At 42.1% G+C, this 60,948-nt stretch overlaps 1 pseudogene; it reads right to left on the minus strand.

Moving 5' to 3' along the window:
• Positions 1 to 21,342: 21,342 nt before the first annotated feature.
• Positions 21,343 to 60,348, minus strand: LOC120053280 (annotated as a pseudogene).
• Between the last annotated feature and the right edge of the window lie 600 nt (positions 60,349 to 60,948).

Consider the following 60,948-nt stretch of genomic DNA (forward strand, 5'->3'; position numbering starts at 1 on the left):
CCAATGTGCAGCGTGGTAATTTTCCATGAATTTAATTAACACAAAGACAAGATACTGACAAACTAATACAAAACAACAAACGACCGTGAATCTACAAACGAAAGTGCAATACACAAGCTACTAACGTTAGACATAGACACTATACAAAATAACAAACGAACTAACCGTCACAGTCCTAGCTGGTGCAGACAAAACACAAAGACAGGAAACAACCACCCACAATCCCCAACACAAAACAAGCCACCTATATATGATTCTCAATCAGGGACAACGATTGACAGCTGTCTCTGATTGAGAACCATATTAGGCTGAACACAGAAACAGACGAACTAGACACACAACATAGAATTCCCACCCAGCTCACGTCCTGACCAACACTAAACAAGCAAAACACATAAGAACTCTGGTCAGGACGTTACATTGCTGGGATGTCGAAATTATCCAAAATAGGGTATTTTTAACCCAGCATTTCTTTCAGTAACAATAACTCATTTTGGAAAAATAATATGAATTGCCATATTAGGCATAACTAAACTTAGCTTTTAAGATGCCAAAATAGAAATTGTTTTCAGTATCCTAATTTTGTTTTGTTTTCTGATTCATTCATCACGCTTTGGACGAAGGACTTCCACAGTTCACTCAAAAAGGCAATAGTTCTGAACTGGGTTTGATTTCGTTTTTGGTGTTTTAATGATGAAAATATTGTTAATTATCTTTTAAACTTATATTGGTCAATCTATTGCTCAGTTATCACTTGGCTCATGTAATACATTCTGTAGTTGTATCACGTTTCAGGTAAGACCCAAGTGCAGACTGTGTCGAAGTAACAATGTTTATTACAGCAACAGGGGCAGGCAAACGACAGGTCAATGCAGGCAGGGGTTGATAATCCAGAGTAGTGGGGCAAAGGTACAGAAAGTCAGGCAGACTCAGGGTCAGGGCGGGCAGAAAAGGTCAAAACCGGGGAAAACAGGAATAATCAAGAGATAGGAACAGAGGGGAAACCGCTGGTAGGCTTGATGAAACAAAACGAACTGGCAACAGACAAACAGAGAACACAGGTTCAAATACACAGGGGATAATGGGGAAGATGGTCGACACCTGGAGGGGTGTGGAGACAATCACAAAGACAGGTGAAACAGATCAGGGTGTGATAAGTTTCCCATTTAAACATCCTAAGGTCAACATCTCTGTAGTGTTCACATTTCTCTCATGTAAATGTCATAGCTACATAAAAAATATTAAACGATTTATTTGGGAAATATCCAGGCTTTGCTATTTTCTTCATTACCATGCTGGTAATTTCATGTTGTATTTTATTTATTTTTATCTGTTAAAGACATTGAATATATGTTGTTTAGTATATTTACTAAATTTGGTATGTTTACTTTTTCTCTGGGAAGTACGTTTCTTTTTTGTGATTTGGTTTATGTAGATACATTTCAATGTTGTTTAACACACACTAACCAAAAACCTGATCTAATTAGCATATTCATACTGAATTTGCAGCAAAGAGAATGTTTACCACAAGTTTGCCAGAAGTTCACAAGTTGCCGCAAATTTACAGCAACAGTTTGCCACAAAACTAATTTGCATGTGAAAATATGAGCTTTCTGCAAATTTGCGTAAAATTGGCCAAAGGTTTGCCACAACTGTTTGACAGAAGCCAGTATTTTCAGTAAGGGAAATCCTGCCTATTTCTACAATTTATCTTCTTAAAATCGGATTTAACCTTAACCACACTGCTAACCTTATGCATAACCCTAATCTTAAATTAAGACAAAAAGCTCATTTTTGTTTTCATTCATTTTTACGATACTGACAATTTTGACTTTGTGGCTGCGGATGTTTACGGCGAAAGGCAAGGTGATGGTGGTGAAGTAGGTACGATGGCCGACGATAAAAAGGTAAGCTTTATAGTTTTTCAGTAGAGAACATAACCAACCAACTAATCAATTATGATTTTAATATTGAAATTGAAATAGGTGTTATTTGGTCTCAGCTAGTGTTAATTAGCTAGCTAACGCTTAACCACATATAAAAGTTACCAGTATCTTTGGTTTAACCAAGAGCATTGTAGCTTGCTAGCTAAGTTAACGAGGGGTTAGTAGGGTAGGAGGATTTGCAAGACCAGCATGACTGGGAGGGAGTGGTGGAGGAGGGAGAGGTAGGTTGAGAACAGACAGGGAAGGCTCACTGGGGAAGATGAGATGGGGTGAGGAGGAGCCAAGAGAGATCAAACTCCAAACTAAATTTGTATTTGTATTTATTATGGATCCCCATTAGCTGCTCCCAAGGCAGCAGCTACTCTTCCTGGGGTCCATCAAAATTAAGGAAGTTAAACAATATTAAAAACATTACAATACATTCATTCATTACAGAATTCACAACACACTAAGTGTGTGCCCTCAAGCCCATACTCCACTACCACATATCTACAACACAAAATCCATGTGTACGTGTGTGTATAGTGAGTATGTTATCATGTGTGTGTATGCATGTGTCTGTGCCTATGTTTGTGTTGCTTCACATTCAGCTGTTCCATGAAGTATATTTTTATCTGTTTTTTATATCTGATTCTACTGCTTGCATCAGTTACCTGATGTGGAATAGAGTTCCATGTAGCTCTGGACCTGGGGACTGTGAAGAGATCTCTGGTGGCATGTCTTGTGGGGTACGCATAGGTGTCTGAGCTGTGGGCTAGTCATTTACACAGACAGCTCGGTGCTTTCAACATGTACCTCTCAACATGTACCTCGTACCTTTTACAAATACAAATAGTGATGAAGTCAATCTCTCCTCTACTTTGAGCCAGGAGAGATTGACCTGCATATTATTCATGTTTTCTCTCTGTGTACGTCCAGGGGCCAGCTGTGCTGCCCTTTTCCTATGTCCTTCTTTGTGGCACCTGACCACACAACTGAACAGTAGTCCAGGTGCGACCAAATTAGAACCTGTAGGACCTGCCTTGTTGATAGTGCTGTTAAGAAGGTAGAGCAGCGCTTTATTATGGACAGACTTCTCCCCATCTTAGCTACTGTTGTATCAATATGTTTTGACCATGACAGTTTACAATCCAGGGCTACTCCAAACAGTTTGCTAAATTTCCACATTATTTATTACAAGATTTAGTTGAGGTTTAGGGTCTAGTGAATGATTTGTCCCAAATACAATGGTTTTAGTTTTTGAAATATTTAGGACTAACTTATTCCTTGCCACCCATTCTGAAACTAACTGCAGCTCTTTGTTAAGTGTTGCAGTCATTTCAGTTGCTGTAGTAGCTGACGTGTATAGTGTTGAGTCATTCACATACATAGACATGCTTTTCTCAAAGCCAGTGGCATGTCATTAGTAAAGATTGAAAAAATAAGGGGCCTAGACAGCTGCCCTGGGGAATTCCTGACTCTACCTGGATTATGTTGGAGAGGCTTTCATTAAAGAACACCCTCTGTGTTCTGTTAGACAGGTAAGTCTTTATCCATAATATAGCAGGGGGTGTAAAGCCATAACACATACATTTTTCTGGCAGCTGACTATGATCGATAATGTAAAAAGCCCGACTTGAAGTCTAACAAAACAGCCCCCACAATCTTTTCATCATTAATTTCTCTCAGCCAATCATCAGTAATTTGTGTAAGTGCTGTGCTTGTTGAATGTCATTCCCTATAAGTGTGCTGAAAGTCTGTTGTCAACACAATTTTTCCAAAACTTTACTAAGGGTTGGTAACAGGCTGATTGGTCGGCTATTTGAGCCAGTTGTCAGACACCGGTGGCTTGTCATTGTTGATAGACAACAGTACTTTTTTCACCTCTTCCACACTTAATTTACGTAATTCAAAAGAACAATTCTTGTCTTTCATAATTTGGTTAGATATACTTGGATGTGTAGTGTCAGCGTTTGTGGCTGACATGTCATGCCTAAGTTTTCTAATCTTGCCGATGAAAAAATTATTAAAGTATAGTGGCAATATCAGTCAGTTTCGTAATGAATGAGCCATCTGTTTCAATGAATGATGGAGCTGAGTTTGCCTTTTTTTCCTTTCTTCATTGAAGGTGCTCCAAAGCTTTTTACAATCATTCTTTATGTCATTTATCTTTGTTTCATAGTGAAGTTTCTTCTTCTTTTTATTCAGCTTAGTCACATGATTTCTCAATTTGCTGTACGTTTGCCAATCGGTTGTGCAGCCAGACTTATTTGCCATTCCTTTTTCCTCATCCTTCTCAACCATACAATTTTTAAATTCCTCATCAATCCACAGGGATTTAACAGTTTTTACAGTAATTTCTTTAACGGGTGCATGCTAATTAGTAACTGAGATAAGCTATTTTATAAATGTGTCAACCGCTACATCTGTTTGCTCCTAATTACACACCATGGACCAACAAATATTCTTTACATCAGCAACATAGGAATCACTACAAAACGTATTGTATGACCTTTTATACACTACATTAGGCCCAACCTTTGGAACTTTGGTTTTCCTAGATATGACTACTATATTGTGATCACTACAGCCGATGGATCTGGATACTGCTTTCAAACACATTTCTGCAGCATTGATCAAACTAAATAACCAATATTGTTAACCGCTAATTGCATACTTTGAGATAGTCTATTTGAAATACAGATTTGATTACTTTTACTCTGGCCGTTGTTTGTGCAGTTACAATAAAAGAGAATGACCTCTAATCTTCTCTCTCTCTCGATCCCTCCCTCCATACAGGCCCACTTTCACTATGTGGTGGGGAGATATGAGATATGAGATATGACAGAGATATGAGATACAAGAGTCCACTCTAATCCAAGTACCCTGGCTCTCCTCTATGCACCTCACTCTGGAGACTTCCTGCAGGTAACCATGACTTCTATCAATCACCCCCATAACTGAATCATTAGTGGTACTGAGAGATACTCTAATTGTTTTGACGCTGTATGGGGGCATTGTTATTAAGACATTTGTCAAGTAGAGTTATTGAAGTTAACCAATTGCTGTCTATTTGGTTAGAAAGATGGTTCTATACAGAGGATGATTCTATGCTGACTGTGTAGAAGTAGGTTAGGTGAGGGGTGAAGTGAACCTACAGGAGGATAACTCTCCACAACGAGGGTTGGCCATGAAATGACAGCAGGCTGTTCAGTACTGAGCCATACTGACTGACTAGAGGTGTGGATTGGTACAGCTCGGCTCAGACCAACATGCAGTATGTTATCACTTATTTGGTTAAATTATCATCCATATTGCCTCTTTTGATACAGCATCAGTATTACAAGTGACACTAAAATGTTAAAACATTTCAACTCCAATTGAACTCTGTCTATGACATTTCCTATTTTTACTCTCTCTTTCTGCAGTTGTTCTCAGGAGACTAATGTGTGTGTAAAGTGTGTGTGTAAAGAATATATGTCAGACAAGGTGGAGTCAGCTTTCTACTTCATAGCCCTGTACCACTACACCTACAAGGCAGAGGAGTCACCTTTTACCGGTGAGTCTCCTTTGACCTTGACGTAACTTTCTTCTAAGGCTTTTGGGGTAATGGATGTTCCCTAACTCATCTTGTGCCTTACACAACTCACGATATACTGTATGTATCCCTCCACCTTCCTCAGTTTGACCAGGGGTATCAAACTCCAATGTCTATGAACCTGTTGTGTTGGCGTAGTTACCAGACCAGTGGGAAGAGGTGTTGATGACAGTGATGCGTCCCAGTGTGATCTCAACAAACAGCCGCTGTGCCAACACCATGCCTGATGATGACAACCAGATGATATTCCTCCACCCTGGATCACGGTAAACACCACCTAGTCTCTCTCTTTGTGTATGTTTGTTGAGAGTGAGTAATGGGTCTGTATATGCAAGTGTGTGTGTAGTGTAGGATATCTGTGTTGTGTATATGAGTCTACACCCTGTATTACATGCTTGTGTTTTGTTTGCACACTGTTTTTTTTGTGTGTAATTTAGTGCAGTGTTTTGTGACATCCCTCTCTCGCTCTGGTCTCCTCAGATGTTTGGTGCTCCCCAGACCAGTGTTTTCAAGGCAGGGATGGACTGCACTGTTTGTCTGAGCTTGTCCCTCTACTCTGCACTGAGTGATGTCCAGTCCCCATACACAATCATCAACTCAGTTAGTTCCCACACACACACACTGTTAAACGCCTAGACACAACTGAGGCTTTGGCGTAAATCATCAATTGATGTCACTTGCATAAAAATTAGAGCTACAATAATTTTATGTTGAGATTCAGCCCTTTGACTCCATACTAAATCTAATTCAATCTTCTGTATCTTTCTGTCCTCTCTATGGGTTATGCTGATGCACCACTGTAAGAACCTGGAGATCTTCACTAGTTCTGAGGGGGGTGACGTGGCCACCAACAGTGCCTGGGACATGTTCCAGAATTACCGAGCGAGGTCAAGACCCCTTCCACAGACATCTGCCTCAACTTCATCTTTAGCGTGTCAGCTCTGCTGCACCAGGGAGCTAAAGGTATGACACCGTACTCCTAAAAGTCATGTATGACTACTTAAACATCCTTAAACATACTTGTATGATCATTTACAGTATGTGTTTCTTAACTTAAGGTCTAAGGAAGTTTCTAAGTTTCTTATGGCTCAAAACTGACAAATGGCGTGGATTGTACACCTCTGCTCAGTCCCTCATAGTGACGTCTGCCATCCCATTGTGAGGCAAACATGCAACAGCTCTGTGCCATTTTATCTTTCCTTATTTCCGTGCCTCCTTTCTAAAATCCCATCGGAGTAGAGGACCCAAGGTTCCTCTCCCCGGACCTCCAAACAGTAGCAGTGCGTGAGTAAATCACTGGGGAAGCCAGAAAAAAAAGCCATATTATAACCTATTTGTTGTGATAATTGCATTGTTTGCCGCTAAACAACTATTGATTTAGAACCATGGAGAGTTACCACAAGTCACAAAGCCTCCACTATTCCATTTCAACTTCAACATTTCAACATTTTCAAATCACCTCTGCTTAGTCTGATACGGTGACAACTGAAAGATACCAAAAGCAATTTAGTTCAATCAACGTAAGCTAAATATGATGTAACTGTCCATGTTTCTGAGATCTGTGTGCATGTGTGTGTGCGTGCGAGCACGTTCGTGCTAGTAGAAAAACATGTTGACTCAACCTACTTGTAGAGAATGCCAATGCCATCCTCCTCTCTTTCATGTTGACGAAACGGTTTATTACTCTGTCATGCAGTACACACTTATATTTTTTGTTGTCTTGGGCTACCTGGCTAAAATGCCTGCTCGCTAGCCTAACTTTCTTTCATGGGCACCGTTAGCTAGTTAACATTAGCCTTTATATTGAGCTCCCATCCTCTCAGGTTCTTAACTGACTTGCCTAGTTAAATAAAGGTTAAATAAAAATACAAATATTGAACTTCTGTCCTCTCAGCTAAGGGCACAATGTATGAATTAGTGGTTGGATCAGAATCACCATTATACTTATTGGCCAGTACAGAAAATTAAGTAAAACCACAAGTCCAAATCCCTATCTCCATCCATCGCTAATTTAGGAAAGGGCCAATTTTAGCAAGCTAGCTAGCCACTGGAAGACAACACAATGAGATGCAACAATTCAAGTTGTTTCCGTCAATGACGTATACTCTCGATGCGATTTGATTGGAGTGACGCCAAATCCAAACTGGCTTCCCTTGACACTTTTTTTTGGTGCGCCAGGACCATTCACAGTTGAGCTCACACAGTTTATCTCAATGCTGATTGGCTATTTTATACTTTTTTTATCAAGGGAGGCCAAATGCTCGCTGGCTTCCATTGTATTCAATGCTGAGGGCTGGCTTCCCTTGGCAACCATGAATACACGCCATTGAGTTTAAGTGACCAATGTTTTTATTTCACCTTTATTTAACCAGGTAGACCAGTTGAGAACAAGTTCTCATTTACAACTGCGACCTGGCCAAGATAAAGCAAAGCAGTGCGACAAAAGCAACAACACAGAGTTACACATGGGATAAACAAACGTACAGTCAATAATACAATAGAAAATCTGTATACAGTGTCTGCAAATGAAGTAAGGAGGTAAGGCAATAAATAGGCCATAGTGGCAAAGTAATTACAATTTAGCAATTAACACTGAAGTGATATGTGCAGATGAGGATGTGCCAGTAGAAATAGAAATAGTAGAAATACTGGTGTGCAAAAGAACAGAAAAAACAAAAAACAAATATGGGGATGAGGTAGGTAGTTGGTTGGATGGGCTATTTACAGATGGGCTGTGTACAGCTGCAGCTATCGGTAAGCTGCTCTGACAGCCGATGCTTGAAGTTAGTGAGGGAGATATAAGTCTCCAACTTCAGTGATTTTTGCAATTCGTTCCAGTCATTGGTAGCAGAGAACTGGAAGGAAAGGCGGCCAAGAGAGGTGTTGGCTTTGGGGATGATGAGTGAAATATACCTGCTGGAGCGCGTGCTACGTGTGGGTGTTGCTATGGTGACCAGTGAGCTGAGATAAGCCAGGGCTTTACCTAGCAAAGACTTATAGATGACCTGGAGCCAGTGGGTTTGTAGCAAGGACCAGCCAAGGAGAGCATACAGGTCGCAATGGTGGGTAGTATATGGGGCTTTGGGGACAAAACGGACGGCACTGTGATAGACTGTATCCAATTTGTTGAGTATAGTGTTTGAGGCTATTTTGTAAATGACATCACCGAAGTCAAGGATCGGCAGGATAGTCAGTTTTACGAGGGTATGTTTGGCAACATGAGTGAAGGAGGCTTTGTTTTGCGAAATAGGAAGCCGATTCTAGATTGGAGATGCTTAATATGAGTCTGGAAGGAGAGTTTACAGTCTAGCCAGACACCTAGGTATTTGTAGTTGTCCACATTTTCTAAGTCAGAACCGTTCAGAGTAGTGATGCTAGGCGGGCAGGCGGGTGCGGGCAGCAATTGGTCGAAGAGCATGCATTTAGTTTTACTAGCGTTTAAGAGCAGTTGGAGGCCACGAAAGGAGAGTTGTATGGCATTGAAGCTCGTTTGGAGGTTTGTTAACACAGTGTCCAAATAAGGGCCAGATGTATACAGAATGGTGTCGTCTGCATAGAGGTGGATCAAAGAATCACCCGCAGCAAGAACGACATCATTGATATATACAGAGAAAAGAGTCGGCCCGAGAATTGAACCCTGTGGCACCCCCATAGAAACTGCCAGAGGTCCGGACAACAGGCCCTCCGATTTGACACACGGAACTCTATCTGAGAAGTAGTTAGTGAACCAGGCGAGGCAGTCATTAGAGAAACCAAGGCTGTTGAGTCTGCCGATAAGAATACGGTGATTGACAGATTCGAAAGCCTTGGCCAGGTCGATGAAGACGGCTGCACAGTACTGTTTTTTAACGATGGTGGTTATGATATTGTTTAGGACCTTGAGTGTGGCTGAGGTGCACCCGTGACCAGCTCGGAAACCGGATTGCATAGCGGAGAAGGTACGGTGGGATTCGAGATGGTCGGTGATCTGTTTGTTCACTTGGCTTTCGAAGACTTTAGAAAGGCAGGGCAGGATGGATATAGGTCTGTAACAGTTTGGGTCTTGAGTGTCTCCCCCTTTGAAGAGGGGGATGACCACGGCCGCTTTCCAATCTTTAGGAATCTCAGACGATACGAAAGAGAGGTAGAACAGACTAGTAATAGGGGTTGAGACAATGGCGGCGGATAATTTTAGGAAGAGTAGGTCCAGATTGTCTAGCCCGGCTGATTTGTAGGGATCCAGATTCTGCAGCTCTTACAGGACATCAGCTGTCTGGATTTGGGTGAAGGAGAGGCGGGGGGGATTGGGCCAGTTGCTGCGGGGGGTGCAGAGCTGTTGCCCGGTGTTGGGGTAGCCAGGTGGAAAGCGTGGCCAGCCGTAGAGAAATGCTTATTGAAATTCTCGATTATTGTGGATTTATCGGTGGTGACAGTGTTTCCTAGCCTCAGTGCAGTGGGCAGCTGAGAGGAGGTGCTTTATTCTCCATGGACTGTACAGCGTCCTAGGTTTCTAGACATGCAGAGTTAATGTGTGGGGGCACCAGTTAGTCGAGGTAATTGAGGTAATATGTACATGTAGGTAGAGTTATTAAAGTGACTATGCATAAATAATAAACAGAGAGTAGCAGCAGCGTAAAAGAGGGTAGCCATTTGCAAATAGTCTGGGTAGCCATTTGATTAGATGTTCAGCAGTCTTATGGCTTGGGGGTAGAAGGTGTTTAGAAGCCTCTTGGACCTTGCGCTCCGGTACCGCTTGCCGTGCGGTAGCAGAGAGAACAGTCTATGACTAGGGTGGCTGGAGTCTTTTGACAATTTTTAGGGCCTTCCTCTGACACCGCCTGGTATAGAGGTCCTGGATGGCAGGATGCTTGGCCCCAGTGATGTACCTCCTTTTCCTGTAGCCCACAATCATCTCCTTTGTCTTGATCACATTGAGGGAGAGGTTGTTGTCCTGGCACCACATGGCCAGGTCTCTGACCTCCTCCCTATAGGCTGTCTCGTCGTTGTCGGTGATCAGGCCTACCACTGTTGTGTCATCGACAAACTTAATGATGGTGTTGGAGTCGTGTATACACGGTAGTATATACTGTTTGACAGTTATTGTCTGATAGCCTATATCTGTTTGTGCTCTCTTTCCAATTCCATTTATGTCATGTGCGTTGGCAAAACAGCACAATCCCATTTGAGATTAAAACTTGGTACAACAATAGGTCCATTAAGCTGGAACTTTGATCCAGGGGTCATCTGGGGGACTGACAGGAGAGTGATGATGCTATATAACGCATCATTTCCCTTACATGACATCAGGGCGAAAAATTAAAGGTTTGTTCTCACTAAGGATGTATTCCAGTCTCCGGGGTGGGCCGTGAAACTGATCTCAGGAACGTAGTTGACAAACCATGCTGCATACATACATTCAGACACAGACACACAAATGCACATGCACACATAAGCATGCACACGCATACACACACACACAGATAGGCACACACATGCACATATAGAGACAGAGAGAGATATTGTAACTCTTGAACAATATAACATACACTCTTAGAAAAAAGGGTTGCAAAACGGTTATTCAGCTGTCCCCATAGGAGATCCCTTTTATGTTCTAGATAGCAAGTTTTTTTTCTAAGAGTGTGTAGTAGTAATGCTTATAGATATACAAAGATGTAATCTGCACAAGGTGTTGTCTTCCAGGGCTATTGTTAAATGAAAGTATGTCACTTATCCACCTCCCCTCGCTCCCTCCACTCCTACATTGTCTGCACACGTTTAGCAATTGGAAGCACCATGTTTTCCTGTCACACATACACTCCTAGCGAGGCAAGGCCCTTCGAATACGCACCGTGTCATCAGTGAGGTGCTACAGCTTGTCAAGGTATAGAAGTGTCAGAGGGCCTTGACGGGACCACACGTTACCTCAGATGGAAATGACCCAATAATGTCAAAGGCTGTGAACCAGAGGCTTCCACTCTGTCCGTCCATCAGCATGGTGTCTCTGCACAATACAGTCAGTGTCTCTCTGCTGAAGCCCGTCTGAGTGTCCAGGTACTGTACACAACATCATTAGCAGCCTGTGTTACACATCGCAATGCCATGTAGGGATTGACCTCATGTTCTGAAAAATGATGCACTATTGAATTCTCATTGAAAAGCAATTGATTGATCTGTGCAGTGAGACACACATCTAGAGATAACAATGTTATGTACACACGCACGCAAAAACACACGCACACGCACACATAGACACACATACGTACACCAAATGTTTTTGTTAGGGCAAATCAAGGCTGATATTTGTAAGTGGAAATTACAACCTTTTGAAGCCTTTTTAAAACTCAAATATAATAATCTAATTAACACACACATGGAGAGAGAGAGACCCCACCCCCAGCCTTTTCAAGCTGAACCACAGTATCTACACCACAACTGACCTGAGACTGACCCAGTCTATAGGAGTGAGACTGGCCCAGTCTATAGGAGTGAGACTGACCCAGTCTATAGGAGCGAGACTGACCCAGTCTATAGGAGTGAGACTGGCCCAGTCTATAGGAGTGAGACTGACCCATTCTATAGGAGTGAGACTGACCCAGTCTATAGGAGTGAGACTGACCCAGTCTATAGGAGTGAGACTGGCCCAGTCTATAGGAGTGAGACTGACCCAGTCTATAGGAGCGAGACTGACCCAGTCTATAGGAGTGAGACTGACCCATTCTATAGGAGTGAGACTGACCCAGTCTATAGGAGTGAGACTGACCCAGTCTATAGGAGTGAGACTGACCCAGTCTATAGGAGTGAGACTGACCCAGTCTATAGGAGTGAGACTGACCCAGTCTATAGGAGTGAGACTGACCCAGTCTATAGGAGTGAGACTGACCCAGTCTATAAGAGTGAGACTGACCCAGTCTATAAGAGTGAGACTGACCCATTCTATAGGAGTGAGACTGACCCAGTCTATAGGAGTGAGACTGACCCAGTCTATAGGAGTGAGACTGACCCAGTCTATAGGAGTGAGACTGACCCAGTCTATAGGAGTGAGACTGGGGCTGGAGGACTCCAAGGTAACAATGAAAACACAATAAATAATACATAACGTAGGAACCAACGTATGATTAAGCAGATGTTTCATAATGAAAAAGACTACAAGGATCCATGATAATGGGATGAGACCAGAGACATGATAATGGAATGAGACCAGAGACATGATAATGGGGTTGATGATGATGATCAAATCAGTCGAAAGCAGAGGGCACGTTTCGAAATCTATATTCATGTAGATCCCCTGGCTTGACATCTATGAGCCTCTGTGGAGAGAAAATATGATTTAGAGTTGGTGCAATGTCAAAGGAACAAACCCTCATGCTTATACAGTTTACTTATATATAGACAAGAAGAATAAATCACATCAGAAGTTGAAAAAGATAAGCACAAGGACGTAGGAAGAGACAAAAAAGGAGCTATAATATATTAAATATAAAATGTTATCATTTTAATGACATCAAAAGCACTCAGGATTAATGGTGTATCAATCTGTAATTAAAGTTGTTTATCTGAGATTTAATGATATCCATGACCTGATAGAAAAATACATGAGATTATATTTTCATTAGAGTTGAACTAATGATGAGCCTGACCTCTAAGAAGAAGTACAATGTTAATAATCCAAAACAGACAGTAATCATGCTCATTACAGGAAGTACTAAGTGGTCTGTGAATCTGTTTTGCTCTGCATCATCATTACTCAACATTGCACTATATTATCTTTAGGAGGAAACAATAACAATGTCAAGATCATCAATCTAAAAAATGTATTCAACATGTTTGTCTTCTCACCCCTGATCATTTTCTTTCTTTACAGTCCTTTGTTTGAATAGTTCCATTCTTTCACTCTCAAAGAGTTTTTACTCTTATATAAGGGAATATACCTTCACATACTCTTGTGCAAAAAATAGACAATAAAGATAGCAATAAGTACATGGATTGAGAAAACAGAGCATACAATACCCACATCTCGATTTTTTTTTTTAAAGTACAATTTTGTGTGACCTCTACGTCTCCCTCAACACTTATGGGTGGGCTGTCGAGAAGGGTTCACTTCAACGTTTTTCCCATCAACCCATGGCGCAAGAGATGGCACCAACACCTTCAGAGTCAGACATATGACATCTAGTGAAGCTATGCAGAGAGACAGGAAAACAAAGACTATGTGTATCTCTGTAGTGCCAGAGACTGAAACACATCCGTGTGCCAGGTTATATTCAACCTGATTTGTTAGCATTTGAACATCCTTTATGAAACCCAAAAACTCTTGGCACTTTCAATGTCATTCACAGTGAGGGGGGAGATAACAGTGAATGTCACCCTTCTCTGATCTTTCAATCATCCACTTTCAATCTATCCCTGTCCCAGGGTTTTTGAGACAGCTTGGTGATGATGCCAGTAAAATGGGATCAATAGAATAAGGGAGAAACCGACCAGACAATCTCTTACCCCCTTGAACTTATGTACTCATGATTGATTTGTCCCTTGTCTCAAGAGAGGAGGCATTACAGCAAAGGAAACGTGGTACGGTGTGTGCGTGCGTGCATACTTGCGAGTGCATGGATGCATATGTGTGTGTGTGTGCGGGCATGCTTGCATACATGTGTTTGGGTGTGTGTGTGTGTGTGTGTGTGTGTGTGTGTGTGTGTGTGTGTGTGTGTGTGTGTGTGTGTGTGTGTGTGTGTGTGTGTGTGTGTGTGTGTGTGTGTGTGTGTGTGTGTGTGTGTGTGTGTGTGTGTGTGTGTGAGTATGTGCGTGTGTGTATGACGTACTTTCACACTAAGCCCAGTGATTGATGATCTGAAGCACACACATCATCAGTAAGGCATTTGTGAGGTGTGTGAGTCAGCTATCACCCCCCTTAGTCTCCCCCAGCAGAGCCTACTGTGGCTGATTTATAGTAAATCATTCAAATCTGCTTATTATTGCAGCAGCTCATCACCCACCTCCTCCCTCAGTCCCCATAACCAGCCCCTCCCCCAACACTGCCATTGCAGAGAGAGAGAGAGAGAGAGAGAGAGAGAGAGAGAGAGAGAGAGAGAGAGAGAGAGAGAGAGAGAGAGAGAGAGAGAGAGAGAGAGAGAGAGAGAGAGAGAGAGAGAGAGAGAGAGAGAGAGAGAGAGAGAGAGAGAGAGACCAATTCTTCAGAGCCAGACAGGACTTGACCAGTCCTCACCCACTCTACCCTAGCCTGACACACAGAAGCCATGCAAACAAAAATGAGTCTCTAGGACGTCCCCAGAACATCCGGAAGTGATCATCTGAAGTGATCAGGACATTGTGTCGTGGTTTTTGTCTAGGTCTCAGCGTTTTCCCAAGGACGTTTTTAGGATGTTCTTAGGACATTGTGTCATACATTTGAGTTAATCTCATTTAAAGTAATAATTGTATCCAACTCAAAATAACAAGTTCTCCCAGCTAAGGGGTAGCATCTATTTCTCAATGTGTTGCTTGGCATGGCAAAGTAAAACATTGCCGTTTACAGAAATGTATCCCGAAGAGACACACAAACAACCACACACACTTTCATAGCCTCGCTTGTGTGACACTGACAATGCAATGTGACGACCCAATGACAGGTGTATATTTGTCAAGGACGTGGCTGTCTCTTCAAATCAAGATACAGAAACATCCACTAGAGGAAACTTTCCACTTCTGAAGGTTGGGTCTGACATGATTTCATCAAAAAACGCTCACCGGTCTGTCCCTCAATATATAAAGATGCACAATAAAAGGGTTTGAGGGTCAAGCCACATTACTAGTGTAAGACATGTCTAGTGAATATCCTAGCATCTGTACTGTCAGTTAGCATTGTATCGTCTGGTAAAATAGATTTCAATTAGAGGTCATATCTCAAAGCTGTATCACATCCCCCATGTAGTGCTTATAATGGAGTTTGCAGTGGTGCAGACGTTTATAACGCAAGACAGGTCTTATCTGCAAATAGCAGAGAGAAGGCCTCAAACCCAAATTAACTTCAGGGGTAAACAGACACGATTGGCTGAGCATTTGACTGATACTCCATGTACAAATTGAACCTAACCGATTCAATGTCTGTCGTCAGCCTATACTTTTAATGCATTTTCTGCAAAAGGTGGGTGTCACGCCCTGGCCATAGAGAGGCTTTTATTCTCTATTTTGGTTAGGCCAGGGTGTGACTAGGGTGGGCATTCTAGTTTCTTTATTTCTATGTTTTCTATTTCTTTGTGTTTGGCCGGGTGTGGTTCTCAATCAGAGGCAGCTGTCTATCGTTGTCTCTGATTGAGAACCATACTTAGGTATCCCTTTTTTCCACCTGTCTTTGTGGGAAGTTGACTTTGTTTAGGGCACATAGCCTTTGAGCTTCACGGTTTGTTTTTGTAGTGTTTATTGTTTTGTTCGGCGTCATTTTGATTAAATAAAAGAAAATGTACGCTCACCACGCTGCACCTTGGTCCTCTCCTTTGAACAGCCGTGACAGTGGGTAAACACTCGCACAGAATAAAAAAGGTGCGAAAACAGTTTTTACGTGCATTTACCCTCCACTACACCACTGGTCATTCCTGTGTATGACAATGTGCATTTATTTATGTAGATTAGGTTCATCTCCCCATTATGTACGTGGGTTTTGGAATCCAAGCATGCAAAGTTTCTCAGGGCCCTCTCTCGCTCTCTCTCTCTCTCTCTCTCTTTCTCCTACCTCCACCCCCTCTCTTCTCTCCCACATCAAAGCGTCTTCCCTCTTTCCAGCCTGTCTCTAAATCCCCCTGGAGGTTTAGAGCACAGGTGCAAGACTCAGGGGCTCCAGTCTGCAGGCCTGCAGCTACTGTAACAGGAGAGGAACGTACACACGGAGAATTATCCAGCCTCCATTTCTCACACTGGCATAATCCTTGTGTTTTATTTGTAATATTTTTTTATTTATCTTGAGCTTGTGTTCTTTGGCAAGCACTCAATCCCAGCCTCGGGACATGGCTGGGATTGAGTGCCTCGGGACTCAATCCCAGCCTCGGGACATTCTGTGGGGACAAAATGTGTGCCTAGTTGCTGTTAACGGGCATTAGTTTCTTTGTAACTGTGACTAAACTCGCACGTCTCAGTTATGTGGGAGGGAGCGTGTCTCGTTTTTTGACAGACAGGCCTTAACTGGATTCTGTACTTTAAGTCTCACACGGTCTTGTCAAACGTGTGGTATGTCAAAAGCATTCTGTACTCAGCCCCCACCCCCCACCCCCCACCCGCCCTGCCTGGCCTGCATGTCTGTCAGTCAAACATGTAAAAGATGGAGAGTCATGTTGATATGTCGAACCATTATGTCCCTGAATTGTTCTAATGTATAGACCATGTTTACCTCGACAAGATGTCGCTAGTCTTGAGATCTGACATGGAGAATGTGAGTATATTCTACAGTGGGCTTGGTTTCATCACACACTCTATCCTACCTGACAACTATTTCAGTATTCAGCAGATGTCACTGCAAGTACACTGAGGGTGTGTTGAGACGTCTGAGGTTGTAAACTGTCAGGGGGGAAATCTGTTAAAACTGTGGCACTACGATGCCAACGGTCTTAAATAGTGTTTTCACAACTGTGCGAGCTAATTTTTCATGGCGGTGTTCAGTGTGAGGAACACAGTGTTTGTGTCCCAAATGACACCCTATTCCCATAGGGCTCTGGTCAAAAGTAGTGCACTAATTATGGATAGGATTCCATTTGGGATGCAACTGTGATTAGTGTTCCATTAGTTCTCATTACCTCTCCTGTCACAGTGTTTCCTTTACTTCCTACAGGCTGATTAGCTCAACATGACCTGTCTCTTAGAACTAAGAGTTCCAGTACTGTATGTGGTGGCCAACTGGAAAGAGATCATAATGTGAATGAAAGGTTGAGTGTATTACACTTGAAAACACAATGATGACAGCGCTAACCCATATTTTAACTTGGCAAACTTTAACCTTAGTGAAGTTCTGTGGAGGCACATTTTTAAAGAGATGCTCAGAATGTGAATACTATAGTAAGTGAATGAAAGGTGGGATGAGTAGGTTTACATTACTGTAAGTTGTATTACACTTAAAAACACAGTTATGAGAGCGGTATCCCATTAAGTTACATCAACTTTAACTTGGCAAACTTTGAATGTCCTCGAGGTTCCTTCACATCTTTACTTTAGTGAGACGTGCGCACATCAGTGCTGAACATGTTAGGACTATTTTCCCCATCAGATGTAGTCAAAGGTTAATTGTTTGGGAGTGAGAAATGACATTTCCTCCAGGGTCTGATGGAGACAAGGCTATTTCTGGATGTTACGCAAAATGTATTAACAAGGTAAGCATCATACATACAGGTGGAAAACAAAATACAACCCATGTTCGTGGTCTCCTCTGCTTCTGTTGAACTGAGTAGTGAACCCCTCTCAGTATGACATTGGCTTTGGTGCAAGATGACAACTGAAACATTAATCACGATTAGGAGTAATTAAAAAAGCTGATTAATGGGGTATGCTTTAAGGGAAATTGTACGTAATTAAGAGTTTGACATGACAAGGTTTGGGGTGATGTATACTGAGTCAGGTGTGTGTGTGTGTATGTAAGTTTGTTCACAGAGTTTGTTCAAAGACACAGGTTTTAATAGTCCCTCTAAACCAGGGGTGTCAAACATACGGCCCGCGGGCCGGAACCGGCCCCCAAGGAGGTTCGATCAGGCCCGCAGGATAATTTGAAAGTGGAAAAAATGCATAAAAGACATGGAATTAATATTTTTAATTCGCTGCAATTCATGGATTATCCGCTAAGGGGCGCACTCTTTCCATCAGAGTAGAAGACAAGCCGCATCACTGAGACAGACTGAAAACAGCAGACGGTATCAATGCGCCATCTGCTGCTTGTTACGACGTTGTTAATACCTTGGTCTCTACCTCTCCGCTACACCCTCATTAGCCAAAATGTCGTTATCCAAACGGAGAAAAGTAGATAAGGAGTGTAGAATTTTCAAAGAAAAATGGACCACGTCCTATTTATTTACAGAGATGCACGGAAAACCTTCGTGCTTGGTGTGTTTGCAACAAGTTTCGGTATTGAAGGAATATAATATTCGACGCCACTACGAGACTCATCACAGCGAAAAATATGACGGCTTGCAAGGACAACTGAGAAGAGATAAGATTAACGAATTGCTGGCGGGTCTGAGGAAACAGCAGTCAACTTTCATCCAGAGCCGAGAAGTCAGTGAAGCAGCGGTAAAAGCCAGCTACCAGTGTGATGCAGATTTGAAGGGCAAATTTAAGGAAATATGAGGTGTTTCATGAAATGTTTTGTAAAAGGATAGTTCATTAAATTTCAATATTTTCCTAATGTTCTTGTGCTTCTTTACACCAAAACAAAGGAAAGACATGATATTTTGGTTATTTATAGCAGAGTATGGTATAATTTTAATGGTCCGGCCCACTTGACATCTCCCTAGGCCGTATGTGGCCCACGATGCGAAATGAGTTTGACACCCCTGCTCTAAACTATGTGTCCTCTGTCACACATCACCCCACCCCAGACAGGTAGGATAGGGTAGGGTACAGCATAGCCAGGTTTGGCATGGCCTGGGCAAGGTATTAACAGGTATGACAGGTCTCTGATTACCCAGTCAGCTGGGCTTTGTCACCTGTCAGGTACAGAGATGGAGGGATGAGTGAGCAGAGAGAGGGAGGAGGAGGGAGGGAGGAGAGGAGGAGGGGGACAAGACAGAGAGGAAGAGAAGGAGTGGATTTGAGAGAATTCGAGTAATCACCAATGACAACAGACAGCACAAACATTAAATACATAGATGCAAATAATTGCCTCATACTGTACACAAGCAAACCTCACAGGGACTTAACATATGCAAGAGTCCCCTGCAGAGTTGTTGTGATCTCCTTCAATACCAGCACAGATCATTTCCCAGAAAGACAGACAGACAGACAGTTGAAACCCAAGGAATTGTGGGGATTAAACGGCACCCATGTCTCAGAAGGGAAATGGAAGGAAAAGAAAGAAAGACAGACAGAAAGAAAGAAAGATAGAAAGAAAGAAGTGAATGTGAGGGAGGGGGAGAGTGTGGACTGCCAGGCAGTGAGGGAGAGCAGGAGAGGAGAGCTTTGACAGACATGTCTCGCCCAGGCTGACAGCTCCGTCAATAGCCCCGGGATGGCCGCCCTGATTGACAGCTAACAGGTGGCTGGCTGAATGGAGTTGTCAGACCACCTGTCAATCAAACACATCGCCGTGGTTACTGCGGCCAGCTGCAGACACACAGCTGCCCAAGGTGAGCTCTTGTTCTACAGTCTGAATGTTGGCACACTGGTGGAGCTGCAGCCTGCCTGAATCATACTAACATTACTGTAGATAGCCACTACTGTGTGTGTGTGTGTGTGTGTGTGTGTGTGTGTGTGTGTGTGTGTGTGTGTGTGTGTGTGTGTGTGTGTGTGTGTGTGTGTGTGTGTGTGTGTGTGTGTGTGTGTGTGTGTGTGTGTGTGTGTGTCTGTGTGTCTGTGCAGGGCTTACTTACTTAATTACTTAATTAAAATGGGCCAATATATAGTAAGTAGGCTTATCCACTGAGTGTACACAACATTAAGAACACATTTCTAATATTGAGTTGCACCCCCCTTTTTGCCCTCAGAACAGCCTCAATTAATCGGGGCATGGACTCTACAAGGTGGCAAAAGCGTTCCACAGGGATGCTGGCCCATGTTGACTCCGATGCGTCCCACAGTTGTGTCAAGTTGGCTGCATATGCTTTGGGTGGTGGACCATTCTTGTTGAGCGTGAAAACCCCAGCAGTGTTGCAGTTCTTGACACAAACCGGTGCGCCTGGCACCCACTACCGTACCCCGTTCAAAGGCTCTTAAAACTTTTGTCTTGCCCATTCACGCTCTGAATGGCACACATACACAATCCATGTCTCAATTGTCTCAAGGCTTAAAAATCCTTCTGTGACATGTCTGCCCCCCTTCATCTACACTGATTGAAGTGGATTTGAAAAGTGACATCAATAAGGGATCATACAGCTTTCACCTAGATTCACCTGGTCGGCAGGCTATGCCATGGAAAGAGCAGGTGTTCTTAATGTTTTGTATACTCAGTGTATACATATATGGATGGTTTATCATCTTTGATTTGTAATGCATTTCAGTGCATCCATGATATCAATGAATCTACACAGTTTTCCATTTCCTTGGTTCCCCTTAATTGAGCATTGTTGCATTGTTCCACAGAAGAGGGCATGAAACATTGGAGTTAATGGGAGATAATGATACGTGTGCGAGGCTTTACCCCCCCCCCCCCCCCCCCCCCCCCCCCCCCCCCCCCGAGTGGAATAGAGAGCAAATGGAAGCATTCTACTCCATTACATCTGCCATGATTACACCCTGAACATCTGGTGTAGGATTCTGACTGATAACTGTTCTGAAGAACTCATATCAGGAGATATTAACAAAAACACAGGCATTTCTACTGCATGAAAGAGCTTAGCTTGGGGGAGTTAGTTTGGTGCCTGCTCACGATCCGACAATCAGTCGGTGTTGAGCTGATAGATTAATGTGGGTAAATATAAATCATTATGACACTGAGTATAAATGAAGTAAAAAGCACTCAATCTCTCCGTGCTACACATACCACAAAACATTTTATTATAGGCCGTTTGTTTCTTACAGATAAATATATTTTGAAGTCCACACTGGAATGTACATCAACTTTTTTCAACCCTATCCTCCGTCTCTCATCCTTCACATGTGAAACTAAACAACGTATCAGTGATTTATAAATGTCTATATGTAGTTGCTATAACAACATCAAGTCCCACACAGTGATGTCATGGTGATATCTCTCACAGTGGGTGTAGGCCTAGGGGCGTCTCCCAAGCCCATGATGCTTTGGGGCAGGTAGGAGGAACCAGCGGAGCCTTCCTGGGAGGTCACAGGGGCGTTGGTATGGGTCCGTCGGAGGCGTCTGTCTGGGTACAGGCTGCTGTCGAAGGGCCTGCGGTGGACACACAGGACATGGGTTTTCAGGTTACCCTTCTGGGTGGCGCTGTAAGGGCAGTACCTGCACTGGAAAGGCTTCCCACCTGGCAGAAAGGAAAGCATTGCTTTAGACAAATCAACCTCCCAGCCCTCCCTCATTCATTGTTACTACTGCCAACTCCGTTGTGCCAACTCTTTATTGGTAATCATAAAATATTGTAGACTAAATCATAATAACACCAGCAGTGGAATAAGGGAGAAAATGATTCTGTTTGCACTTTGGGAACTCCATCCCCATGTGTTCCACATATACAGTAATTCCACCTCTGACTAGTACTACATGCTACAGGTGTGGTTTCTTCATTTTACCAGATTCTCACAGCAGGAAAACAATCCTGCAGCAACAGGAAATGTTAAATATGTGTGGATTATAATTAATGGCCATTTGTGTAGGGTTTGATTAATTTTAGTTAGGGCAAATCAAGTCAAATTACAAACTTTAGAAGCCTTTTTAAACCTCTACCTCTTTAAACACTACAAGGTTGCATTTCCTGCAACTACAGGGTGATCAAATTAAGACATCTGTACATACTACTTTCATTGGCAACAGAAGCACACACACACACACACTTCCTGGGCTCATGGTGGTGATGAGTGTTGGGCTGATGAATGACAGACGTCTGCAGCTGGCTTCACTAAGGCCTGCTAAAGCTTCCTGACTGTTCCCCTCTCTCTCTCTCCTCTCTCTCTCTCTCTCTCTCTCTCTCTCTCTCTCTCTCTCTCTCTCCTCTCTCTCTCTCTCTCTCTCTCTCTCTCTCTCTCTCTCTCTCTCTCTCTCTCTCTCTCTCTCTCTCTCTCTCTCTCTCTCTCTCTCTCTCTCTCTCTCTCTCTCTCTCTCTCTCTCTCTCTCTCTCTCTCTCTCTCTCTCTCTCTCTCTCTCTCTTTTTACACCCAATTTGAAGACCAAAGCATTGCATCTCATCACATTTCCACTGGATTATACTCTGTTTTTACTTTACCACCAACACAATGTCTATTTCCGGCTCAGTTACTTCACCACTACAGCGCCATGCTTCCTTTCCTTCTAAAAACTCTGGGACTTCTTCTATCATTCATGATTACAGTAAACCGTTATGGGATGATGTCATATGACATCACTTCCCAAAACACAAGCTGCCACAACCTTTTAACCTCTCCTCCTCTCCCTTCTCCTGTAGGCTATGAAACTGAAAGCTCTCTTTCACATCTACATAAAAAGTCATTTTGGGGAAAAATGTAAAAAGCCCACAGAAGGTGTTGGGCAATAAAAGTTAATGCTCCATCTGTTGGTGTATAATAACCTGCTGGTTATAAAGGACAGCAGTACAGGAAATGAGACTGAGTGACATCTGAATACCCTCTGAATATCACTAACCTGTCTGTCTGATAAGCAACATATGTCTGAATATCACTGACCTGTCTGTCTGATATACAACATGTCTGAATATCACTGACCTGTCTGTCTGATATACAACATGTCTGAATATCACTGACCTGTCTGTCTGATATAGAACATGTCTGAATATCACTGACCCGTCTGTCTGATATACAACATGTCTGAATATCACTGACCTGTCTGTCTGATATACAACATGTCTGAATATCACTGACCTGTCTGTCTGATATACAACATGTCTGAATATAATCTTGGAAACCCAGAACTAAAATCTTGCATAAATGCACTAGATGTTACGTACTCTGTCCATGAAAGACTATTCTGAATATGACATGTCTGTCTGAATATCACTGACATGTCTGTCTGAATATCACTGACCTGCCTGTCTGAATATCACTGACCTGCCTGACTGAATATCACTGACCTGCCTGTCTGAATATCACTGACATGTCTGTCTGATTATCACTGACATGTCTGTCTGAATATCACTGACCTGCCTGACTGAATATTACTGACCTGCCTGTCTGAATATCACTGACATGTCTGTCTGAATATCACTGACATGTCTGTCTGAATATCACTGACATGTCTGTCTGAATATCACTGACATGTCTGTCTGAATATCACTGACCTGTCTGTCTGAATATCACTGACATGTCTGTCTGAATATCACTGACCTGCCTGTCTGAATATCACTGACATGTCTGTCTAAATATCACTGACCTGCCTGTCTGAATATCACTGACATGTCTGTCTGAATATCACTGACATGTCTGTCTGAATATCACTGACATGTCTGTCTGAATAGCACTGACATGTCTGTCTGAATATCACTGACCTGCCTGACTGAATATCACTGACCTGCCTGTCTGAATATCACTGACATGTCTGTCTGAATATCACTGACCTGCCTGACTGAATATCACTGACCTGCCTGTCTGAATATCACTGACATGTCTGTCTGAATATCACTGACATGTCTGTCTGAATATCACTGACATGTCTGTCTGAATATCACTGACATGTCTGTCTGAATATCACTGACCTGTCTGTCTGAATATCACTGACATGTCTGTCTGAATATCACTGACCTGCCTGTCTGAATATCACTGACCTGTCTGTCTGAATATCACTGACATGTCTGTCTGAATATCACTGACCTGCCTGTCTGAATATCACTGACCTGCCTGTCTGAATATCACTGGCCTGTCTGTCTGAATATCACTGACATGTCTGTCTGAATATCACTGACCTGCCTGTCTGAATATCACTGACCTGCCTGTCTGAATATCACTGACCTGCCTGTCTGAATATCACTGACCTGCCTGTCTGAATATCACTGACCTGCCTGTCTGAATATCACTGACCTGCCTGTCTGAATATCACTGACATGTCTGTCTGAATATCACTGACATGTCTGTCTGAATATCACTGACCTGCCTGTCTGAATATCACTGACATGCTTGTCTGAATATCACTGACATGTCTGTCTGAATATCACTGACCTGCCTGTCTGAATATCACTGACCTGCCTGTCTGAATAGCACTGACCTGCCTGTCTGAATATCACTGACATGTCTGTCTGAATATCACTGACCTGCCTGTCTGAATATCACTGACCTGTCTGTCTGAATATCACTGACATGTCTGTCTGAATATCACTGACCTGCCTGTCTGAATATCACTGACCTGCCTGTCTGAATATCACTGACCTGCCTGTCTGAATATCACTGACATGCCTGACTGAATATCACTGACCTGCCTGTCTGAATATCACTGACATGCCTGACTGAATATCACTGACCTGCCTGTCTGAATATCACTGACATGCCTGACTGAATATCACTGACCTGTCTAATTGACACTGGGAGCTAAGATATAATTACTTTACTAATTTAAAAGCTTTGCCATTGTATTGGAAGAAGAAAAAAAAACATTTAAACCCTGACTTGGCAAGACTGACTTGGCAGTTTAGGGATGTAATATATAGTTTAATGCAGAATTAAATGTGTTTGGAACAGGTCAGGGCAGTACATTTGGTTAACCATATGTTTCAAGGAAATCAAATTACTACCAAATGTACTTTTTTCTTAGAACCATTACAAAATGCAAGTAATTTTTTTCTTCCACATTAAGCAACATCAGCAAATAATACGATGTATAGCCGGTCTTATCCGTACACGTATAGTGCTTTCCCTATCTCTCCCCTCTTTCTCTCTCCTCTTCCTGTGTCGTACATTCTTTCTTCCTGGTATTTCCCTCCCACTGGAGGAGAGGGGAGGTCCAGGACAGGGCAACCTCCAAATAAGTTCCATTAATCACAGGCCACAGTCTAATGTAACTAATATTTTACAATTAGAGGAGACAGGACTGAGCCCAGAGCCATCCATCTCCCCAGCACATGATCATCCATTCATAGGCTACACACTAGCCTGAGACCAGACCAGCTCACACACACATTTACCAGGAAACAAGAAAGGATGGGAGAAGGGGAGGGAGAGGGAGAAAGTGTATGTGTGTGTGTGTGTTGCAGGCAGAGATAATGACCATGATGACAGTGGCGGGGCTGTGGGGGCCAGAGGAGCTGAATGGTGACGGATGACACAGCGCGGAGCTCTGATGGCACACAGACAGTGAGTGATGACTGCACATCATTCCCAGCGCTCCACCCTTCATTATCTCTATGGGGAGACCCAGTCACAAAGGCAGCCCGCTCTGCCTGCCCTCTCTCTGCCCTCAAACGACATCTGCTCATAGAGACAGCCACACTAGCCTTCTTCTTTCACCTCTCTGTCTCGCCATCTATCTCCATCTATGCTCCCTCTCTCGCTCTCTTTCTCACTCTGTGTTTCTCTGTCTCTCTCTGTCATCCTTTCAGTAGAGGGTTTACACCCGGCAGACAATGAGGTAATGACTCTATCCCCTTTCAAATCAGCTCTTTTCTTTCTTTTTCTTTCTTTCATTCTTAGATAATCCACTCTGTATCAATCTACTCATATTTACCAAGCCTCACGTGTTGGGAGGCCCAATCTGATGTCTCCCATATGTGGAGGATGTGGTATGCAAGAGTCGCTGTCCTCTCATCTATTCTCTCATATAGGATGAAACTCCTTTGTCAATAACATTCCGTATATACTGCATTATCTAATGACACATTAAATAGCAACGGACAGTGAACTAACGTGTAAATATTTCCTAACATGGCATGATGCCTTGAGCAAAGTAAATATGTAACCACAGCTATATGATTATATCGCCATCTAGTGGCCATGGTTGGGAGATGTAGTGACAGGGCATTAGCCATGAGGGAGGACTCTATATGAAACTAATGAGCATGCAGACAGATTCATCCAGGGGTCACCATCTGGCCAATTACCACTGTTGGCACACTGTGTCCGACCTGAACTGTCATCGCACACACATCGCAAATCACTCCATGTCCACGGTGCCCTGCAATATGTCACAGAGTGACTAGACCTAGACCACATTATGGGGACATAGGGATAGGAGGCAGTTACTTGACAACGCCACCTAGTTAATACTGCAAACAGGGCAGGCAGAAGCAGTTTGCGTGATGAGAACAATGTCTGACTGGCCACCTGCTTGTTGTTTGTAGTTAGAGCAGCCAAGTCACCAGTGATACAAGTCAGTATTCGATGTCCATCCATGTCTGAGGACGTTGGGAGATAATGTGGAAACCAGCCACTAGGGGGCAACAGTGAGCGCTGTTACCTTCAAGTAGGTTTCGTAGGTTTCGTAAGCATCTGCCTCTGGTGCCAAAGGTTGTATGTTTGTATCCAGCGATAGAAGGTTGTTTTTGAAATTATTTCAATAAAGTACGACTGGAATTTATATATAAACGCCTGGAATATTTCCATTTTGGAGAATCTCTTATAAAATGGATTAAAGTTATGTATAGTAACCATAGGTGTAGAATAGTAAATGGTGGCTACTTCTCAGAAAGTATTAAAATGTCAAGAGGATTAAAACAAGGTTGTCTATTTATTATGGCCATTAAAATGTTAGCTATTAAAATCAGATTCAACAATAATATCAAGGGGTTATAAATCAAGGGCTATTTGAAGTATCTAGATACTTTTTGTAACCTCTCTGGATTACAACCAAATTATGATTGGATTGGTATTGGACCACTAAAATATACAACTTTTACATTACCGCGTAGTTTACCCAAATAATTGTCTGCCAGTGATGTGGACATACTCGGTATACATATCCCGAAAGAAAGAAATGATCTCACAACAATCATTTTATTTACCCCCTTTTTCTCCCCAATTTCATGATTGCGATCTTGATTCATCGTTGCAACTCCCCATTGGGCTCAGGAGAGGTGAAGGTGGAGTCATGCGTCCTCCAAAACATGACCCACCAAACCAGACTTCTAAACACCCGCTCTCTTAACCCAGAAGCCAGCTGCACCAATGTGTCGGAGGAAACACCGGTCAACTGACAACTGAAGTCAGCACGCAGACGCCCGGCTCACCACAAGGAGTCGCTAGAGCGCGATGAGCCAAGTAAAGCCCCTCCAGCCAAACCCTCAGCCTCGGATCGAACCCCAGGCTGTAGTTGACGCCACAACACTGTGATGCAGTGCCTTAGACCCCTGCGCCACTCGGGAGGCCACCACAATACATTTTTTATAGAAAGTTAGCAAAAATAGATATGATTTTGCTACCATGGAAAGGAAAATACCTGTCTATTTGTGGAACAATCCCCCTGATTAACTCTTTAGTCATATCCCAGCCTATTTATAAAATGAATTCGGAGGGCAGAAATGATTAAATATTAAAGCATTAGACCTCTCACTTAAGGCTTCAGTCATACAAAAGTTATACTTAAATCCGAACTGGTTCTCTAGCAGATTAGTAAGAATGTCTCACCCCATGTTCAAGAATGGCCTTTTTCCCTTTATTCAGATTACAACCTCTCACTTTCATTTATTTGAAAATGAAGTAATCTCCAAAATATCGCAATTTTTAAAACAAATAAATAATTTCACCAACTTGGGACATTTTGTTAGTCCCCATGAGGTCAAATGCTACTTCTAGGGGGTTTAGGGCAAAGGTTAGAATGAGTGTTAGGGTTAGAATTACGTTAAGGGTTAGGGTTAGGAGTTAAGGTTAGTTTTAGGGTTAGGGTCAACGGTTAGGTTTTTTGGTTAGGGTAAGAGTACGGGTTAGTGTTAGAGGTTAGGGCAAATAGGATTTTGAATCGGACTGAATTGTGTGCCCCCACAAGGTTAGCTGTCTGTACAAGACCGTGTGTGTGTGTGTGTAACGATGTGCGCTGAGTGTCGGGAAGCAAGTTCAGGGAGTGAGTGTTTTAATAAATAAACACAACATAATACAAAATAAGAAACACAAACAATGCACAGGAACAGAAACAATAACGCCTGGGGAAGGAACCAAAGGGAGTGACATACACTAAGGTTGGAGTCATTAAAACTCGTTTTTCAACCACTCCACAAATGTATTGTTAACTAACTATCGTTTTGGCAAGTTGGTTAGGACATAATTTTCCCAACAATTGTTTACAGACAGATTATTTCACTTATAATTCACTGTATCACAATTACAGTGGGTTAGAAATTCACATACACTAAGTTGACTGTGCCTTTAAAGAGCTTGGAAAATTCTAGAAAATGATGTAATGGCTTTAGAAGCTTCTGATAGGCTAATTGACATAATTTGAGTCAATTGGACGTGTACCTGTGGATGTATTTCAAGGTCTACCTTCAGACTATGTGCCTCTTTGCTTGACATCATGGGAAAATCAAAAGAAATCAGCCAAGTCCTCAGAAAACAAAATTGTAGACCTCCACAAGTCTGGTTCATCCTTGGGAACAATTTCTAAACGCCTGAAGGTACCACGTTCGTCTGTACAAACAATAGTACGCAAGTATAAACACCATGGGACCACGCAGCCGTCATACCGCTTAGGAAGGAGACGCGTTCTGTCTCCTAGAGATGAACGTACTTTGGTGCGAAAAGTGCAAATCAATCCCAGAGCAAAAGCAACGGACCTTGCTGGAGGAAACGGGTACAAAAGTATCTATATCCACAGTAAAACAAGTCCTACATCGACATAACCTGAAAGGCCGCTCAGCAAGAAAGAAGCCACTGCTCCAAAACTGCCATAAAAAAAGCCAGACTATGGTTTGCAACTGCACATGGGGACAAAGATGATACTTTTTGGAGAAATGTCCTCTGGTCTGATGAAACAGAAATAGAACTGTTTGGCCAAAATGACCATCGTTATGTTTAGAGGAAAAAGGGGGAGGCTTGCAAGCCGAAGAACACCATCCCAACCATGAAGCACGGGGGTAGGAGCATCATGTTGTGGGGGTGCTTTGCTGCAGGAGGGACTGGTGCACTTCACAAAATAGATGGCATCATGAGGATGGGAAATTATGTGGATATATTGAAGCAACATCTCAAGACATCAGTCAGGAAGTTAAAGCTTGTTCGCAAATGGGTCTTCCAAATGGACAATGACCCAAAGCATACTTCCAAAGTTGTGGCAAAATGTCTTAAGGACAACAAAGTCAAGGTATTGGAGTGGCCATCACAAAGCCCTGACCTCAATCTTATAGAAGAATTGTGTGCAGAACTGAAAAAGTGTGTGCGAGCAAGGAAGCCTATAAACCTGACTCAGTTACACCAGCTCTGTTAAGAGGAATGGTGCCAAAATTCACCAAACTTATTGTGGGAAGCTTGTGGAAGGCTACCCGAAACATTTGACCCAAGTTAAACAATTTAAAGGCAATGCTATCAAATACTAATTGAGTGTATGTAAACGTCTGACCCACTGGGAATGTGATGAAAGAAATAAAATCTGAAGTAAATCATTCTCTCTACTATTATTCTGACATTTCACATTCTTAAAATAATGTGGTGATCCTAACTGACCTAAGACAGGGAATATTTACGAGGATTAAATGTCAGGAATTGTGAAAAACTGAGTTTAAATGTATTTGGCTAAGGTGTATGTAAACTTCCAAAGCATCCTTCACTCATGATGCCAAACATACCCTCGTAAAACTGACTATCCTACCGATCCTTGACTTTGGCGATGTCATTTACAAAATAGCCTCCAACACTCTACTCAGCAAATTGGATGTAGTCTATCACAGTACCATCCGTTTTGTCACCAAAGCCCCATATACTACCCACCACTGCGACCTGTATGCTCTCATTGGCTGGTCCTCGCTTCATATTGGTCGCCAAACCCACTGGCTCCAGGTCATCAATAAGGCTTTGCTAGGTAAAGCCCTGCCTTATCTCAGCTCACTGGTCACCATAGCAGCACCCACCCGTAGCACGTGCTCCAGCAGGTATATTTCACTGGTCATCCCCAAAGCCAACTCCCCCTTTGGCCGCCTTTCCTTACAGTTCTCTGCTGCCAATGACTGGAACGAATTGCAAAAATCACTGAAGCTGGAGTCTTCTATCTCCCTCACTAACTTTAAGCATCAGCTGTCAGAGCAGCTTACCGATCATTGCACCTGTACACAGCCCATCTGTAAATAGCCCACCCAACTACCTCATCCCCACATTGTTATTTTTTTTTGCACCCCAGTATCTCTACTTGCACATTCATATTCTGCACATCTATCACTCCAGGGTTTAACTGCTAAATTGTAATTATTTCACCACTATGGCCTATTTATTGCCTTACCTCCCTAATCTTACTACATTTGCACACACTGTATATAGATTTTTCTATTGTGTTATTGACTGTAGGTTTGTTTATCCCATGTGTAACTCTGTGTTGTTGTTTGTGTCGCACTGCTTTGCTTTATCTTGGCCCGGTCGCAGTTGTAAATGAGAACTTGTTCTCAACTGGCCTACCTGGTTAAATAAAGGTGAAATAAAAAATAAAATACCAGTAGATGGCGTAGTATAGGCTTGGGCCTTCAGCAAATGATTTGTCTGAGAATGATAAAGACACAAATGAGCCTTGTCTAGAATAACCGACTGAGCTGCAAAATAGAAAGTATTTATGTTTTAGGCTTATTGCGTTATCTAAATATGCCATGCTGTTGTGTATTATTTAATAGCCATATAATTGTACAATTAATTTTTATAGCCGTGTGGGGCTACTGTGGTGATCATGTAACTTAATGAATCACACTTTTTCCAGGATTTGGGAGCACGGACTGTAGGCCTTGTATTAGGCATTTTGACTGTTGTGTTTGTGAATTCCACTCTGTGTGTAGGCTTGTTATAGCTGTTTGCATTGGACAACCCCATCACGCAGAGGCTATAACCATATCAATAAATGATACAAAACTAAATATTGATTAAGTATTGGCTATAACCTGTCCTGAGCGAAATAGCCAAGGGGCCCCAAATGGTCAAAACTATCCATGGCCTATTCTTATTGCCAGATCTGTTGTCCCTATCAGCCACTGCATGTGCTTCTTCAAGTATTTTGTATTTGGATATGCCTAAATAAAACATTGACCTGAAGTGATAGGCTAAAGAACTTTAGAGAATTTCGATAGTTTTGAATACACACATGGATTTCAACAAACAAATGGATAAGACTGTTCTATTCTCTTTGATTTAGTTCCTATTGCAACTCAGACAAATGACTGAATTGATGACATACTGACTGAACTGAATAAAAGATGAATTAAATGTTCAAATATGTTGGAATGATGAGTTGCAGGCATCATGCATGCTCTGCACTTTATTTGGCTAGTAGGCAAATAGGCCCACATTAGGGTATAATGACTCCATGGCTGCAGGCCTCCAGAAGGGCATCCTTTTAGGCTGAGCTTTTCTTAAGGCGCATTGTGCTGTAGTGCTGCATAGAGATCACAAGCTCTTCAACTGGCCAGCAGTGTCACGGTGGTGGGAAGAGCCTATACGGAGACTAAGACCACTGCAACAGAGTTATTGTAAAGTGTGGAAGTAAGTTTATGTCAGACTTAGCCTCTGTTTAACCTCTCTCTTGTTCATTTCAATGTCCATATGTTCATGACCCGATTCATATAAATCGTGTCAAATGATTTAAAAAATCATATTAACCCCTCCTACAGAATATGCTTTGGCAAGATTTTGAGTGATGAAATAAATAAATAAATATTCTATAAAAAATATTTTGAGTGGCAAAGATTCCAGTGGTCATGCATAATTCATAGATTCACCAAACATCTGTTATTATTCTGTTTCATTATTCCTGGTAGATACTACTGGTTATGATTGCAGACAGAGCCCAGAGAATAGGATGGTGCAATATTGAATTAGTCATATTTTGATAAGGTGGATGCATGGGGATGTCCACGTCACCCAGAGATATGCCCATGCTGTACAGATACACCTGGCGGACCTAGCGACTCACTGTCGTAGGCATAATACAGCTAGTGCTATCTAGACTTGTGCTGGCAAACAAATTAGCAAACAAACATTAGCTACCTAAATGTTAAGTAAACTCAGCTGAGGAGTAATAGAGACTTTTAACTTGAAAACATGCAGGATACCTCTTTCAGGTTTCCCTAACTTCCGTTTTTTTATATTGTGTTATGCTTGTTTGCATAGCACTCCTCACAGGCCGTTTGGTGTACTTTTTTTTAACTGCCAAAACTCTGAAAGGTATTATTGTACTTCAGAATTGCAACACAAGATTTGTTCAAGCCTTAAATGTTTGTCCGTAATTGTAGCATTGTAGTTTGTATGTTCACATATGAAATGTCACGTTTATGTTTCACGCATTGCCATTGCTTTTCTTACGATCCTAACAATTTACGCATGGATTTTCTTACGATCCTAACGATATGTACATTTTGGCAGGTATCTAGCTCCATACATCTCTCCCTGTCAAACATATGTGCAGTGTATTTTCGTTTGCAGGATAGGTTAAGCGCAGTTTCGACATGGTGGGATCTTTTTGTGTCAGTATAATTAATTGTTCAAGAAATGGCGGTGGAAATGCCTTTATGCGCAAATATTGATATAATAACCATCATATTGAAAGTAAACTTGGAGTCACACGATGATATGTAGTCCTCCCACTACGACTCGGGAAAGCATGCAGTTTATTTGTCTACATATGAAGTAAGTTATGATGAACTTCACAGGGTGGTGAAAGTGCACGGTGTTGAGTTTGATGCATCTTACCAATAAATATCGAGAGTCTTATTCTGGTGACATGATGATCAATGCTTGACTGCCGTTTGACAAATACAAACAATGTCATAATAATAATAATGTCCATAATAATCTCATCATGTAGGTAGCCTACCCGCACTGTATCTGCCAGCTGTTGGTAAGAGCTCATGTGCCAAGACCAGCGTTTGCACATTTGCAATGTAATGCAACAGTTTGTGACAAAATCAAATAGGGTTGAACGTGCAATGGAAACCCATTTAACTTGTATTTTTTATTTGGTACGTTGGAATTTAACCGCAAAAGTGATGTTTTATGTACTCTACGTCATCACGCACAGCCTTTTATCCAACAATAAGACAGTTTGATGGAAACACATCTCTAGTAGGAAAATGCGCATATTGTTTTATGCAGATTTTAGAATATTCGTATGAAAATCTGTTGCCAAGTAGATGGACACCTAGCTCCTGACACATTTGTTCATGTCATTGGTGCTCGTGGCCTGTGTTCGAGACTCGCTATGGGAATCACCCTACTCTCATATTCTTAGCAAAATTGTATATGTGGTGTATATATTTTTTAAAGACCATAGAGTTCTCTTTGAGATGCTCAGCTATATAGAATTAATACATACTATTAATTCATGAGGTAATGGAAATGTGGTCATAATTCGTGCTCAAGGGGAAATCCTACACATTCCCATTTTTCAATGACAAACTCATTTAGATCAGAGAGGTGTGTTGTAACTGTTGCTAAATAATGACATTAACATATTTTGCTAAGAATATGAAAGTAGGGTGATTCCCATAGCGAGTCTCAAACACAGGCCACCAGCACTAATGACAAATGCCCTAACCACTGTCCCAATATGGGATATCTCTAGGTCGTGCTTATTGGGCCAGTATAGTTAGGCCCTGTACTGTCCAGAAGAAACCCTACCCCTCCTCCCTAGGCAATTGGGTAGATCCGAAACAACTTGATAGGTGTAAGGCTGTAAGCAATAGGATGAATGCACTTTGAAGTAAATCTCAGCTCTGTTAAAAGTAAACTCAAGAAAAACTTTTATTGATCATAGTGATTCAGAAGTATCATTAAAACAGGTTAATATGCCCACCAACATTAGACAACTATACTGAAAGCCCTTAAATTGCTGAAATAAGTAAATGAAATAAATGATGAGACTAGTCAGATTAACCCATACATGACATGGACATGGTGGCGTAGCAGGAAGATCGGCGCACCGTGAACCAAGAGGTTGTGAGTTTTAATCCCAGGTGAAGACTAACAGTAACAAGGCGTGATGTGTAATGATACCATTTTTTGGTGGGGAGAACGTTTCTGAATTCTGAATGCTGATTGGTTAAAAGTGCATTCCAGCCGGTGTCTATTCCACAAGTTAACACCGGCTAAATCTATGACGTTAAAATGCCTATTTACTCTGTTCCATCTGTTCCATCCACTGTCTCATCAGCCCAGGCAGGGAAGTTATAAACTTGATCTCCACTATAAATGGAACATTTAGAACGAACGACTGGGTCGCGTCCATAGATACAGAACAAAAAGACTGAATGACTGGGTGGCGTCTCTGGCAACCGAACTAATAGAACGAACAATCAGCCGGCTTGGCTTTGGTAGCGACCCTAGATTTGTTTCGGGACTATATCTTGTGGAAGGATGAAATAGTATGAATAAATTAATCAAAATAACATTTTTAATGAAAATATGTCAATCATTATTTGAATATGTTGGTAACCCGTTGTATAAAGTGATAATGCCCTCGAAGCCAGTGTTTGGAGGATATATCGGCATGGTTTGCCAGCCCTCAACTTCGTATCGGGCCTAACAACACCTGTGCCAATATATCCTCCAAACACCGGCTTCTCTGGCATTATCACTTAATTAAGGGAATGTTCTCCTAACTATGACACCAAAACATGCTAACATAGAATGTTCTCTTGACTAACAGAATACTGGAAATTCAAACATTAGAGGAACATTACGGGTAACATTACAAAAACATTCTCTCTACCCTAGAATTGTTAGCTGGGATACTGTACACTTTTGAAAGCAGTAAGTCACACAAGAACAGAACAGATGTTGTGCCCAAACAGAGTTGACAGGCACTTTAATGTCTTTAAAGAGCATATTGTGTGTCATATTGTGTTTCTGCATCAGATGGATCAGAATGACAGAGTTTCGAGCTGCACTCATATTACATGCATATAATATCAAAGGATCCCAGCTGTCTGAAAGATCTCTCTAGAGAGCCAGGTGATTACATCTTGCTCTCTGCAGGCGTATCACACAAGAGTTAAGCCACTCTATCAAATGGGTCCCATTGCCTGGGTGATTTGTTACTGATCAGATGGTGAAATTGTATCTTCCTCTAAGTGGGGATGTAATCAGTGCCACACACCTATGACTCCAATACCCTTGTTTTAGTCCTTCTGAGAATCACAATCAAAAGGGTTTAAACTAACTGCAGTGCAACCGTTTCCTCTGACACATTGTCTGCTGAGGTAAGCCTATCTACCTAATGAAACAGTGTTCTAAAGATCCAAACATATAGGAGAGGATAGTATAGGAAAGGCATATGATGTTATAAGGAGGCAGGATCACTACTTGACCACTAGATGGCGTTGAACGCTCATGTAATATGAAGTTACTACGGGGAAAGAGTAAGATTAGGAGACAGAGGTACAGATGACATCATTCATGGGGTAGAGAGAGAGGCACTCACCTGAAGTCTCTGCTCTCTCCATGGGCCCTCCACCGCCACCATTCAAGCTGGCTGCATGGCCGTTGAGGAGCATGTGGTTCTGGCCCCTGGAAGACTGGAGGACTGACAGGAGGTTTCTGTGGAGGTGGTGGTGGTGAGGAGTCGGCACTGGCTTCAGCAGCTCCAGAGGAGAGAGGAGAGGCTGGATGACCGACCTGTCCCACTGGCCCTGCTTCTCCGGGGGACACTGAAGGGCCTCACTGGGCCCATGGGGAAGGCCAACCATCATCTCTGTCATCTTCTCACTCAGCCGTGCTTCGCTGCTGCTACTCTTCATTATCCTTAGCTTGTTGAATTCCTCTTCTTCCTCAACTTTGTTAAATGCATGGCTCTCGAGTGCACAATCCTCATTGTGAGCTGAGAAGTCATAGTTGTGTTGGTCGTCCTGCTCTGTGGGCATCTCCAGGTCACCAGTGCCAGATCGAATCTCTGACTGTTCAGCCGTGTGTTTCCCAGTGTGTGCCTGGAGCCTGTTGCTATTGGAGGAGAGGGAGCCATTACACACACTGCTGTGCTGCTGGAATAACCCAGTCAATCCCCCTTGAGACCTGTCCATGTGGGCTGAGCCAGCCTGAGGCGACAGCACCCAGTCTGGCCTGAGAGACAGATCCAGAGGCTCATACTGGGACTTCCTGGTCCTGGGTGTGACTGCAGAGCCACCAGTACCTGTCTCCCCCTCACTGTCCCGGTCACTCCCCTTGACTCCAACACGGTCCTCCCCCTCAGAGCTCCCCTGTCCTCCCCCCCGAGTGCTGACCATACCTCCCCCTGCCCTCCTCTTTCTGTCCCCTCTCAGAACACTAGATGTCAGGCCATTGATGAAGGTCTGTATGGATTGATGAAGACCTTGTGGCTTCACACTGTTGTCCTCCATAGCTGGAGGTCCTCCATAGGCCTGGTGCAGGTTGGAAGGGTTAGGCAGATTGGGTGCTAGCCTGTCCATGTGCAGAGTTGTTGGGTTTCTCCTGTTCTCATCAGGATCCTCCAGCCCACTGTAGAGGCCAGAAGTAGGGCTCCGGTCCTTGGGGCTGGGGGTCTGTGGGGACGAGGGGTCTATGTTGTCCCTGGTGTCATGGTTCCACTGGGGGTGGTGGTGGAGGTGGTAGCCTTCCAGACGGTAACTGAGAGAAACTGACTGTGGGCTGGTGTAGTCACTGGGGGGACAGCTGTAGGGCTTCTCCTCACCTGTTAGAGCTACAAGACAGAACAACGGCACAGCCTGAATCAGACAGTCTCGATTACCAATCTTTCACATTCATATTTCTCTGGATAGTTGTCAGTATGTGCTATATTTCAGAGACAATTGTCTGACTTGTACAACTAAATCATTGGCAATTCTGAAAACCAACCTAAAGAACCTGAGCGATTGGATCATCTCTGTGAACTTGGGAAATGTGTGTGTAAATATGGTCGCCATTTCTGAACATGAACAATGTGTGCAGCGCCACACAATACTGAGTTGAATGATTTAAGTTGTGCTCTGCAGTAAATCAGGCTTGTAATCAGCTTTCAGGCCAAGCGATGCATCATCGCACAGTATGGAGTGCAGAGCACCATACGCAATGAATTTACTCAAAGATGTTAGCAGCAAATAAGATTCTTTATAATGACATACTGTAGTAGCTATCTTCTAAATGAAATGAAAGAGGGGCACATGTTGCAGACAGAGGGCCCCATTCTATGGAAAGCAACTAACTGGGTTTCCAAGTCAAAAAGAACATTCTTTCTCTGCAACGAGAGAGAATTTCAGTTAATTTTTGCAGAGTGAGGAAAATTATATTATTGGCTTTTCCACATAAACTTGGTGAGCAACTTGGATTGACGTCTCACCTGTACGATGTTCATATCAGGCCAAAGTCCCATGTCCATGAAGCTTGTGTTAAAGTAATTTGTGTACCTGTCCTAATATGGACTCTGTATACATGAACATTTCCCACCATGTGTCATGTTAGGTTGAGCTGTGTAATAACAGCCTTTCCTATAGGGTTACATAAACTTCCATAATTTTGAGTTAGTGCTTGTCTGAGAGATCCTTGGCTGTGTCCCAAATGGCACCACATCCCCTATATAGTGCACTACTTTTGGCCAGGGCTCTGGTCAAAAGTCGTGCTGTATATAGAGCATAGTATGCCATTTGAGACACACCGCTTCAATTCCTCTGTCTTTAAGCAGCCCAGCTGTTTCGGTGCCATTCCAATTACTGTAAAAGTCATCCGCCGCCATTAAGCCACAAATATTGGCAGTTTATTGTCCAACACTCTCCTGGCATTTGAAGGTCAGGTCATATATTATACTGTGTCTTTTAGGGATGTGGCGTCTGGGATGGTGAGATAAAGCCCAGCGCTGTTCATTTAATTCTATGCATATTGATGCCTTATTGTTCTTCTTTAATGGACTAATATCTGACTTACAACAGTGATTCCTTCCCCTTGGCTGAAATATACATTTTATAACAACCCCAGATCAGACCTGACCCTGAGGAATTTCTCCCTGAGGTCAATCTCTAATGATCTAGAGTTGTTTGTTATGCTGTCTCCAACTTTAATACTAACACCGTCCATCATTTAATGATAAATTATTTTATTTTTAAAGAGCCTTTCTTTAAATATCAGAATTTTAAACGACATAATATAGCTAGAGGAGAGAGGAATATGAATGAATTGGATGGAGCAGATCATAAAGCCCCACACTAATAATGAGGTAGAAAGCACTGCTAGTCACATATAAATGACCTTGAACTACACACAGTCAACTACACACAGTGTGTGTGTGTGTGTGTGTGTGTGTGTGTGTGTGTGTGTGTGTGTGTGTGTGTGTGTGTGTGTGTGTGTGTGTGTGTGTGTGTGTGTGTGTGTGTGTGTGTGTCCAGCCAGGACAGTGAGCAGGTAAGGAGCCTCCTCAGAAACACCACACCCATTGTCTCCCCACTGGGCACAGACGTCAGTTCAACGTATAGTTTTGATTTACATTAGATTGAGTTGTCAACTAACGTGAATAACAAAAAATTTTACTATGTTATTCGATTTAGGTAAAAATTCCATTACCTTGATCCAATCAGTTTTCCAAGTTGATTCAATGTCCTCACATTGAAAATGTTGGTTGAAATCAAGTGGAATAACGTTGATTCAACCAGTTTTTGCCCAGTGGGTCCAGTAACAAAAACACCTCCTACTGCTTAACGGCCGTCTTTCAGACAGACAGACACACTAGCTAGGTTTCTATCCAATTGGTGACAGATTTTCATGCAAATATTAAAACATTTGCATGATGAAAATATGCGCATATTCACACCAGTAGTGTATTTTCACCAAACTGGCTTGTTGCGGATAAAATAAAATAAACATTACCATGAAATTACCAGCAGGCCTAAAAAGCAGAACACAGACATATGTGACCTTATCTTTGGCCACTGTCTCTTTCATAAACACATTTGCTCGCTAATACCCCCCAGAGCAGCAAAACCAAACAAAGATTCAACACCCGACTCTCCCCTTTTCTCTTGTCTTTGGACGGGTGCCATCTTTGTAATTGTGTTGTTCATGCTAACTTAATCAGTTTTAGATTTACTTACACTGCTGAGGCCCACATTATGTGCGAGAGTAATTTTAGCGCTTCGATTGATCAACCAAACTCCAATTACTGTATCATTACAGGGCCCTGCCTCTCTCACCTAACACAGAGGATCATACAATGAAGTGATGCATATGAGTTATACAGCCTGCGATTAGAAATGCAAAATAAGAACTCAAATAATGTGCTGTGGCAAAGCATCCAGCTGGTGGGGAAAGTGATTCATTTCATATGGAAATGCATTCTTTATTCAATGTATTCACCCCCCATGTATACGAACACACATGCACACACACACACACACACACACACACACACACACACACACACACACACACACACACACACACACACACAAACACACATGAGTGTGCACACAGACACGTGTACACACACACACACATGTACACACACACACACGCATTATTGTTCTATTATAAAAGTATACATGCAGTATAAACTAAAGCACCTAAATGAATAAACCTAGGTGGTTTGCTTTAAGATGAAACCATCTGAGAGGAAGAGACACAAGACTGCTGGGGAGAAAATAAGTGCACCAGATGTTCTTTGATGTTTATAATAGCATATATTATTAATATTAATTAGACCACATCGTCAATGACGCATTTGGGACGTTTCCAAGTCAATTAAGCCAAATGGCATTCAGGAGACGTGGAACAATATTTCAAGGCAGGTGTTCACAACTCCCACGGTAAATCTTTTTATCAGCGGCTAGGAAAACAAGCATTTTGAGCTTCGTTTGAGCCTCATACCTCTTATCTGCAATAATAATTAAAAAGAGGATTAAGGGACAGAAGTGAGAATGGGAAGTCAAGCCAAAAGGTAATCCGGTTTACAAATCAGAAATCAGAAGTGTTCAAATCTACTTGTATAGGCCCAGTTTGTGCATTTAAAAAACCCCAGCTATGGTACACATTTAAAGGGATTGTTCAGCGAAATTACAAATGTAGATGTTTTTTCTGAACTATCCCTTTAAGCATCATCAGATGGAACTAGAAGTTAGAACGATTAAATACAGTTACACTGATTTCTATACCCCTAAACATGATCCTTCCTTGTCTCTCTGTAACCACTCGTAACGTGTTAACATGTATACAGTAGAAGTAGCGTGAAGGCCGGGGAACGGAACAAAGACTAAGTGAGGACGATATCATTACATGCTCATTGACCTTGGGGTTAAGAGTTTGAATAGGACTAATGAACAACTGTCAGAGGATTTCAGGCATGTTTATGTTCCCAATTCAAATCCAGACACTCTGATGTAGGTCAGGGGCCTCTAAAGCACTCCCATTAGTTTATCTTTTTAAAACGAGCAATTATTCACGATCTAAGATTAGAATTAGACTTTTTCATCTGTCTTGATTAGATTTTAAGAACACCATTCTCAACACTAGCTACTATCCATATGAGTAAACAGACCATAATCTAACATGTTGACACTTGTATCACTACTGTATTTGGACAACTTTATCTGCATGTACTGTATCTAGTAAAGCAGTCGCTAACTCTGACAACTGTATCCGCTATCCATGTTGGAAACATCAGTATACATCAACATCAGTGTGTGTGTACATGTGTGTGTGTGTGTACACATGACTACAGCCATTTTGGATAGGAATAAAACGGCCACTTATTCAGGCCTAATCAATGTGTCTCAAGCTGAAACATCTGGCAACAATGATAATTCCTCAACATCTCCTGAATTACAACTCCTCCAGCCACTGTAATACTCCAGCCCATCGAGACACACTCGATCAGTTCGCAGGCGCAGCAAACTTATCCCATTCCTAAAGCCCCTCATCAAGACTTGCACTTAGTGCCTGTATGTTCTCCATATGTGTAGGATTTACCTATCTGTCCCGCAGCAGACCTGCGTGTTGAGCCGGGGCCAGCAGTGTGTGATTGTGTTAATTAGTCTGTCATTGTGAGCACGGGGAGCAGCTGCAGAGGTCTCGGGGATATATTGTCAGAGCAAAACAATGCAGTCCTTAAGCCCCTGAGTGAGTCCTCCATTACACAGGAACTAGGGGAACAAGATGAGGAGAGGCGAGCCGGGATCCATCATTTAAAGAAGCACTGACGCCTGACCTTTAAAATGAATTAGTTTCCATGCTTAATATCGACTCAAATTACACTCTGATACCGAACGTGGCAGCCCAGACTTCCTCCGATTCATTCTCAGCTAGCTTTTACAAACATAGGCCTGTAGTATTGGCTGGGGACTGGGGAAGCAGGAGAAGCTGAAAATACCATAGATTGTAGCTGTTTTGTAAAGGGCTGTGGCAGGATTACCCTTAAAATGCTGGTATTTACATGTGCATACAAGTATAAGTAGACAATATGTCAACAAAACATTTAACAAGATTAGACCTGATCCATTTATCTCTGTTTCACGGCCTTCATTTGGGGAAACAGTGGATCAAATCCCCCAAAACCGTGTCAGAGACACTGACTCTCACCAACCCTGCTAGAAGATCAAACCTGGGTTCAAAGACTATTTGAAACATTTCCAATACTTTGCGTGTTTGCTTTAGTCTACCTAGAGTGCTCAGGTGCCTGGTGGGAGTTTGCACTTTGGGGATGTTTCTATTGGTTCCATTGCAACACGCGAGCTCAATCGACAACAGCTAAAGTATTTGAAAGAATTTCAAATAGCATTTGAACCCAGGTCTGTAAAAGATCCAGAATTCTAAGCTAAGGAGGAGATGAGGAAGCTTATATTTTTATTTGAAAATACTAGAACTGCAGCTAGAATCCAGACAATGTGTTAACAGGATGCCATGACACGAAAAGCATGCACCCAGGGAGTCAAATCATCAAAATCACCAGGTGGAACAGAAGACTATCAATACAAATACCATGTGGTATATCAAATCATAAAAATCACCAGGTGGTATATATCAAATCATTAAAAACACCAGATGGCATGCATTAACATATTGTGCCCCGTAGGAAAGGCAAGGGGTTGGAATTGGACTGATATAAAATAGCAGAGGCTAATTATCTCTAGCATTCAACATGACAACATTAAAGTTAATAAGCAAAGAAAGGCCTTATTATTACTGATTATATTTTTTTGTATGAATATGCTGCTGTACTGACCCTGTGCTTCAAGACAAGTTCACCTGAATACATTAGTGAAGTTTAGCCAAAGGCATAGTTTTATCTCCTAATGGAATGGTGCAGTTGTGTTCCATTCTAGTCTATGCATGATGGGAGGGATAGCAAATGGTATACATTTGGAACATATGGCCGATTTATGGAAGTTCTCAAACATCCTCTCTATATAAATGTTCTATATGAAGTCCTCATATGCTGGTCATCTATTTGACCTTGACCCTGGAACTGAGGATACGTCAGTTACTGTAAAATATTGACCATAGAATACAGAATGCATTAACAGACCTATAACAAATCATTTAGAAAAACAGAAACAACAATGTCTTAAACAATCTGCAACCACTAAGTAAGGAAAGATGGTTATGTACCTGAGACTGGGGAGGAGGGTAGGCTGCTGTCATCCTGGGTACTGCCAGTCTGAGAGAAGCATGGTCCTATGAGGCTCTCCTGCAAGACATGGCTCAGTCCTGGGCTGCTAGGCCTACTAATAGCCTGGTTCTCTGGGTCGCTCACAGACGCTTGTCGCTCATCTAATGACACCCTCCGCTTAGCCAGGTAGGCCCGCTGCTGTTCTTTAGCTGTGTATACGTCTCCCTGATCTACAGCCGGTCCTGGTGCCATGACCTGCCAGCCTGGGTAGCTGTTGAGGTTGTCTCCCTTGTTGGCAGAAGCCTGTAGTTGATACTCCCTGCTGCTGGCAGTCAGAGGAGGCACCAGATTATTCAAGCCCAACAAAGAGCGATTATTCTCCCCCTCAGTCATTGAATCATGTCCTGGTGCCAGCATCCTACCCAGCATCTCTTTCACCTTCATCCCAATGCCAGTCGTGGCGAAGATCTGCTGGAACTCCGAATGGCCCGCTCTCTCAGCGGAGAGGAACCTGCTGTTGAGGCTTGAGATGTACTGGGAGTAGAGGTGGATGTAGTGGGCATCCTGGGCTACACTAGTCATGCTGACAGATACCCCCGGGTCAGCAGGGAGCTGCTTGTTCTTAGTAGCCAGCTTGTTGAGGTGGACCTTCATGTGGTTCTTGAGGAACCAGGGTTCTTTGAATCGCCGGCTGCAGATCTGGCAGCAGTGCTCGAACGAGTCCTTGTGCTTACGCATGTGTCCCTTGAGGAACCAGGCCTGACTGAAGGTCTGACCGCACACCTCGCAGGGGAACTCCCCACCAGGGTGCTTCACGCCCCGACCGCTGCCCAGCGCGGGCCTCTGAGTCTGGGCCGACTCGGAGGCGATGTGGGTCGTCTCCACATGGCTGATGAGCTCCTCCTCATGGGAGGTGGCGAACTCACACAGGGTGCACTTGTAGGGCTTGTGGAGGATCCGGATGTGGCGCTCTAGCTCCTGCTGCTTCCTGAACTTGCCCTTGCAGAAGGAGCAGCGGAAGCCTGCAGAAGGCTGGGCCTGGGTGTGATCCTCCTGGCCTGTGATGGTCATCTTGGGGGAAGTGGATGGCAGTGATAGAGTCTCTATAGGGCCAGAACCTGTGAAGGTCAAGGGGAGCTGGGTGGTGGTAGAGGCAGGCTTGGGTTGCTGGGGCTGGGCTATGTGGGGTCGTGGTGGCTGGGGCAGACCACCTAGACCACCCCTGATGTGCCTGTCCCTCAGGATGGCCCTCTCCTCCAGCTCATGGAGCAGTCTGTTCTCCTCTCTGATCCGGCCACGGCCTTTCCCAAGGTTGCCCTGCTTGTGAGTGCGCAGGTGGATCTTGAGGTTGCCCTTCTGTGCTGCCCGATGGTCACAGTAAGGGCATTTAAAGGGCTTCTCGCCCGTGTGCGTGCGCATGTGCAGCGACAGGATGCTGTTAAAGCGGAAGCGCTTGCCACACAGTTGGCACGGGTACTTCCTGTTCTTGCGCGTGTCTTCCTGGGTGCCATTGACCTGGGTCATGTGACCCTGGTTCTGTACCCTCAGGAACTGTGGGAAGTGGTCCACCCTCCCATTTATGCCACTCACAACCCTGGCTGAATCCATCAGCTGATTGGCTAGCAGTGCCATCTAGCTCCTTTAGTGTGACTGTCCTCGTCCAATGGCGTGGCGGCTTTATCTACTCAGGGATCTGTGGACTGTTACAGTATGGAGGTCAGAGATTGGATGTCCCAGAGTCCTTCAGAAGCTTCTGCTTGTGGTTGATGGTATAGCGACCTTTGATACCTTTTCCTCAGAGATGGGAGTTGGACACACCTAGGCACATAATAGAAACTTCCACCTAAAAAGAGAAAATAATAGAAAAGACACATAAGGCATGAACGTGAGCAATAAGTGCAATAGAGCCCTCATATTACATACAACATTTACAGAAAACTCAGAGTGAAAATGATGAAGTATTCTATTGAAGATTTGGTGGAAATGTTCTAGTTAAAGGCCCAGTGCAGTAAAAAACAAATTTTTCCGTATTTTGTTTCATATTGTAAAACAGCTGAAAACTAACACTCTAAAAGTGTGAAAGTTGGTCAGTGTTATTTCCTCATACTTGCTGGTTGAAAATATCAGCAGGTTTGCATGGGCGGGAGTTTTGGCTTGCCTGTTGACATCACCAGTCGATAAATTGGATAATAGACCAATAACAAAGAGAGTTCAAAACCTCTCTGCCAATAACAGCTAGTTTTCAGTTTTCCCCTCCCCAGTCAGACCACTCCCAGACAGTCCTAGAATAATTATTGCTTGAGAAATATATATTTTTTTTAAAGCTATTTTAGTTTTTTGGAAAACTATTACAGTAACGTACTTAATTGTTACCATGAAATGTTTAAATATTGATATAAAAATGGCTGCATCGGGTCTTTAAACATATCTGACAAATTAAGTATGTATGTTGTTAACATGCTTTGATCATTTCAGCTAGGAGATAATGCACCTGAAATAGGTAATCAAGCAGAGTAAGACAAATACTGCGTGTTTCTTATTCCTGTCTTTAGTATATTTGTGGTCTCACCTTATTGTTGTAGGAGCTAAAAGCTGATTACGCCTAACAACAAAGTCTTCCTCTCCATTTACAGTATACCAATACTATGATGTGAGATGGAAATCTTTCTCTTGGTCTCATTTTAGACGGACAGTAGGTAGCTACAATACTTAGCAAGCATAAACAACACAGCACCAAGCAACGTATCAAATCACGTCCTACAAATCCTACCAGATATTTTGCAAATATTTCAAATTGTTGTACAACTAAAAGCCAAAAAACAATGAAACATAACCTCTTCTCCACCGACTCATTTCCTCTCCATCTCTATGTACTAACAAACAAAGAGGCAAGTTCAAAACGTGCTACGGTGGCATAGGTTACATAAATACTAAAAACAAAAAGTTCTATATAAAAGTTCTTTGGCTTGTAACCATAGCAGATACCTTTTTGGTACTATATAATTAAAAAATATATATAATTACAATCGATATAAATCAGAATTAAACAACAGTTGGACTGATCCTACAGCCTTCTTAGACTCAACAACCTTGAATCAATTATCAGCCGACAAAATAATCACTAAAAACAGAGATGACCCAAAAATATACATTAGACACTGTTAAAACATTAGTACGGAGAGAAGCACCAGGAATGAACGACTTTCCCATAGAATTATATTTAACATTTTGGGATAAAGTAGCGCCCCTACTTACACAAATACAAAACACCTCACTCAATTCAGTACTTCCTAGTTCCATGTATCAAACAGTTATTTCAGTTATATTAAAATCAGGAAAATCTGGAGAGTCCCCTGCTGATTACAGACCCATAAGTTTAATACATTGTGACAATAAAATAATAACAAAGCTCATAAGCAATAGAATGACAAAAGTCTTATCAGACTTGATACATATCAATCAAACAGGGTTTATTAAAAATAGACACTTACAAACAAATACAAGAACATGTTTTAGTTTAATACAATACGCAAAAAACAAGATATAGGTTGATCAAACTTTCGACCATCTTAAATGGCATTTTCTATTCAAATCTTTGGAAGTTTTCAACTTTCCAGCTGAAATAACAAATGTAATAAAAGTATTATATAAATGTCCTAAAGCAAAGATATACACAAATAATACATTATCTGATGAAATTGATTTAGCAAGAGGCACAAGACAGGGATGTCCTCTTTCCCCCTCATGTTTGCACTGTCAATTGAACTGCTTGCAGAAAGAATTAGACAGGTATCAGTATTGGTAAACATGAATATAAACTAAACATATTTGCAGATGATCTCCTGATATACCTGACCAATATTGAAAACTCAATGCCCCCCTTGTAAACAAATACAATAAAATCTCAGGATCTAAAATTAATGTGGGAAAAAAAGGAAATAATGGCAATAGGAAAAATATAAATAATAATTATACAGCAATCCTTTAAGTGGACCACAATTTTTTTTTTAATAAATAGAATGCTTAATAAGTGACAACAAATATATAAAGATAACTTTATCCCGTTCCTTAACAATATGAAAGCAGATCTAATTAAATGGAACAATCTTCCCATAAATCTTACAGGTAGAATAAACCTTTTCAGAATGGCATGGCTCCCAAAGTTTTTATAGTTATTCTCAGTAATACCAATTACCCCACCGAACATATTCTTTAAAAAAGTATACTCTGTCATAACAAACTTTATATTGCTAATAAAACTCATAGAATAAAAAGGAGCGTTTTACATCTTCCTAAGTCTGAGGGTGGTTTTAATCTTCCAGACTTGAAATTGTATTAACTCGCCACCCAAGGCTTTTACTTGCGATATATAGTTAAATGCAGTAAAGAGGAACAATGGGTACATAATGAAGAGGTGCAATCTTTTCACGTGTCTGTTTTCAAAGGATGGAGCAAAGAACATTAACAACTTCATAATTAAGAACATTAGAACAACATGGAAGAACCAATATCACTCCCTACATAGCATTCCCAGAAGGCATGGATTATTGAGTCATTGTTAATTTTACACTTAAGACATGACTCAGCCATTTTGCTGTACAATTCATATTTAAAAATCTATACATTAGTTCATAGTGAATTATATGTACATTCTATGCCTTTAGATTTTCATGTGGACCAATGTATCTGTGAATTCTAAAAAGCTATCCAAGGATTGTTCCATAATGACTCAATAATCCATGCCTTCTGGGAATGCTATAAAGTCCAAAAGTTATGGGCGGAGTTAGAATGTTGGCTGCCAGAAGTATTACAATGTAAATGTACTTTTAACCCGCCTGTCAGCATATTTCAAGACATGGTATTTGAGGGTGCAGTGAGATACCCGATGGGTTGGACAATACTTTTCTTGTCAATCATCTTGAAAAAACGTATACTTAAAAACTGGAAATCAACCAATCCTCCGTCGTTAACACAATGGAAAGGTCAAATGCTTTATTATCTAAATGTTGACAGTGTGTGGGCTATGGAGGGAAACAAAATGGTGCAGTTTGAGGCCATGTGGCGGAGAGTGATGCTGGAGATGGGGGTATGAGCAGGTGAGTCTGGGGCTGGGCAGGGTGATGTTGTTGATGTTTGTGTTTGTATGCTGTTGTTTGTATGTGTATGTTTTGTATTGTTTTTGTTTTTTTTACTTTTTCTTAAGGTTTTATAAAGAACCATTACATTTTACAGTTGAGTAATTCAGCAGAAGCTCTTATCCAGAGTTACTTACAGTAGTGAGTGCATACATTTTAAGTGCATTAATTTAACAACATATTTATATGTATATATTCTTATTCCATTCCTTTACTTAGATTTGTGTGTATTAGGTAGTTGTTGTGGAATTGTTAGATTACTTGTTAGATATTGCTGCACTGTCGGAACTAGAAGCACAAGCATTTCGCTACACTCGCAATAACATCTGCTAACCATATGTACGCGACCAATAAAAATGTTATTTGATTTGATGCTCAAAAGGTTCTGAATAGAACCTGTCTGGTGCTATTAAGAACCCTTTTCTGATACTGGCTCTCATGAGGACCGCCACAGGAATGGAAAACCCAGAGTTACCTCTGCTGCAGAGGATAAGTTCATTTGAGTTACCAGCCTCAGAAATTGCAGGCCAAATAAATGCTTCACAGAGTTCAAGTAACAGACACACCTCAACATCAACTGTTCAGAGGAGACTGCATGAATCAGGCCTTAGTGGTCGAATTGCTGCAAAGAAACCACTACAAAAGGACACAAATAATAAGAAGAGACTTGCTTGGGCCAAGAAACATGAGCAATTGACATTAGACCGGTGGAAATCTGTCCTTTGGTCTGCAGTCCAAATTGGAGATTTTTGGTTCCAACAGCTGTGTCTTTGTGAGGTGCGGTGTGGGTGAACGGATGATCTTCGCATGCGTATTTCCCACCGTAAAGCATGGAGGAGGTGTTATGGTGTGGGGATACTTTGCTGGTGAGAATTCAAGGCACACTTAACCAGCATGGCTACCACAGCATTCTGCAGCGATACGCCATCCCATCTGGTCTGGCCTTAGTGGAACTATCACTTGTTTTTCAACAGGACAATGACCCAAAACACCTCCAGGCTGTGTAAGGGCTATTTGACCAAGAAGGAGAGTGCTGCATCAGATGACCTGGCCTCCAAAATCCCCAGACCTCAACCAAATTGAGATGGTTTGGAATGAGTCCGACCGTGGAGTGAAGGAAAAGCAGCCAACAACTGCTAAGCATATGTCAGAACTCCTTCAAGACTGTTGGAAAAGCATTCCAGGTGAAGCTGGTTGAGAGAATGCCAAGAGTGTGCAAAGCTGTCATCAAGGCAAAGGGAGACTATTTGAAGAATCTCATCTCATATTCAGACCCTTTGACCTTTTCCACATTTTGTTACGTTACAGCCTTATTCTAAAATGGATCAAATAAATGTTTTCCTCATCAACCTACTCATAATAACCCATATTGACAAAGTGAAAACAGGTTTTTAGGAATTTTTGCAAATGTATTAAAAATAAAAAACAGAAATACCTTATTTACATAAGTATTCAGGCCCTTTGCAATGAGACTCGAAATTGAGCTCAGGCGCATCCTGTTTCCATTGATCATCCTTGAGATTTTTCTACAACTTTATTGGAGTCCACCTGTGGTAAATTCAATTGATTGGACAGGATTTGGAAAGGCACACACCTGTATATATAAGGTCCGACAGTTGACAGTGCATGTCAGAGAAAAAAACAAGCCATGAGGTCGAAGGAATTGTACATAGAGCTCTGAGACAGGATTATGTCGAGGCACAGATCTGGGGAAGGGTACCAAAACATTTCTGCAGCATTGAAGGTCCCCAACAACACAGTGGCCTCCATCATTCTTAAAAGGAAGGAGTTTGGAACCACTAAGACTCTTCCTAGAGCTGACCACCAGGCTAAACTAAGCAATCGGGGGAGAAGGGCCTTGGTCAGGGAGGTAACCGAGAAACCGATGGTCACTCTGACAGAGCTCCAGAGTTCCTCTGTGGAGATGGGAGAACCTTCCAGAAGGACAACCATCTCTGCAGCACTCCACCAATCAGACTTTTATGGTAGAGTTGCAAGACGGAAGCCACTCCTCAGTAAAAGGCACATGACAGCCCGCTTGGAGCATGCCAAAAGGCACCTAAAGGAATCTCGGACCATGAGATAAAGTTTCTCTGGTCTGATGAAACCAAAATTGAACTCTTTGGCCTGAATGCCAAGCGTCATGTCTGGAGGAAACCTGGCACCATCCCTACGGTGAAGCATGGTGGTGGCAGCATCATGCTGTGGGTATGTTTTTCAGCAGCAGGGACTGGGAGACTAGTCAGGATTGAGGGATAGATGAACGGAGCAAAGAGATCCTTGATGAAAACCTGCTCGAGAGCCTCACCAAGGCGAAGGTTCACCTTCCAAATGGGACAACGACCCTATGCACACATCCAAGACAACACAGGAGTGGCTTCGGGACATGTCTCTGAATGTCCTTGAGTGACCCAGCCAGAGCCCGGACTTGAACCAGATTGAACATCTCTGGAGAGACCTGAAAATAGCTGTGCAGCAACGCTCCCCATCCAACCTGACAGAGCTTGAGAGGATCTGCAGAGGAGAATGGGAGAGACTCCCCAAATACAGGTGTGCCAAGCTTATAGTGTCATACCCAAGAAGGCTCGAGGCTGTAATCGCTGCCAAAGGTGTCTCAACAAAGTACTGAGTAAAGGGTCTGAATACTTATGTAAATGTGATATTTCATTTTTATATTTGTAATACATTTGCAAAAATTTCTAAAAACTAGTTTTTGCTTTGTCATTATGGGGTATTGTGTGTAGATTGATGAGGGGGGAAACAATTGAATCCTTTTTAGAATAAGGCTGTAACGTAACAAAATGTGGAAAAAGTCTGAATACTTTCCGAATGCACTGTTGGTTCTACAAAGAAAACAATGGTGTCATATGAAGCTCTACTGCTTTCTCTGTAATATGTGTAGCATTATGATTTCAATAACATTTAAAAATATAAACATGAATATAGAAAATTTACTATTTTTGATTTGCCATTTTTTTTATATATATTCTTGAAAATAATGTATTCTTCGGGCATATCAAAGTTCCAGAGTGGGATCTCTGCTACTTTTAAAGATATGATCCAATTTGTCAGCATTACCAACAGAGTGAATGTGAAAATGGACTCAAAATGGTTGCCCTCTGCTGGTGATCAACAGGAATTCAGCAAAAAAATTATAATATCTCGGAAATCAGTTCCTAAGCATTCCCAAGAATAAAAAAATAGACATATGTGATCAATGTAATCAAGGTATGAAATTATTGCTATTTTCAAATATAATCTCTTATTGGGCTTAGTTAAGGTCAAAGTTCAGTGTACAAATTATTATAATTATGTTCCGGCCCACTGACCATCCGCTATGACCTAAAATCAGCCTGCGGCTGAATCTAGTTGCCTATCGCTGATTTACATTATATTGTTACACACAGATAATGAGCTAGCCTACTAGCTAAAGTCCAAACAGTACTTTGGTCCCATGTCTAATCAGGAATCTACAATACAAAGTATAGTATCAGTTTTGCTTTTAGATAATGATGAAAAATATTATATGGACAGGGGGGACCTGATCCTAAAATACAACCTAATCTTCCTGAAGCTAAGCACATTTGACAGGTGTGAGAGAAACATTGAAAGACATCCACCTCATGTTTGAAGAAGCGCTGTCCTGATCATCTAGGTGTGTAATCACAAGGCTTAGAACCATGATCAGGTACTAGTTTATATGACAGGCTGGATAATGTGGTGGTGGAGGGAGACAGGGTTGCTGGCGAAGTGAATAGGCAGACCTGTCAGGTGCTATCTGTCAGAGTGAATTACACTCTTTCAGGGGGAGATTGAGAGAGAGGGTGATTGGTATTAAGCATTGTGTGATGTGATTGTGCTCCCAAGATGTGGCCGTGCATATACACTGAACAAACATATAAACGCAACAAGTAAAGTTTTGGGCCCATTTTTCATGAGCTGAAATATAAGATCCCAGAAAGGTTTCATACGTAAAAAAAAGCCAATTTTCTCTCAAATTTTGTGCACAATTTTTTTTTTAATCCCTGTTAGTGAGCATTTCTCCTTTGCCAACATAAACCATCTACCTGACAGATGTGGCATATCAAGAAGCTGATTAAACAACATCATTACACAGGTACACCTTGTGCTGTGGACAGTAAAAGGCCACTCTAAAATGTGCAGTTTTGTCACACAACATAATGCCACAGATGTCTGACGTTTTGAGGTTGCGTGCAATTGGCATGCTGACTGCAGGAATGTCCACCAGAGCTGTTGTCAGAGAATTGAATGTTAATTTATCTACGATAAGCCACCTCCAATGTCGTTTTAGAGAATTTGACAGTACTGTACATCCCGCCGGCCTCACAACCGCAGACCACGTGTATGGCGTTGTGTGGGCGAGCGGTTTGCTGATGTCAACGTTGTGAACAGAATGCCCCATGGTGGCAGTGGGGTTATGGTAGGGGCAGGCATAAGCTACGGACAACGAACACAATTACATTTTATCTATGGCAATTTGAATGCACAGAGATACTGTGACGAGATCCTGAGGCCCATTGTCGTGCCACTAATCCACTGCCATCACCTCATGTTTAGGCATGATTATGCACGGGCCCATGTCACAAAAATCTGTACACAATTCCTGGAAGCTGAAAATTTCCCAGTTCTTCCATGGCCTGCATACTCACCAGACATGTCACCCATTGAGCATGTTTGGGATGGCGTGTTCCAGTTCCTGTCAATATCCAGCAATTACGCACAACTATTGAAAAGGAGTGGGACAACATTCCACAGCCAACAATCAACAGCCTGATCAACTCTATGCGAAGGAGATGTGTTGCGCTGCATGATGCAAATGGTGGTCACACCAGATACTGACTGGTTTTCTGATCCACAACAGATGCATATCTGTATTCCCAGTCATGTGATATCCATAGATTAGGTCCAAACTGTAACTCAGTCAAATCTTTTAAATTGTTGCATGTCTCATTGATATTTTTGTTCAGTATATATGCTAATGCCATGCATTTTATATGTCCCTTATTAGGTATGCTCATTGACTAACTGCTAATACAGACCAATGACACTTCTAGAGCAGGTATTCCCAAACTGGGGTACGGGGTACGCGCAATGCCGTCAGCGGTACCCCTAATAAAAATGTGATTCACATTAAAAAATATATAAACATCTTTTTTTTTCACATTTTCAAACAGTCCATTTATATTTTCCAACGGGGCTATACATTTGGGGGAGTTTTTTTTCCCGCCTGAGTAGCCTCGATTCACTACCAAAAATTAAATTAAACCATCTAGTGTTCAGCGAAATAACAACACAATGTCAAATACAGGTAGCGTCGTTAAATAATGACATCTTGTCACATTAACCGTTACTCTCCACTAGCGTCCGTATGTAGCCAAACATAGCTGCTGCTCATGTTGGTATTTGTACTGATGGCGCAAAAGCCATGACAGATAGACATAGTGGAGTGGTAACGGCGTGCAAGCAGTTGCTCCCGACGCCACTTGGGTACACTGCAGCATCCACTGAGATGCTCTTGCTGCCAAGGGAATGCCTGACAGCTGGAAAGACATTTTGGTCACTACAGTGAAAATGGTTAACTTTGTTAAAGCAAGGCCCCTGAACTCACGTGTATTTTCTGCACTATGCAATGACATGGGCAGTGACCATGTAACATAAAGAAGTGCGCTGGTAATCAAGGGGAAATGTATTGACACTGTTTTTTAATTGAAAGATGGGCTTAAAGTTTTCTTTACTGACCCTAATTTTCACTTGTCTGACCGCTTGCATGATGACGAGTTTCTCACACAACTGGCCTATCTGGGTGATGTTTTTTCTCGCCTGAATGATCTGAATCTAGGATTACAGGGACTCTCCGCAACTATATTCAATGTATATATTCAACTATATTCAATGCAACTATATTCAAATTGAGGCTATGATTAAGAAGTTGGAGCTCTTCTCTGTCTGCATTAACAAGGATAACACACAGGTCTTTCCATCATTGTATGATTTTTTTGTGTGCAAATTAACTCAAGCTTATGGACAATGTCAAATGTGATATAGCAAAGCACCTGAGTGAGTTGGGTGCGCAATTACGCAGGTACTTTCCCGAAACGGATGATACAAACAACTGGATTCGTTATCCCTTTCATGCCCTGCCTCCAGTCATCTTACTGATATCTGAACAAGAGAGCCTCATCGATATTGCAACAAGCAGTTCTGGGAAAATTGAATTTAATCAGAAGCCACTGCCAGATTTCTGGATTGGGCTGCGCTCAGAGTATCCTGCATAGGCAAATTGCGCTGTTAAGACACTGATGCCCTTTGCAACCACGTACCTATGTGAGAGTGGATTCTCGGCCCTCGCTAGCATGAAAACTAAATACAGGCACAGACTGTGTGTGGAAAATAATTTAAGACTGAGACTCTCTCCAATGCAACCCAACATTGCAGAGTTATGTGCATCCTTTCAAGCACACCCTTCTCATTAACATGTGGTGAGTTATTCACAATTTTCGATTAACAAATAAGGTTTAATATGTAAGATGGTTAAATAAAGAGCAAAATTACTGATGATTATTATATTATTATTTGTGCCTTGGTCCTATAAGAGCTCTTTGTCACTTCCCACGAGCCGGGTTGTGACAAAAACTCACACTCATTCTTATATTTAATAAATGTATCGTAGAGTGTGTGTGTGTGGCAGGCTTACAATGATAGCAAAAAACAACATTTGAGAGTGTGCTGACCCTGGTGCTAGAGGGGGTACAGCTGGAGGTTGAATGTTTGAAGGGGTACGGGACTATAAAAAGTTTGGGAACCACTGTACTAGAGCATTGGACAGATTCTCAACAGACATTGGGCAGATGTAAAACCAATTGCAATCAAAATTCTGATTCTAGCATGTTCTAATTTCAAGTAGGGGTATGGTTTATGATGCAATGTTGCACCTTTTCAACTGTGGAAAAAGAATACCATGTTGGCTGAGCCTGCAATTGCTTTCAATTAACAACAAACAGCAACCTAAGCCAAGTCCTATAACAACATAGTACCACACTAATGTTGTGACCTATACTTTTTTTTACATGAATGAAGAAGAACATAAACAGCAGTCACAATAGTTGGCCCACTTGGACTGAATAACCCAGAATCCTTGGCTTAGCCTTGTTCATCATGACCATGAAAGAAGACATGTTGTCAAACTTTTCACATAAACGTCTGATTTAAAACTCCTATGGAGATACAAAGGACTCATAAGAATTACTCATTGCAAAAAATGTAGCTCATGTATAAAAATCGACATTTGAAAAATCTAAGTACATATAGGCACCCTGCTTATCCATTGTGCATATCCACCCCACACAGCCTGTGGATTGTCAAACTGTTGATAAAGACCCTTTACTAAAGCAGAGGATAGGCCTACTGATAATGCAGCTGACCGCCATGGCCTAGCCATAGACAGAAGATACTCACAGCTCTTCTGACAGGGGGATTAATGAAACCCTATAGGAGCTTCACTGTAGGCCCCCAAAAACCCTGACTGAGACAGAATGGCCTAACCAGTCCCATTCATTACTGCACAACTACAGCGCACAGAAAGAGCACGTGAGTAATAGAGAAGACTCATATACGCTTGTTGTGCATGCAGTATCTTTACCAGTCTTTTGGGAAATATCCAAATTCTAGTAAACGATATGTCAAACAAAGGAGGCAAAGGGAAATGCCTTCATTCACAACAATGCAAGACAACGAGACAAGGATCATGGTGGTCTGTCTTCACGCTGTGTAATTTGAGGTACACATACAGTACGTTCACAAAGGCCTGTTTAACATGGCTTTTACTCAGTGTTTGCACACATAAGGCATGTGTGAACAGCACCATCAGGAAACACACACAGTGACAAACACACAGTGATATTAAATCACTAACGTGTAAACAGTTGCACTTGTTTGCACAGACCAACTGTTCATTCTGGACAAAAACAAAGCTCTGGCTCAAATTACAGGAAGTGCTAACACTGAGACAGACAGGGAGGGGACGTCTTTCACCTGAGCAGTGGATCAGTGTGTATCTGCATGGGGTAGTCCTCTTCAGATGGTTAGACTCTTCAGATGGTTAGACTCTTCAGATGGTTAGACTCTGCAGATGGTTAGACTCTGCAGGGGAACAGCCCTCTCCAACCATCTCTAACACAGCTCAGAATAGCATAACTCCAGAACACGGCCAAATCCTTCATGTTCACCAACATGCCGCTGGGTGCCCTTTTTTCATTTTGAGTTCCTGCTCCCTGAAAGATCCGTGCACGGCCCTGAGTCAGTGTACGTTATGTTTTACTTTAAACGTTCGGATTTACTATAATTATGTCTTGCTTGGCAGTGATTTGTCATCTGTTGTGATACATACTACAGAGCACCATAAGACCCAATAGGGGCGGCAGGTAGCCTAGTGGTTAGAGCGTTGGGCCAGTAACCGAAAGGTTGCTGGATTGAATCCCCGAGCTGACAATGTAAAAATCCGTTGTTCTGCCTATGAGTAAGGCAGTTAACCCACTGTTTGCTGAAGACGTGGATGCTGATTATGGCAGCCCCCCCCCCCCCCCCCCCCCCCCACCTCTCTGATCCAGAGGGGTTGGGTTAAATGTGGAAGACACATTTCAGTTGAATGCATATCCCCTTTCCCCAAGAAGGAAATGTATATTTGAAGACTATATTTCCTAAATACTATATCCACCAATTTTTCACATTTGTGCCTTTTTATCAGAAATTATTGCTTATGTGTGTGTAAAATATAACTGTTCTCCAATTTTTTTATTAATAGATTTTAGATGTGTATGAAAATAGTTTTTTTGCAAAACGCTATGTATGTTCTTATCCTGTATATGTGACTGTGATATGTGGTTGTCTCACCTAGCCATCTAAAGAGGCACTTACTGTAAGTCACTCCGGATAAGAACATATTCTAAATGACTCACATTTAAAATGTAAATGTTTTACGTACAGATCTCATATTACTGTATTGAGTATTTTTTTCCAAACATTAAATATTGATGTCACAAATGTATCATTTGCACAGTTATTTATAAAGAAAATTGTTATTTGTTACTTTTGTAGGTGTAAAACCTAGCAGGACTACTTACACTATATATACACCATATATTCAAATTAGTGGAATCGGCTATTTCAGCCACACATGTTGCTGACAGGTGTATAAAATCGAGCACACCGCCATGCAATCTCCATAGACAAACATTGGCAGTAGAATGGCAACTGAAGAGCTCAGTGACTTTCAACATGGCACCGTCATAGGATGCCACCATTCCAACAAGTCCGTTTGTCAAATTTCTGCCCTGTTAGAGCTGCCCCGGTCAACTGTAAGTGCTATTATTGTGAAGTGGAAACGTCTAGGAGCAACAATGGCTCAGCCGTGAAGTGGTAGGCCACACAAGTTCACAGATCAGGACCGCCGAGTGCTGAAGCGCAGAGCGCGTAAAAATCGGCTGTCCTCGGTTACAACACTCACTACCGAGTTCCAAACTGCCTCTGGAAGCAACTTCAGGACAATAATTGTTCATCGGGAGCTTCATGAAATGGGTTTCCATGGCCGAGCAGCCTAAGATCACCATGCGCAATGCCAAGCGTCGCCTGGAGGAGTGTAAAGCTCGCCACCATTGGACTCTGGAGCAGTGGAAACGCCTTCTCTGGAGGGATGAATCACGCTTCACCACCTGGTAGTCCGACAGACGAATCTGGGTTTAACGGATGCCAGGAGAACACTACCTTCCCGAATGCATTGTGGCAACTGTAAAGATTGGTGGAGGAGGAATAATGGTCTGGGGCTGTTTTTCATGGTTCGGGCTAGTTCCCTTCGTTCCAGTGGGAGGAAATCTTAACGCTACAGCATACAATGACATTCTAGACGATTCTGTGCTTCCAATTTTGTGGCAACAGTTTGGGGAAGGCCCTTTCCTGTTTCAGCATGACAATGCCCCCGTACACAAAGCGAGGTCCATACAGAAATGGTTTGTCGAGATCTGTGTGGAAGAACTTGACTGGCCTGTACAGAGCCCTGACCTCAGCCTCATTGAACACCTTTGGAATGAATTGGAACGCCGACTGCGAGCCATGCCTAATCGCCCAACATCAGTGCCCGACCTCACTAATGCTCTTATGGCGGAATGGAAGCAAGTCCCCGCAGCAAAGTTCCAACATCAAGTGGAAAGCCTTCCCATAAGAGTGGAGGCTGTTATAGCAGCAAAGGGGTGGACTCCATGATTTCAGAATGAGTTGTTCGACGAGTCCACATACTTCTGGTCATGTAGTGTATTTCTCTGAGAGTGAGGTGGATATACAGCATTTTGCAAAAATAAACATGATTATTTGTTTTTCTGAAATGAAACCATCAAGTGATATATTTTAAACAAATAAATGTCTGTCATTGAACCCCATGCCATAATTAGATAGTGAAAAACCCCACCAATCTCTTTCCTAATTTCTTTAAACAATAAAAGCTCATTTACCAACATTTCTGAAAAATGGAGATATATAGTTTTGGAATGAAACTCTTCATTTCTAGTTTACGCAGCGACACTAAGAAGCACTAGAGCAAAAGTAATTAACCGAGTCATCACAAAATCACAGCAGGCCTACGGTAATGCCACTTATCTCATTAAGGCTATGGCATCGACAGAAAACTGACAAACAAAGAAGCTAATCCACGGCACATTAAGTGTGCTGGTAATTCAATAGAACCTTCATTTGGCAGCCATCTTGCTCTTCGTTCGATGATGCTCTTTATTTCCAAACAGTATAGCACACAGACCCATCATAAGGACTCATATGGTCTCTCTCTGTCTTGCTCTCTCTCTCTCTTGCTCTCTATTTCCTAGAAAAAAAACATCAACCATTAGACAATGGGTAGCAGTCTTAATTAGAAAAATGACTTCCTTTGCAATCCTGGCTAAGTAGTTTACATACTGTAATTACAGGGACCAAATCATCTTTTCATCATTTCACTGATTGAGCTCATCAACCCAGTAGGATCTCTTGTGTTGTGCTGCTTGTGCTCAGGGAACATCTGGGCTCAGAGAATTAGCCTTTATTGTAGCAAACATTACTACATGTACCCTCCTGCTGCATTACATTACTACATGTACGCAATACTACAAGTTCCCATTTCACTTTATTGTGATCATTTCTGCGTTAGATAGATCACAATAAAATCTGAATACATGGGCAGGTAAATATTTGCAATCACTGATTTCCCAAGGACATCATTTGATGATGTTTTAGGGATTGTGGTTCGGCTATGAAGCTCCACATTCACTGTGGAGTATAAACACGTTGCACTGTGGTTAAGTAGAGTAGATGTAACCAGCACATTTCGAGATTTCATAAACTTTTCTATGCCTTCAGTTCACTGTGACAATGACCCTTAGACTTTGGTCAACCTTAGTACATTGAAAAATAGTGAGGCTCATTCTATGCAGAGGATTTTTTTTGTCCATCTTTGGTCACACATAATCTCCAGTCTAAACTACCTGTCACCTTTGAGTTCATAAGGTGAAGTTTTTCTCTCCCGGTCCTATGATGCAGCTAGATCTGTCACTATGTGTCGCCAATAAAGCCAATAGTTTAATGAGGCAGCTGTTGGATTTTCACTAATCACTCTACCCTGATTACTCTGATGAGTGGATGATGCTCTTAAATAATCACCCATACAAAAAATTGGCAAAATAATTATCATCATCTCCCTAAGTACTGCAGCTGCACCGCCTGCAATAATTACAAATAGAACAGAGCGCTTTCTGTCATCCTTTATAACCACTTATTATTAGAGCTAATGCTGAGTGGAGCAGTACTGTAAAGACAGTACTCAGTAGCACATCAGTTGAATACCTAGCTACATAAAGACTTCATAACGCATTCATAACCCATAAATAAACCATTCATAAGCAGTACATAAGGAAAGCTTATATTAACAACGTCAAGATGATGTTTTGTCACAGTGATGTCATTTATACTGCCATTATTATTAACCCTAACTTATTCTTCATGGAATTTATCATATAATACCTTGTTTGGTTTTCACAATACCTAGATGGAAGTATTGTAGCCAGTTTTGTGCTATTGACAGTGCATACTGAGTGAGGAACACTGATAATCAGTGCAGGGAGGGTAGTAGACTTCATATCAGATCCCCGTGGATCTGTTGTTGCCCTCACCCAGCCACTCCTCCCCCTCGCCCAGTAACGGCCTGGCAGACACAATTAACATTTCCATAAAAACAATTCCCTGCTTCCAATAGTCCAATGCAATTTGTTTTCCATCTCTGTTCATTAATCATTGTTTAAATCAGTGAGCCATCTTTTCCTCACTGCCATCTGCACTCAGCTGTGTTACAGAGATGACACCTCGCCTCTTAATCGAAGCTGACAGCCAAGAGGACGCCTGTCCAAATAGCTTTCTGCATATTTGCACCACTTCTCCACTCAACGTCCCTCCTTGCAACCATCAGGTAAAAGTGGGTTATTCAATGGATTTCTAATTAATCTAAGAAGTGCACACACACACGTGCACGCAGGCACGCACACATGTATGCACACGCACACACACACACACACACACGCACACACGCACACAAACACACACACACACACACACACACATCAACAATTTCATTTCTGAAATGTAAAGCTATGGCTGCTCGTAAAGAGAAAAGGAGAACAACAAACGCAACAACAAAGGAATCTTCTACATTCCACAATTTGTTCAAGCTGGCAGGATCATTTTTTTCTGTTAAATGAGTGCACTTTTTCCTATACAACACTATTGTTTTCCTGGAATTGGGAGCAAGGTTATTAATTATTCACTGTT

This window comes from Salvelinus namaycush, chromosome 9 (assembly GCF_016432855.1).
Source record: "Salvelinus namaycush isolate Seneca chromosome 9, SaNama_1.0, whole genome shotgun sequence".
In the NCBI taxonomy this organism is placed as follows: Eukaryota; Metazoa; Chordata; class Actinopteri; order Salmoniformes; family Salmonidae; genus Salvelinus; species Salvelinus namaycush.